The sequence below is a fragment of the Cebus imitator genome, unplaced genomic scaffold (assembly GCF_001604975.1).
Source record: "Cebus imitator isolate Cc_AM_T3 unplaced genomic scaffold, Cebus_imitator-1.0 Scaffold205, whole genome shotgun sequence".
Taxonomy (NCBI): Eukaryota; Metazoa; Chordata; class Mammalia; order Primates; family Cebidae; genus Cebus; species Cebus imitator.
Genome location: NW_016107520.1, coordinates 1,874,001 through 1,946,089, shown reverse-complemented (window position 1 = coordinate 1,946,089; position 72,089 = coordinate 1,874,001). Strand labels below are relative to the sequence as shown.

Here is a 72,089-nt window from a genome sequence, read left to right as displayed (position 1 = left end):
ACACCCAGGAAAGTGATAAAATATGGAAGTACGGCATATGAAGTCTTTGTCTACAGACCCCCATAAGATTTCCAATACTTAACATGAACACACACACGCGCGCACGCACACACACACACACACGCACACACACACGCGCACACACACACACGCACGCACACATTTATTCAACCCGAAATAAGACTAGATTCAAAAGATGTTTTTATTATGCAGTCCTATAAAAAGATTTTGTCACTTTTTGCTTAGAGTAAAAGAATATAAAAATTAGTTTTAAAAAAAGGTACCTGCAGCTAAACGCTTTTCACTCGGAAGAAGCATGGTCACATTATGACCATGCTCTAGAAGAATCAGAGACACCCGGTCCAACAGTAGATAATGGCTTCCACCTAGAAACAATGCACAATGTCATTTTGTAAAGATGAAAATAGAGTTTCTGATGACAATATGGGAGGGAGGAATGGAAATCCAGTAGAACAAGTACAGAAGAAGAAAGGTGAACAGTGAGAAGACGGGGACAAGTGCTTCCTGTTCCTCAATCTCACTTTGGGTAATGCCCAGGACATACACCCAGAGCCTCCTGTACTATGTGCAGGACCTGTAAGAATCCTCCATCAAAGATTTCCACTTGTGGCTCAAAGTCTCTGCATCAGTGTAATAAGTGTCTCTGTGATTAAGCCTGTAAAAGTTACTCATCTTAAGGTACGTGCTGCATGTTAATTGGGACCTTAGAGAGACATTGTCTCCAAAATATAACTGCAATGGTAGAACATATAGTACAGTAGGTGTGCACATTAGTATACAGGGTTCCTAATGGGCAATCAGTCAGAGCTAACTGCTGTCCTATTCTGGAAATGTATGCTATTGTAGGAGACAGAAATATAGATGTTACAAGGTGAGTCTAAGAAACAGCCATTGGACAGAAGCTACTACTTAGAGCCCAAATCATTGAGATTCAAATGTACTTAGCAGGAAATTACTCAATTTGGGCCAATGGTCAACTTACAAGTAAGATATTTGAGGACAACTGTGGAGCCCTTGGGGTGAGCCTACTAGATCCTCGTTGCACCAGAAACTAAGGAATCACTGATTCTAGGAAAATTCCACCATGCTAAGAAAAGAGAAGCTTGGTCATATTAATGTCTTCTCTTAGTACCTGTTCCAAGACAGAGCCTTTGCTGGAATCTAACGATCTCAGCAGCAGAAAAATGCCAAGAGTTTGAAGGTAGAGGTGAAAGGGGAGTAGAGAAGTAGGGTGCAGTTCTCTGAATGACTCAGTTTCCTTATACGTCTAAAGCAACTAGAGATATATAAAGTACAAATCTGCCACGGGTCTTGCTCACATTTTAATCCATGTAAGAACAGGGGGCCAGGAAGAAGGGGGTCCTCACAGAAATAGCCATTCATGGTGGGTCTTAAGGAGTCAGATAGCGTTCTGGGGCAAAGACCAGGATTCTAGCACCAGGATTCAGAAGCTACACCAGCTCCCTTTTGGAGTCTGAGGAAGGAGGACAGTATACTTTCAAAAAGTTTGGAAGCTCTGTTGCTTCACTGCTACTAACACTCAGAAAGGAGGGAAAAGGATTCAAATGGACTAACAGTTTCTTAGTAATTTTTCAAAATCCTTAGTGAAAAAGGGCCTCAGAGTGGAAGCTGTGGTGAGTGTGGTCTTGGGATCAGAAACCCTGAGTCAATTCTTCATGGGACATTAGGGAGGACACATGTCCTCTTAAGAAAAGCATCTCATTCCCTGTCCCTCAGTTACCCTCTCAGAGAATCAAAAGGGCACTGAATTAGATGATCCGTTGTTCACCGATGATCACTGATTCTCCGTGATCGAAAAGGACCCATTAAAACCCACTATGGATTGAAATAAAGTCTTGGGGAAGCTCGATCCTGGGATAATCCCTTTATGCTCATATGTGATTCTCTTTCATCTTCTACTTCCTTTGAAATAAAAATAAAATAAAACTGAGGCCCAAAATGCAGAATAAACAGTCCCATGAATCTCTCAAAAACTGTTAGCGGCACAAGTAAAAGGAAGGAGGCTCCGAAAGATCCGAATGACCTGGGTCCTCTCCTCAGCTCTGGGCGGTTCTCCAGGTCTCCTCTGAAGAAAAACACTCCATTGGTCTTGCAGCCCTGAAATACCCTGCCTGCGCCACCCTGGCTCCCTATGAGCTTCACAGAATTTGCAGTGCTGCCCTCAGGAGCGCCTTTCCCTGGTCTTCAAGAGGCTGGAAACGCTCGCCACCGTTTCTATTGGAAGCTACTGCGCACCTCCCGCCCTCTGGAGCTTAGGGTGAACCTCTGAAAGTCCCGCTGCTCTCTGGAGAAGCAGCCCAGGAACTCAAGGTCTGGTCTGGTTGTCAGATTTCTGGCCCCAGCCCTGTCCGACGGGGAGCGCGTCCTGAACAGGAAGAGAGAGGAAAGGAGAGTCTCTTTTTTCCAAAACTATTTTCCCCCGCTCAGCAACAGAGGCCCCTCTCTGCCCCACAGCCGGATGGGCTTCTCCCTCCTCCAGCCGGGCCGCAAGCCCAACCCGGAAAACCGCCTAGATGACTCTGATCAATTGCCGTTCGCTGGAGCCCTGGCAGTGCGGGTATCCGGGACGCGCCTGTCTGGGAATTCTCTGGCCAAGCACTCACCCAGTGTAGATATTGTCAGGATTTTGGCGGCCTCTGAGAGCAGGACCCCAGGGAGGAGGAAGCCCACCAGAAGCAGCACGCGCTGCCCAGCCATGCTCACTTCCACAGAAGCCGCGGATCTCAGCCTGGGCTGCTTGCCCTGCGCCCGGCTAAGGGATCTTTGCGTCTTAGTGCACCAGACTCACTGGCTGTGGGCCTAGGAAGAAGTAAGAGGAGGGATCCAATTCTCTTGCTCTTCTGTTTGTTCTCTTTCCCTCTACCCCTCCTCCCTAGGTGCATGCTCCAAGAGATAATCTGTCCTCGCCCTATCAAACTACCTGAAGTCAGCTAGGAGGGGATGGGTAACCTGATCCTTAACCTTTCTCTGCCCGTGTAATCACAGTTTGTTCACGTGGAAAATCCTTACTAAGAGCCATGAATGGCAGGGGCCTCAGTAAACCACGTTCATGAAGGCTCCATCCCCAAGGAAACCACCTGTTTTTTGTGGAGCTGTCTGTCTCTATCTACTTCCATCCCAGCTGCCTCTGTTATCTCATATTGCCATCTTCGTGCCCCATTTTCCCCCAGGAAACTGCTGGAAATCTCCAGCTGGTGTCCATATATATATATATATATATATATACATAAAACTGCACTTTAGGTTCTAGGGTACATGTGTAGAACATGCAGGATTGTTGCACAGGTACATACATGGCAATGTGGTTTGCTGCCTCCACACCCCTGTCACCTATATCTGGCATTTCTCCCCATGCTATCCCTCCCCACCTCCCTACCCACCACTGTTGCTCCCCTATTCCCTCTCAACAGACCCCACTGTGTGATGCTCCCCTCCCTGTGTCCACATGTTCTCATTGTTCAACACTCGCCTGTGAGTGAGAACATGTGGTGTTTGATTTTCTCTTCTTGTGTCAGTTTGCTGAGAATTATGGTTTCCAGGTTCATCCATGTCCCTACAAAGGACACAAACTCATCATTTGCTATGTCCGCATCGTATTCCATGGTGTATATGTGCCACATTTTCCTTGTCCAGTCTATCATCGATGGGCATTTGGGCTGGTTCCAGGTCTTTGCTATTGTAAACAGTGCCACAATAAACATACATGTGCACGTGTCTTTATAATAGAATGATTTGTAATCCTTTGGATATATACCCAGTAATGGGATTGCTGGGTCAAATGGAATTTCTATTCTAGGTCTTTGAGGAATCGCCACACTGTCTTTCACAATGGTTGAACTAATTTACACTCCCACAAACAGTGTAGAAGTGTTCCTATTTCTCCACATCCTCTCCAACATCTGTTGTCTCCAGACTTTTTAATGATCACCATTCTAACTGACGTGAAATGGTATCTCAATCTGATTTTGATTTGCATTTCTCTAATGACCAGTGATGAGGACTTTTTCATATGTTTGTTGGCCTCATAAATGTCTTCTTTTGAAAAGTGTCTGTTCATATCCTTCACCCACTTTTGAATGGGTTTGTTTTTTTCTTTTAAATCTGATCTTTCACAAACCTGACAAAAACAAGCAATGGGGAAAGGATTCCCTGTTTAATAAATGGTGTTGGGAAAACTGGCTAGCCATGTGCAGAAAGCAGAAACTGGACCCCTTTCTGAAACCTTACACTAAAATTAACGCCAGGTGGATTAAAGACTTAAACATAAGACCTAACACCATAAAAACCCTAGAAGAAAACCTAGGCAAAACCATTCAGGACATAGGCGTAGGCAAGGACTTCATGACTAAAACACCAAAAGCATTGGCAACCAAAGCCAAAATAGACAAATGGGATCTAATCAAACTCCACAGCTTCTGCACAGCAAAAGAAACAATCATTGGCATGAACTGGCAACCAACAGAATGGGAAAAAAAATTGCAATCTACCATCTGACAAAGGGCTAATATCCAGAATCTACAAAGGAATAAGTGTACTAATTCTGAAAGTCACTCTGGGTCTGTACCTGGAGACTGAAATTCAAACACAGAGACTATGATTCTGAATGTGTATAATAAAATAGAACTGGGGTTATTTTGATATCTCCAAAGCACAAACTAAGGATAGCTTGTAACTCTGCCCCTTTGAAAGGTCAACCGTGGGGAGGACAGGGATCACTACACCAGATATAGTCACCTTTGCATTCTCTATCCTCAAACCAAGACTTGCTTTAGGAAAGGCTGTCAGTGCAACTCTAGACAGATGGAGAAAACCTTCAATGGATTTTATCTACAGGCTGCAATGGGGCCCTTGAATTCTGCTTGTACTATTCCTGCCTTCAGTCTACAGGTATTATATTTTTCATCTGAATTTAAAGCATTACATTTTTATACATTTGTGCATCCCTCACCTAGACATGTCCACTATGGAGAGGGAGGAAATGAGAGAGACAGACAGACACACACACACACACACACAGACAGACACACACACACACAGACACACACACACACACACAGACACACACACACACACACACACAGGGTTAGGGGGGTGAAAGGGAGAAAAGGAGAAGTGTGGGAGGAAGAAAGGTTTACCAGGCATCACAAAACTCCAGTCCACCTATTCTTATAACTTTCATAATGCACTGGCAAAATAAAGGACTCGCTATGAAGCTCCAAGCTCTTCATTTACTCAACAATTATTTTGACAGCTACTTATTATACCAGATATTGTTTGCAGGTCAGACAGAAGCTAAACACAATAAGAAATGAAATACTTAATAGATTCATGAGAAATGCTGCTAAGAAGAAACAAACAAGGAAAGAGATATGAAAGTTCAGGTATTAGAAGTGGTAATATATTAAATAGTATGACTTAAACCAACTCTAAAAAATTATAGGAGTGTCAGAGAAATATGAGCACAATACTTGATGATATTAAATAGTTACTATTGTTTTGAAGAATTTTATGTTATTGTGAAAGGAAATTAAATTTGGGGACCCCAAACTCATTTGGTCAAAGGGAAAAGTCAAGCTGGGAACTAGGTCACACAAACCTGCCTCTCCCTTTTGGTTCCTAAATACGATGGCTACAAGATGGAAAGCTCTACACCTCCCCCATATGTTCCCCACAAGGAAATTCCTAGTGAGCTCTTAAAATTTCATCATGGCAATGCAAATTGATAGCTTATTTTTACAGGTGCAGTCACCCATGTAATGGTAGATTCTCTGCATTTTTTTCCTCTGCCCTGTTTGTTTTATGTCACCTTACGTTAAAAACGTAGATTCACTGAGGCAGACAAAGGCATGAATGACTATTTTTCCCTACCCCCTCCCTTTAATTGAAATTTGTGTACTTCTCAATATCCCACCCTTTCCACTCTAAATTTGGAATCCTCAAAGTCATCTTTGCAGAAAAGCATAGGCCCATATCCCAGGTATGCGTCCTTAACCATGGCAAATAAATCTCCTAAAATGATTGAAGTTTGTCTCATCATTTTTCTCTATTGACGTCTGGTAACCATGGAGGAATCCTGAGTGAAAGTGACCCAGCCCACAACCTCTCATCTCTCAATGTTTGGTACCCACTTGGGCACCTCATAGCCCAAACAAATAGGACAATTTTCTGAAGTCCAGGACCGCTTTCCTCCAGGGATCCCTGATCTTCCAAAGTTTTTCAGGGATCCGGAGGTCTGAGGTTCATTTGCTGTAAAAATAAATAAATAAATAAAACTTTTTTGTGGGAGTTTCCCCTCATTTTCATCAAGGAGGTAGAGCCTGTCTACTTCTGTTGCTTCTGTATCAGCAGAAAGTGGTCTTCAGCTTGTGCTCCCATCACTAGGTAAAGAACTGATTGGGGATTGTGTCCTGCAAACTCTTTTAAATGACTAAAATTAGCATTAACAACGATCTGGTGTTAATTTCCCACTTACACTTAGAGCACTCAGAAATTGTATAATTTATGTCATTATTGTCAGTTTTGCTTCACTGTTTTGTTGTTTGTTTCTAGTTTTGTTTGCTTATTTGGAGTCTGTAGTGTGTGTGTGTGTGTGTGTGTGTGTGTGTGTTTCCATTCTTTCCCCTATCAGATCTGACCAACTCCAAACCTTCTAGCTCATGAAAGTGGAATCTTTCACTCTGAAAAAGAAATAAGAGTACCTTGCTCCCCTCGGCCTCTTGAGGAATTCTCAGCTGACTGAGAATCACGGGAGGGTGACTGGGAGAAATGCTCCCTAAGCTGTGTAGTGCCTCTAAATAGGTTTCCCCCCCAGAAGAACATGCTTAGGGTCTAATCTCAGCTGACAGGTGCATATAAGGAGCTGATCCCTCCCACACCTTGAGCCCCTGACACATATACCAGATAGCTGTGACATGGGTGGACCAAACCAGTTCGGGGTATAACGATCCTGAAAAGCTAGGTCTGCAAGCAGCACATTTGAAGTCCAACACATGTCCCGACTTGGTGATATCCAAAAATGGAACTCTAAATTATGGGGAATGAGGTCTCTAAGACCCCAGATGAACATAAAATTCCCCCTTCAGAAACTCTGGATGGGTATATGCAAAATACGTACGGCAAATAGTCTTGCAAATATTTAACCAAGTGGACCACTATATCTAAAGCAGATTCTGAGTTACAATGGCCTAAGTGGGAATCTTTTTGGAGATGCCCAAATTAGTGTACCTGTGAACCAGGATAGAAAATGCAGGCACAAAAACTAAACAACCAGAATGGGAGAGCTACTTTTAGTGGTATCTGGAGAGCTGCAAAAGTGTGGAAGACTGCCTCATCTCCCTACAGGAGGCCAACAAACAACTTAGAAATGCTTATCAAGAACTCTGTAACTTTTATCTCTCTTAAAGAAATCCTTTACTTCCCTATTGGCACCTCCCTCACCTCCAGCTCCACCCACACTCTACCCTGACTTCTTGAACTTCCCAGATCAGACCTGTGTCCCCTTCTCCTGCTTGTCTACCACTCACTCAATGGAAGGCAGTCAGTAATGTGACTCCAAAGACCCCACTCCCTAACGATTCCCTGACAGCCCCAATGGCAGTGTCTCATCTGGAAGATGTGAAAAAGGGGAACCCTGCAGGGACATCTCTCATGATCGCCCCATTTCAGGAACAACTGGTAACAGATAGGGGATCCCTAGCGATTGTATACAAACCCTGATCAGAGGCTGACTTATGAGGCATAGTTAGAGAATTTCCTGACCTTTATCCAATTGGATAAAGATCCAATTGGGTTTTCCCAAGAATATGAGCTCATTATCAGAACCTGTGACCCAGGTCATTCAGACCTCTCAGTCCACATGTTGGTCTCAAAAGCTAAAGCTAAGGAATGGCTGGGAAAAGCACAGTGGTTAAACCCTATAGCAGATTTAACCCCTAAAGTCCCACTAGAGCCACAACAACCAGCCCCCCAAAATCCAGAAGACAGGCATAAAGAGGCAAAGGAATGAGTGACTGCGCTGTGAAATATTATTCATTCAGTGTTCCAAAGGGTTGTGAATTAGAGCAAAATCCAACAATGCACCAAAGAGCAAATGAATCAGTTTTAAATTATTTAACACATTTCGATTAAAGTTTAAGACAGTATTGCAGGATGTCAGCTGATTGCTTTGAAAACAATAAAAGTGATATATTATAAAATGCAAATTTCTTAAATAGACTAGATGATGATTTAGCCACCCTTGTAAAATGGGCCATGGCCAGAACTGATGAACTAGTTAGCTTAGCTGAGCAATTATCCTGCACTGTGATTTAAAAAAAAAAAAAGAAAGAAAGAAAGAAAAGAAAAAATAGAAGATATCCTGAGTTATGCATTTACAGCCAAAGAATTAATTTCTCAAACTAAGGAAGGAGACCTTTAATCCTCTTCAGCTTCTAAGGCCATTTCCCCTTTAGCCTTCTACATTGCTTCTCAAAAGGGGCAGTTAGAAGTCAGCCAGAGGAGGGCCAGGTTAACCACAATCCCATCTATAGGTCACAGCTATAGTAAGGAGGAATCTTTCCAGAAGGCACTGTTTTTACTTAAACACAATCAGACTCCCACCTAAGTCACATACCCAACGCCTACTTCATGGATCAAGACCCTTTCACATGTCATTTCTAGAGTTGAAAGCCTTTTAAAGGGCAAGGATTTTCTTTGTTGGGGAGCTCAGTTGTTAGGCTTCTATGCCGCCACAGCTGCTGGCCAAATAAAACACCATTTCCTTCCCAGTTTAGTGTTTGAGAGGTTTGTTTGCAATCTCTCCTGCTTCAAAACCTCTCAATCCCACAGAGATTTTAGACTGAAGACTCTTCCCTCCCAGTCTGTTACTACTGTAAAAGACCAGGACACCTTAAGAAAGACTGTGTTAGACTGAAACAAAAGAAAAGACAGGAGAATGCAACTCAGGAAGGCTAGGGATGCTTTGAGGAAGTACAAGGGTTTCACCTCTCCAAATATTTTACCCTGACAAAAAAATTGGGAGAGATTAATATAATGATAAACCATGAGCTTACAACTGCCTTAATTGACACAGGCATGACTATCTCGCTGATAAATCCCACCTTATTTAGAAGCCCCATTGTCCAGAGTAATGAAATAATTAACATGTTGGGTGTGCCTAACAAAACAATCTCATGTTTTAAGTCAAAACCCATACCTTATCATTTCATGGGAATCAGATCCCTTACCCCAGGCTCTGAGTGTGACATGCTTAGCAGGTCCCATATGTTTCTAATATGCCCTGGGGCCCCTGTCAACCTTTTGATCTGTGATCTCCTCAACACTCATAGCACTCATATCTCTTTTGCATCAGAAGGTGAACTTTTTTAAGAATTTTAGCCAGGAGACCAAAAATGCCAAATTAAAAAATGTCCTGACAATGTACCACAACTTAGTACCAGTAATGTTAAAACATCATCTTGTGACCAGGAATGTGAAGTGGAAACAGAGAAGGACATATTAGGGGGGAAGAAAGAACATTGGAATAAAGAGCAGAAAGCAGTAAAACTCCTTTTAGCTTCCCCAATCTTCCTGTTAACCACAGAAGCAGAGCACTTGCTCAAGGACATCCTGTCCCACTTATGGTCTTAATCAAATACAGATATAGGAAAAATATCTCAGCCACTCCAATAAAGATAGAGAAAAACCCAAAGAAACCCCTACTCAATCTTAAACGATATCCTCTATGATAGGAAGCCATAGATGAAATTGTTCCCATCACACAAGATTATCTGAAAAGGAGGCTCATTATTTCCTGCACAAGCCCCTGCAACAGCCTTATGTTCCTTGCAAAGAAACCAAGTTGGAGAAAATGGAGATTTGTGCAGGATTTGAGGGCAATAAACACTGTCATAATACCCAGACACCCATTAGTCCCCAACTCATATACCCTCCTGTCAACTATACCCACTACAGCCAGTATTTCTGTTGTGGGTCTCTGCAGTGACTTCTTTAGTAATCCTGTAGATCCAGACAGTCAAGATTTGTTTGCCTTTACTTGGAAAGGACAGCAATACAAGTGGACAGATCTTATTTAAGAGGAGAGAATGGAAATTTTAGAGCAGGATATGATGTGGTTTCCTTACTAGAGATAATTGAAGGTGGTCCTCTTCCCTAAGCCAGATCTGCTCAAGTGCCCAAATTGATTGCCCTAACTGACCTGAGCTTGTCAATTGGTAAGAGAGAAGGCTGCAAACATTTACACTGACAGCTTTTGGGGTTGCTCATGTCTTTGGGATGCTATGGAAAGAGAGAGAATATTTCACCTACTCAAAGCAACCCATAAAAAATGTACAATAAGTATCAATGCTGATAGAGTTATTCTGAAACCAAAATGTTTGAGTTCTAAAAATCCCAGGTCACTCAAAACTAGACACTGCAGAAAGTCAGGGTAACCAACTGGCTGATGCCACAGCTGAAAGAGCAGCATTCGAGCCACCAACCCCAAACCAATAAATAGCCATAAAACCTAAAACACTTAAAAACATGTTGAAAGAAACCCAGAGTATAGCTCCTACAAAAGAGAAATCTACATGGAAACAAGCAAGGGGATACTCAGCTCCCAAAACTAAAATATGATGTGGACCTAATAATAAACCCATTATTCCATTGGGATATCAGGTGCCCTTATAGAATATGTTCGTAATCTAACCCATTGGAATGCAGATAAAATGAAACCCTGGTGTAAAAAACATTACTGGAAACCATCCTCCACAGTGGCACAAAAGGTTTACACTTAATGTGTTATTCGTGCCAAATATAACCCAGGAAGTTCCCTCCATGAGATCAGGGCGTCATTTTCGTTTTCCAGCTGGACTTTTGAGGTATTGATTGATTTTATCCAGCTGCCACCATCTCAAAATTACATGTATGTTTTAGTAATGATCTACATGTTTTCCCACTGAGTTGAAGCTTTTCCCTGCAGGTAAGCAACAGTCATGGCAGTTGGAAAAATCCTATTAGAAAAAAGTATTCCACTGTAGGAAGTCCCCTGTGAACTTCATAGTGACAGAAGAACTCACTTTACTAGGCAGGTTATTCAAAATATTTGTAAAATTCGGCCCATATTTTAACATGTCCATAGTGTCTACTATTCCCGGTCTTCAGGCCTGGTGGAGAGGACCAACGGATTAATTAAAACATATTTATCTAAGTTTATGAAGGCATTTCATCAACCCTGGCCCAAAGCACTCCCCCTAGTGCTGCTTACACTCCAATCCAACCCTTTTGGTAAACATTAACTGTCCCCTTATGAAATTAGAACAGGAAGACCCATGTGTATGGAAATGAATATAACCAATCCAACTTTTCTCAAGGGAGACGTATTGCAATATTGTGAGGGGCTCATTTATCATCTCTTTAAAAAGCCAAGATTTAAAAAGCCAAGATTTGGTAAAGAATTCCCTTTATAGAGTGCTCCCTGAAGATGAGGTGCCTGGTCATGATCTGCAACCCAGAGATTTTGTCTATTGGAAAAGACATCTGACAAAGGATTCCCTTCAACCATGATGGAAGGTCCCATACCAGGTATCACTGACAAATCCATGTGCTGCAAAATTATAGGGTATACGCTCATAGATTCACATCTCTCATCTTAGAAAGGCACAACCTCCTGAGTGGACTGTAACTCCAAACAAAGACCTTTATCTCCAGTTTACTAAACATCAACCTTCAGCCCAGGATTAGAAGCAGATGGCAGCTGTTGTGGACTGCTTAACCCCAAGGCACAGGACCAGGTTTGCATACAAAGGAACGCCTATGTTTATTATATAATAACCATTACAATTATTGTCCTAGATGTAACAGCAACTCCTGTCTTATAAAGAACAGGGCACTTAAATTGTCTGATTTAATGTACATCCTTTAGTAACTACCGTGAATTTCACAGTCTTGCTATCATTATCTTATGTCCCTACACCTTCTTGCCACTGCCACTCACAGATGCCAGTGAAATGAACCTGTTTCTACAATGGGCTCAGGATTATGCAGACAGATTACAAAAGAACACCTGCTGGATATGTGGACTTATACCTCTTTCCAGTGGCTCTGGTCTGCCATGGTGAGTATCCCCATTCCAAGATCAGGACTGGACAGAATACCAAATATTTATTACATCACAGAAATGGCCTGGTATCCTTAGTAATGGTGTAACAAAAGATAATATATATATAATTGGCCCATTAAAAACATGTTTAAGAACAAGGGACATAGGAAAAGTTTTTCAATGGAAAGGATCAGCTCATTAACTCTCACTTTAGCATAACCCAACAAAAACAGGAGGTAGTAACCAGACCCCAAACAATGACCCATTTCAAAGTGGAGTAGTGCAAATTTGGGATGGATTTATCTGGTTCACCCCTTCATTTGACCAGCTTAGCCAAAATGCTTATTTGTACTGGGAGCAAAGAAATTACACCAAGGACCTATGGCCAAAAAGTACAAGAGATATGGGTGGACACCTGGAACGGGAAGACCCATGTGTATGGAAATGAATATAACCAACCCAACTTTTAATTGAATATAACCAATCCAGCATTTGGAGAGTGCTGTGACCACATTATCACATTACAAGACACTGAGTGGCATGCCACTGATTGGGTGCAGCAACGAGGTATTTGTTGGACAGATAGGACATATTGGCTATGTAGCACTAACTTATGGCTGTGGTTACTTCCAGGGTGGTTAAGACAATGTTTTTTAGGTTATGCTTGGACACAAGGACAAGTAATTCAAACCCTGATAAAAATCAGTAAACCTTCATTTACAATCTTGTTGGACACTTTCTGTATTCATGGTATGATCACTTAGCTTCTGCCACCAAGTTCCCCAGGATTCAAACCAACCATTCAACCAATTGACTAGTGAGGGTTTTGAATCTAACAGATTGATTAAGTAGGTTTTCACATCAGTCATAAGTTAGGTTATGTTCTTAGATTCATCTGGAATAGAAACACAGCATTTGGTTTCTATGATGGTGCATGTTCCCACTTATGCTGTCTATTTAAAGCCATAGGTTTGGAAGCACAGCTTTCTTCATAAGCATGATCTCGTTGTTTAGCAAAGAGGTACTCATGCAGCTATCATTTAGGGATTTGGGGGTATAATTTGTTAATGCCTCAATATGCCATTTAAAATCTTCAATACTTATCTGTGGTACAAAGATTGAAGCTAAGTGATCACACCATTGGAATACCTAATGTATAAACTTTATTATGAACTATATTGCGTAAAGTGTGTATGTGTGTGTGTGCGTGCGCGCACACGTTTTGAGACAGCATCTGGATCTGTCACCCAGGCTGGAGTGCACTGGCATGATCTCATGCCACTGCAACCTCTGCCTCCCAGGCTCATCCTTACACCTCAGCATCCCGAGTAGCTGGTACTACAGGTGCCGGCCACCATGCCTGGCTCATGTTGTATTTCTTGTAGAGATGGGGTTTCACCATGTTTCCCGGACTGGTCTCAAACTCTTGAACTTATGCAATCCACCTGCCTCAGCCTCCCAAAGTGCTGGGATTACAGGCATGAGCTATTGCACCCAATCAAATTATATATAATTTAATGATTTTATTCATCATATATTATTATTTACATTTTATACTCCCAATGCTTACTTAGATTTATCCATGTATTTTTCATTCCCTTTGCTTTTTTTTTTTTTAATGGAGTCTCACTCTGTTGCTGAGGCTGGAGTACAGCAGCTCACTGCAACCTCTGCCTCTTGGGTTCAAGAGAGTGTCTCAGTCTTCCAAGTACCTGGAATATCAGGTGCCCACCACCATGCCCAGCTGATTTTTTCTGTATGGTTAGTAGAGATGAGGTTTTACCATGTTGGCCAGACTGGTCTTGACCTCCTGAGCTCAACTGATCCACCCACCTTGGCCTCCCAAAATGCTGGGATTACAGGTGTGAGCCACCATACCCCGGACATTCCCTTTATTCTTTTATTTTCTTTCCACTGTGACCTACTTTCTGGGATCACTTCTTCCTGAAGTGCATCCTGTGGTATTTTGTTTATTGAGAATCAGCCAGTGAGAATTTTCTCCTTTTCCCTAATAATGACTTTTTTCATCCTTGTAATTAATTAAAAGAAAAATTTACTACTGCTTTTAGCACATTGAAAATAACCTTCGACCATCTTTTTTGCATCCATTTTTGTGTATCATGAAAAATTTCTGGGAGTCTAACTGGGGCTCCATGAATGTAATCTATCTCCCTCAGCCCTCACCCATGGCAGCTATAAATAAGTTTCTTTTGTCATTGGCATTCTAAAATTTCTGTGTAATGTATCTCTTACTTTGGCCTCTTGAATCTATGCATTGGTATCATTTTATCAGTTCTAGAAAATTATCCAAACATTTTTATTATCCCTCTATGTATTTCTCTGTCCCATTTTATCTTTCCTTCCACAGCCATAATGACAGCTTCTCAGGGATAAGATTTCTTTTCATTTTTCTTCTTTTTTCTTTTCTTCTTATTTATTTATTTTTTCTCCTGCTCTATGTAGCCCCATGGATCTACCCACGTGCATATCCATGGGGGTAGGGGAGGAGGGACAGAATTATCTCTAGTTCACCATTAATTTGAAGACACAGCCTTTTCGTCTCTGGGTTTGACATTTACTCCTCTCACAACCAAAACCTAAGTCCAAGTCTATCAGGGATCAACAAACTCTTGGGGTAAAACGTTCTTTCCTCCTTTTGCCTCCAAGAATTTTAGCTTTTCTTTTGAATTTGTCTTGTTAATTTTTTATTATGATGTTAGCCCTTTGGTGCTTTTAAGATTTTTTTTTCTCTTTTATCCAGCTTTTAAACTTTATTTTCTGTGGAAGAATGGTCTGAATAACTTGATATCTCAGTTGAACTTCAGTATGGAGAGAGAAGTGTAAACCAAAAATGAAATTCTAAGGCCCCCCCCCACCCCCACCATAAGCCATCTGACTCGACTTCCTCCTCAGCCAGGGCTCTTTTAACAACCTGACAGACTGGTTCAGGCCATGTCAGGAAGTGGGGGTCTGACATACCTCTCCAGCATGAGCACCAACACCAACTTTAAGTCTGAGAGGAAACATGTTAAAGCCTGTTCTCTCTGAAGCCTGCTACCTGGAGGCTTTATCTGCATGATAAAATTTTGGTCTCAACAACCTCAACCCAGACATTTCTTTCTTTGATCCCAGGTCTTTAGACAAACCCAACCATTTGTAAACCTGAAAATGTTTAAATGTGTCTACATCCTGGAAGCACCATCCCTGCACTTCCCACTGCCCCTCACATCAAGTTGTCCCACCTCTCTGGACCAAACTAATGTATTTCTTAATGATGTTTCATGCTTCTCTAAAACGTATTATACCAAGCTGCACCCAAACCACCTTGGGCACATGTTCTCAGGACCTCCTGAGGGCTGTGAAATGGGCCATGGTCACTCGTTTTTGGCTCAGAATAAATCTCTTCAAATATTTTACAGAATTTGACTTATTTCATGGACAGAAGCCACATTCAATTATTTAACTATTCAATTATTCTAACCAAGGAAATTTAAAATAAAGACTTCTAACTGAGAAGGCAAATGAGAGACACTGAGATATTAGAGTTAGAAGCTAAAGAAAGCAACTATCACCCCTAAGGCTAAGGAAACAAAAGGTAGAAGAAACAATTATTAAGAGTTAGAGCCTTGCAGGTATGGGTTTTGCAAGGCTTGTGAGAGAGAGAAGAAGAATCCTGCTTAGCTAGTGCTAATGCTTTAGGAACCCAGAGAGGGAATCCACAGAGCTGAAATTAGACCTCTGAGGAGGGACCACCAGCCTGCCAGTTCCAGTATCTGTGAATGGGCCCAGTGAGGCTAGCTCCAGTTATTTAGAAAAGCTGCAAACAGAAAAAAAACTCCTGGTCTTAAAACCATCACTGCAACAATAAATTTAAAATAAAAACACCTTTCTTGCCCCTGAAGCCATCCAGTATCCCTATATGTCCACTATTAACAGAGCCCAATAGGGAGTGAACTGGGATGCAGTCTTCAGAGTCTTCACTCCATCTTCACAAAGTAGGACATGGAAAGGTGGGATCAAAGCTAGAGACAAGAGCTCCATTACTGAGGTGACTGGCCCGATGTTTCTGGAGCCAGAACTCCAGCTAAGTCACTTTGGGCAATATAGTTGTATTAGTCCACTCTCACACTGCTATAAAGAGTGACCTGAGACCAGGTTATTTATTTATTTATTTATTTTTATAAAAAGAGGCTTAATTGGCTCATGGTTCTGCAGGCTGTACAAGGAGTATAGCAGCTTACACTTCTTAGGAGGCCTCAGGAAACAGAATCACTGTGGAAGGTGAAGCGGAAGCAGGTACATCTTACATGACCAGAACAGAAAGAAGAAGGGGCAGGGGAGATGCCACACACTTTTAAACTATCATGTCTCACTAGAACTCACTCAATACTGTGACACAGTACCCAGCAGAAAATCCACCCTAATGATTCAATCACTTCCCAGCATGCCCCATCTCCAAAACTGGGAATTACAATTAAAATTGAGTTTTGGGCAAGGATACAGATTCAAACAATATCATTCCACCCCTGGCCCCTGAAAATCTCATGTTCTTCACACATTGCAAAATACAATCATGCCTTCCCAACAGTCCTCCAAAGTCATAATGTTCCCGGACCAAACTGAGGATCAAGCTGCTATTTCTCATGACCCAAAAATAAGATGCAGATTAACTGGGGAGGAAGAAAGTTTTTATTTCTGTAACTGCTTACAGTGAGAAGGCCTGGAAATTATCACCAGACCAACTCGAAATTACAAAGTTTTCCAGAGCTTATATACATTCTAAGCTATATGTCTACATGTGACTGTGTATTCATCTAAAGACATAAGTGATTAACTTCTTTTAATATATAACTCAGGTCTGAGTCCTGAAGACCTTCGTCTGGGGCCTCAGTAAATTTACTTAATCTAAATGATCCAGGTGCTGGGGTGATTATCCTTATCTTGTCTCCTACTAAATCACAGAGGTTTGAGAGTTCCTTCAGACCCTCAATAAACTTGATTGTGGAGGCCTGGGGAGTTTCTTCAGACTCATAATAAAACATTGTTTAAACCTAACTGGGTCCTATTCAGAATTCCTTCATTATTTTGTCATACTTTAAGGCCCAGGAAAGGTCTAGGCAAAATTCTTAATGGGTTTTCATTACATCCCAGCCTTTGTATAAGGGCACTGGCTTTTAATATTTAACTTAACCATTCAGTCAGTGCTGAAACAGTTGTTAGTGAGGACTGGTCTGCCACAGTAATTCATGCCAAAGTTAACATCGATGTTCAAAGTCCAAAGTCTCACCTGAGAAAAGCGAAGTCCTCCGCCTCCCAGGCTCAAGTGATTCCCATGCCTCAGCCATTCGAGTATCTGTGATTACAGGTGTGCACTGCTATGCACTAATTTTTATATTTTTAGTAGAGACAAGGTTTCACTATGTTGTCCAGGCTGGTTCCTTCCAACCATGATCCTGTAAAATCAAAAACAAGTAGTTACTTCCAAGATACAATGACAGTACAGGCAGTGGCTAAATACTCTCATCCCAAAAGAAAGAAATCAGCCAAAAGTGAAGGGTTGTTAGCCCCACACAAGTCCAAAACCCAGCAGAGCAATCATTAAACCTCAAAGCCCCAAAATAATTTTCTTTGACTTTACATCACATATCCAGGGCAAGTAACTGGGGCAAGGGGTGGGCTACCAACATCTTGGGCAGATCCACCCCTGTTATAGGATTCAACACCAAAGGCTGCTCTCATGGGCTGGCATTGAATTCCTATAGCTTTTCCAGGGCAGCGTGCAAGCTTCCAATGGAGCTACCATTCTGGGGTCTGGAGAATGGTGGCCCTCTTGTCACAGCTTCACTAGGCAGTACCCCAATAGGGACTCTGTGTGGAGGCTCCAATTGCACATTTCTTCTCTGCGCTACCCTAGTAGTGGTTTTCAGTGAGGGTTACATCCCTGCAGCAGCTTCTGCCTATCCAAGTTTTTCTATACATTCTCTGAAATTTACGCAGAGGCTCCTAATTCTCACCTCTTGCACTATGCACACCCACAGGCTTAACGTCATGTGGAAGCTCCCAAAGCTTATGACTTGCACCCTCTGAAGCAATGGCTTAAGGTGTACCTGGGCACCTTTCAGCCACAACTGGAGTTGGAGCAGCTGGGATGTGAGAAGCAGTGTCCCAAGGCTGCACAGGGTGGTGAGGACCTGGATCTGGTCCATAAACCATTCTTCCCTCCTAGGCCTTCTCACCCCTGATGGGAGGCACTGCCACAAAGTTCTCAGAAATGCCTTCAAAACCTTTTTCCTATTGTTTTGGCTATGAGCATTTACTTTTTTCAATTATGCAAATTTGTGCAGCCTGCTTGAATTTCTCCCCTGAAAATGGGCTTTTCATCTCTACAACATGACCAGGCTGATAATTTTCCAAACTTTTATGCTCTGCTTCTCTTTTGAAGTTCCAATTTCAGGTAATTTATTTGCTCACACACATAAGCATAGGATGTTACAAGCCACCAGGCTACCTCTAGAACACTTAACTGCTTAGAAATTTTTTTCACCAGGTACCTTAAATCATCACTCTCAAGTTCAAAGTTCCACAGTTTTCTAAGAAAGGGGTTAACGGCTTCAAGTCCTTTGCTAATCTGTAATAAAAGTACCTTTTTTCCAGTTCCCAATAAGTTTCTCATTTCTTTCAAGACCTCCTCAGTGTGGCCTTCACTGTTTACATCACAATTAGTATTTGGTCACAACCATTCAGCAAGTCTCTAGGAAGTTCCAAACTTTCCCTTGTCTTCCTGTATGCTTCTGAGTCCTCTACACTCTTCCAGCCTCTGCCCATCACCCAGTTCCAAAATTGCTTTGATGTGTTTTTGATATCTTTATAGCAACACCCCCTCTTCAGTACCATTTTTTTCTTTTTTATTTTTTTGAGACAGAGTTTCACTCTTGTCAACAGGGCTGGAGTGCAGTGGCATGATCTTGGCTCACTGCAGCCTCCACCTCCCAGGCTCAAGTGATTCTCATGCCTCAGCCATCTGAGAATCTGGAATTATAAGTGTGCACTACTATGCACAACTAATTTTTATATTTTCATTTTATTTATTTATTTTGAGATGAGTTTCACTCTTGTTGCCCAAGACGGAGTGCAATGGTGCAATCTCAGATCACTGCAAACTCTGCCTCCTGGATTCAAGTGATTCTCCTGCCTCAGCCTCTTGAGTGGCTGGGATTACAGACATGCAACACCATGCTCAGGTAATTTTTTTTTTTTTTTGAGACAGAGTCTCACTCTGTCTCCTGGGCTGAAGTGCAGTGGTGCAATTTCAGCTCACTGCAACCTCCACCTCTCAGGTTTAAGCAACTCTTCTGCCTCACTGCCTCAACCACCCGAGTAGCTGGGACTACAGGCGCATACCACCATACCCGGCTAATTTTTGTATTTTTAGTAGAGATGGGGTTTCACCATATTGGCCAGGCTGGCCTTGACCACATGATCCACCCAATTTAGTCTCCCAAAGTGCTGGAATTACAGGCGTAGCCCACTGTGCCCAGACTATTTTTACATTTTTAGAAGAGACAAGGTTTCACTGTGTTGGCCAGGCTGATCATGAACTTTTGGCCTAAAGTGATACACCAGCCTAGGCCTCCTAAAGTGCTAGGATTACAGGCATGAACCACCATGGCCCATCAAAAATTGTTTGTATTAGAAAATTATCATGTTTTTATTAAGAAATATCTGAGGTTGGGTAATTTTTTTTTTTTTTTTTGAGTCAGAGTCTCACTCTGTTACCAGGCTGGAGTGCAATGGTGCAATCTCGGCTCACTGCAACCTCTGCCTCCCAGGTTCAAGCGATTCTTCTGCCTCAGCCTCCCCAGCGGCTGAGACTAAAGACACACGCCACTATATCCAGCTAATTTTTGTATTTTTAGTAGAGACGGGGTTTCACCATACTGGCCAGGCTGGTCTCAAACTCCTGATGTCATGATCTGTCCCCTTTGGCCTCCCAAAGTGCCAGGATTACAGATGTGAGCCACCATGCCCAGCCAAGACTAGGTACTTTTTTTTTTAAAGCGGTTTAATTGGCTCACAGGTCTGCAGACTATGCAGGAAGTATAATTGCTTTTGCTTCTGAGGAAACCTTAGAAAACTTACAATCACTGTGGAAGGTGAAGGGGAATCAGCCAATAATTACGTGGCCAGAGAAAAAGGAAGAGAGCAGCGGGGAGGTGGCACACACTTTTAAACTGCCAGGTCTATTGAGAAGCCGCTGACTATCGAAACACAGTACCCAGGTAAAAATCTGCTCTCATGATTCAGTCACCTTACACCAGGCCCCACCTCCAATATTGGATTTACAATTTAACATGACATTTGGGTGGGGACAAGTTTTAAATTATATCATTCCACCCCTTGGCTCCTCCAAATCTTATGTCCTTCTCACATTGCAAAATACAATCATGTCTTCCCAACAGTCCTCCAAAGTTGTGACTCATTTCAGCATTAACATCAAAGTTAATGGGCACCTTTTAGCCATGGCTGAACCTGGAGCAGCTGGGACACAGCGTTGGATACTGCGCAGGATGGTGTTTGATACTACACAGGATGGTGAAGCCCTAGACCTGGTCCATTAAACCATTCTTCCTTTCTAGGCCTCCTTGCGTATGATGGGAGGGCTTCCATGAAGGTGTGAAACATCTTGGAGTCCTGTTCCCCATTGTTTTGTCTACCAGCGTTTTCCTTCCTTTTAGTTATGCATATTTCAGCAGCCTCCCTGAATTCCTTCCCTGAAAATCTTTTTCTTCTTTACTGCATAGCTAAGCTACAAATTTTCTAAATTTTCACACTCTGCTTCCCCTCTAAATATAAGCTCCTTATAATTACCTTATAACATAAGGCTTATATATTAAATTACCTTATAAGGTAACTTCTTTGCTCACACATGAGCATAGGACATTATAAGCAGCCAGGTTGTCTCTGGAACACGTTGCTGCTTAGATTTTTTTCTACCACATACCTGAAATCATTACTCTCAAGTTCAAAGTTTCACAGTTTCCTAAAGGGTCCAATGCCTCCAAGTTAATTGTTAATACATAACAAAAGTTACCTTTGATCCAGTTGCCCGTAAGTTTCATATTTCTATCTGAGACCTTCTGAGCCAGGGCTTCACTGTTCATATCACAATTAGCATTTTGTTCACAACTATTTAACAAGTCTCTAGGAAGTTCCAAGCATCCCCTCATTCATACATGAATAATGTATGATAAGGTTTGGCCCCGTGTCCCCAACTAAACATCTTCAATTGTAATCTCCATAATCCACACCTGGCGGGAGGCAATTGAATCATGGGGGCAGTTTCTCCCATGCGGTTCTCATGATAGTGAGTGAGTTCTTATGACATCTGATGGTTTTATAAGCATCTGGCATTTTCCCTGTTGGCCCTCATTCTCTCACCGACGCCCTGTGAAGAGCTGCCTTCTGCTATAATTGTCAGTTTCCTGAGGCCTCCCCGCAAGCCATGCAGAACTGTGAATCAATTAAAACTCTTTCATCTATAAATGACTTATTCTCAGGTATTTCTTCATCCAGTCTGAGAACAAATTAAATGATTTGCAAGAGTGATAGGCAGATATACATATCTAGAAACATACAGAATTATATAGCAAATAATCTGCAATTTCTGTGTGTTTTTACAATAACAGCTTTTGTAATTGTGATTTTTTTCATATTTCTAGCAGGAAGAATTATAAAAATGGCTCTGGAGAGTCCCATCCCCTGGTGCCCACATCCTGTATTATGCTCTCTGATACGGTTTGAATCTGTGTCCCTGCCCAAATCTAATTCAAAGCATAATTCCCAACGTTAGAAGTGGGCCTGGTGGGAGGTAATTGGGTCATGGGGGCAGTTTCTCAGGGTTTAACACATTTCCCCTTGGTGCTGTACAGTGATAGTGAGTTCTCAAGACATCTGGTTGTTCAGAAGTGTGTAGCACCTCCCCACTCTCTATCTTGCTCCTGCTGTCACCATGTGAAATGCCTTGCTCCCCCTTTGCCTTCTGCAAAGTGTAAGTTTCCTGAGGCCTCCCCAGAAGCTAAGAAAATGCCAGAATTATGCTTTCTGTACAGCCTGCAGAACCATGAGCCAATTAAACCTCATTTCTTTTATAAATTACCCAGTCTCAGGTATTTCTTTGTAGCAATGCAAAAACAGACTAATACTGAAAATTGATATCAAAGAGTAGGGCATTACTACCGAAATGTGGAAGCAACTCTGAGCCTGGGTAACAGTCAGAGGTTGAAAAAGTGTGGAGGGCTCAGAAATAGACAGGAAGATGAGGGAACATTAGGGACTTGATATAGTTTGGCTCTGTGTCCCCACTTAAATCTCATTTTGATTTGTAATACCCACATTTCGAGAGAGGGACTTGTAATCCCGACGTGTCAAGGGAGGGAGGTGATAGGATCATGGGGGTCGTTTCCCCCATGCTGTTCTCATGATAGTGAGTGAGCTCTCATGAGGTCCGATAATTTTATAAGCACCATCAAGTTTCCTGAGGTCTTCCCAGCCATGTAGAATTGTGAGTCAATTAAACCTTTTCCTCTATAAATTACGCAGTCTTGGGTATTTCTTTATAGCACTGTGAATGGACTAATATAGCAAACCGGTATTAAGAGTGGGACACTGCTATAAAGATACTTGAAAATGTGGAAGCAGCTTTGGAACTGGGTAACAAGCAGAGGTTGAAAGAGTTAAGAGGGCCCAGAAGAAGAGAGAAAGATATATGTTCTCTCCTAAATCTCATACTGAATTGCAGTTTCTAATGCTGGAGGCCTAATGGAAGAGTATTGGATCATGGGGGGTGGTTTCTCATGGTTTAACACTATCTCTCTTAGTGCCATCATTGTGATAGTGAGTTCTTGTGAGATCTGGTTGTTTAAAAGTGTGTAGCGCCTCCCCAGTCTCTTTCTTGCTCCTGCTTCCACTATATGAGATTCATTGCTTCCCCCTTGGCTCCTGCCATTGTTGTAAGTTTCCTCAGGCCTCCCCAGAATTTAGGCAGATGCCAGAATCATGCTTCCTTTATGTCCTTAGGAACTGTGAACCAATATCAATTGAACCTCTTTTCTTTATAAATCACTTAGTCACATATACTTCTGTGTAGCAATGTAGAAATGGATTTATACAGCCTTCACTTAAATGTAGATAGAATCTGTGAATATAATGGACATTACATCTGTTGTTATGTTACTTTATATGTCAAAGGAAATTTTCAGATGAAATTAAGGTCAATAATCAGTTGAGTTTGAGTTAATAACAAGGGAGATTTTCTTGGGTGTGCCTGAACTAATCAGGTGAGTCCTTAATATAGATTAAAAGCAGCAGAAGATACTCTCCTGCTGGCTTTGAGGCAGCACCCTACCATGTTGTAGAGGGAGCCATGTGGCCAGGAACAGCTATCAGCCTCTAGAGAGCTGAAGGCCTTAGTCCTACAACAGCAAATAACTAAGTTTTGCCAACAACCTAAGGGGCCTTGGAATTGAACATTTTTCTAATTAAACCTTTAAATAAGGATACAGCTCTGCCTCTCAGGCTGGAGTGCAGTGGTGTGATCTCAGCCCACTGCAACCTCTGTCTCCTGGGTTCAAACAATTCTCCTGCCTCAGTCTCCTAAGGAGCTGGGATTACAGGCATGTACAACCACACCTAGCTAATTTTTGTATTTTCAGTAGAGATGGAGTTTTGCAATGTTACCCAGGCTGGTCTCGAACTCTTGACCTGGTGATGTGCTCACCTTGGCCTTCAAAGTGCTGGTTACAGGAGTGAGCTACAGGAGTGGTTACAAAGTTGCAGGAGTGAGCCATCATGTCTGGTCTATTATTTTTTTTTACCTTTTGATTATGGCCATTCTTGTAGGAGCAAGGTGGTATCACATTGTGGTTTTGATTTACATTAGTGACACTGGGCATTTTTCCATATGCTTGTTGGCCATTTGTATATCTTCTTTTGAGAATTTTCTGTTGGTGTCCTTAGCCCACTTTCTGATGGGACTGTTTGTTTTTTTTTCTCGCTAATTTTTTGAGTTCCTTGTAGATGATGGATATTAGCCCTTTGTCAGATATATAAATTGCAGATTTTCTTCCACTCTGTGGGTTGTCTGTTTAATCTGCTGATTGTTTCTTTTGCTGTGCAAAAGCTTTTTGGGCTTAATTAGGACCCATCTATTAATCTTTGTTTTTGTTGCATTTGCTTTTGGGTTCTTGATCATGAAGTCTTTGCCTAAGCCAACATCCAGAAGGGTTTTTTCGACATTATCTTCTAGAATTTTTATAGTGTCATGTCTTGATTTAAGCCCTTGATCCATCTTGAGTTGCTTTTTGTGTAAGATGGGAGATGAGGATCCAGTTTCATTCTTCGTCATGTGGCTTGCCAATTATCTCAGTACCAGTTATTGAACAGGTACCTTTTGTTTTGTTTGCTTTGTTGAATACCAGTTGACTGTAAGTATTTGGATTCATTTCTGAGTTCTCCATTGTGTTCCACTGGTCTATATGTCTATTTTTACACCAGTGTCATGTTGTTTTGGTGACTATGGCCTTATAGTATAGTTTGAAGTCAGGTAATGTAATGTCTCAGGATTTGTTCTTTTTGCTTAGTCTTGCTTTGGCTACGTGGCTCTTTTTTTGTTCCATATACATTTTAGGACTTTTTTCTTGTCTGTGAAAAGTGCTGGTGGTATTTTGATGAAAATTGCATTGAATTTGTAGACTGTTTTTGGCAGAATGGTCATTTTCACAATATTGATTCTACTCATCCATGAGCATGAAATGTGTTTCCATCTGTTTGTACCATCTGTGTTTTCTTTCAGCAGTGTTGTCTGGTTTTCCTTGTAGAGGTCTTTCACCTGCTTGGTTGAGTATATTCCTAAGTACTTTTTTTTTGCAGCTATTATAAAATGGGTGAGTGCTTGCTTTGATTCTCAGTTTCCTAGCTGTTCGAGTATAGCAGGGCTACTGATTTGTGTACATTAACTTTGTATCCTGAAACTTTTCTGAATTCATTTACCAATTCTAGGAGCTTTTTGGATGAGACATGAGGGTTTTCTAGGTATACGATCATGTCATCAGCAAACAGGAACAGTTTGACTTCCTTTTCACTGATTTGGATGCCCTTTATTTCTTTCTCTTGTCTCATTGCTCTGGCTAGGACTTCCAGCAATATGTTGCCTGGAAGTGGTGAAAGCAGGCATCCTTGTTTTATTCCAGTTCTCAGGGAGAATGCTTTCAACTTTTTCCTGTTTATTATAATGTTGGCTGTGAGTTTGTCATGCATGGCTTTTATTAGCTTAATGTATGTCCCTTGTATGCCAATTTTCCTGAGGATTTTCATCATAAAGGGATGCTAGATTTTGTCAAATGCTTTTTTCTGCGTTGTTTGAGATGATCATGTGATTTTTGTTCTGTTTATGTGGTATATCACATTTATTGACTTACAGATGTTAAATCATCCCTGCATCCCTGGTGTGAATCCTACTTGATAATGGTGGATTCCCTTTTTGATATGCTGTTGTATTCACTTAGCTTGTATTTTGCCGAGGATTTTTGCATCTCTATGTTTATCAGAGATACTGGCTGTAGTTTTCTTTCTTTGCTATATCCTGTCTTGATTTTGTTATTAGGGTAATACTGGCTTCATAGAATTATTTAGGAAGGATTCTTTCTTTCCATACCTTTTAGAATAATAACAATAAGATTGGTACCAATCCTTTGAATGTCTGATAGAATTCAGCTGTGAATCTCTCTGGTCCTGGCTTTTTCTTTTTNTTTTTGGCCTTAATTACCATTGCAGTTTTACTGCTTGTTATTTGTATATTCAGAATTGCTATATTTTTCTGGTTCAATGTAGGAGGGTTGTATATATTTAGGAACTTATTCATCTCCTCTAGATTTTATAGTTTATGTCTGTAAAGGTGTTTATAGTAGCCTTGAATGGTTTTTTACATTTCTGTGGTATCCTTTGATTATCTGCTGTTTTGTTTCTAATTGAGCTTATTTGGTTTTTCTCTCATCTTTTCCTGGTTAATCTTGCTAATGGCCTATCAATTTTATTCATCTCTTCAAAGAACCAACTTTTTGCTTTATCTTTTGTATTTTTTGTTTGTTTCAATTTCATTTAGTTCTGCTCTAATCTTGGTGTTTTTTTTTTTTTTTCTTCTTCTTCTGGGTTTGGGTTTGGTTTGTTTTTGTTTCTCTAGCTCCATGAGGTATGAAGTTACATTGTCTGTTTGTCCTCTTTCAGACTTTTTGATGTAGCATTGAATGCTATGAATTTTCCTCTTAGCACTGCCTTTACTGTATTCCAGGGATTTTGATAGGTTGTGTCATTATTATCATTCACTTCAAAGAATTTTTTTAACTTCCATCTTGATTTTTTCATTGTTGACCCAATGATTATTCAGAAGCAGGTTAATTGATTTCCATGTTTTTCATGGTTTTCAGGGTTCCTTTTGGAGTGGATTTCCAATATTCTTCACTGTGGTCTGAAAGAGTACTTGCTATAATTTTAATTTTTTTAAGATTTGTTGAGATTTGTATTGTGGCCTATCATATGATCTGTCCTGGAGACTTTTCCATGTGCTATTGAATAAAATGTGTATTTTGCAGTTGTTGGGTACAATTTTGTAAATATCTGTTGTTTATTTGTTCCAGGGTATAGTTTAAGTCCATTGTTTCTTTGTTGACTTTCTGTTTTGATGACCTGTCTAGTGCTGTCAGCGGAGTACTTAAGTCCCCCACTATTATTGTGTTACTGTATATCCTATTTCTTAGGTCTAGTAGTAATTATTTCATAAATTTGGGAGCTCCAGTGTTAGGTGCATATTGTCAGGCCTCCAAGTCCAAGCCTGGCCATTTTAGCCTTGGTGACTCACACGTACACCTCTGGATGGTCCCCAGGAGCCAGGAAGTCTAAAATCACCAAAAGTAACCAGGTGGCCACCGAAAGAAGTGAAGCAAGTTGTTCCTGCGTCAACTAATTGCTCTCCCCATGCAATTTGCAACCATTGTTCCTGTTCAGCCTTACAAAAATTTCTCCCACTCCTGTAACTATGTAATTTATCACACCCTCCCCTTTGATTGTAATTGATACCTCCCACCATTATGATCATTCCTGATTATTTTAAATGACACTTATCCTTGTGATCATGCATCCTGTGATGCCCTTCCCCTCCCCAAGATAGATTACCACCTTTAGCTGACCATTTGCCCCAGCCTATATAACCAATCCCCTCTCCTATCCCCTTTGCCTAACTCCTTTCTCAGACTTCGCCCACTTGCACCCAAGCGTGAAATAAATGGTCTTGTTGCCCACACAAAGCCTGCCTGGTGGTCTCTTTATGAAAACGACGTGCCTGACACATATATATTTAGGATTGTGATATTTTCCTGTTGAACTAATCCTTTTATAATTATATAATGTGCCTATTTGTCTTTTTTAACTGCTATTGCTTTAAAGTCCATTTTGTCTCATACAAAAATAGCTACTCCTGCTCACTGTTGGTCTATTTGTATAGAATATCTTTTTCTACTCCTTTACCTTAAGTTTCTGTGAATCTTTATGTGTGAGGTGAGTCTCTTGAAGACACCAGATGTTTGGTGGGTGAATTTTTATCCATTCTGCCATTCTGTGTCTTTTAAGTGGAGCATTTAGGCCATTTACATTAAATGTTAATATTGAAATGTGAGATACCATTCTATTTATTCATTGTCTGTATACCTTAGTTTTCTTATTTTTCTTTTCATTGTGTTGTTTAAGGAGATTCTATTTTGATGTATTTCAAAGATTTGTTTCAAGATTTACAGCTTCTTTTAGAATACAAAGGACATAATCTCTTGAGACCTCCATGACCCTGCCCACCACTCGATCCCTCCTATTTTACCACAGCAGATGCACTCTTGAAATTGCCACCTCCTGGCTGGAGGCCAACCATCACAAAACCATCGCATTTAACAAAAATACAGTCAAGGACCCTCACAGAGTCCACTTCACTCCCCTGCTGTCTCCACTGGAGCAGGTGCTGGTATCACATCACAGGACTCTGAAGACACTTGCCAGTACCAGTATGGAGGCTAGTAGCTCTCTTCAGTGGCTAGATCCAGAAGAGAAATATCAATCACTGCAGTCTGGCTCTCAGGAAGCCCCATCCCTAGGAGAAAGGGGAGAATACCATATCAAGGGAAAACACTGTGGGAAAAAAGAACGTGAACAGCAGCCCTTGAGTCCTAGATCTTCCCTCTACCATAGTTTACCCAAATGAGAAAGAACCAGAAAAACAATTCTATTATGTGACAAAATAAGGCTCTTTTACACTCCCAAAAGATCACACTAGTTGATGAGCAATGGATCCAAACCAAGATGAAAATCTCAGAATTACCAGAAAAAGAATTCAGAAAGTTGACTATTAAGCCAATCAAGCAGACACCAGAGAAAAGTGAAACCCAACTTAAAGCAATCAAAAAATGATACAAGATATGAGTGGAAAAATCTCCAGTGAAATAAATAGCATAAATAAAAACAATCACAACTTCTGGAAATGAAGGACACAATAATTGCAAAATGCACTGGAAAGTCTTAGCAAGAGAATCAAATAAGTAGAAGAAATAACTTCAGAGCTCAAAGACAAGACTTTCAAATTAACCCAACCCAACAAAGACAAAAGAAAAAGAAATTAAAAAGATGAACAAAGCCTACAAGAAGTTTTGGATTATGTTAAATGACCAAAACTAAGAATAATTGGTGTTCCCCAGGAAGAAGAGAAATCTAAAGACGTGAAAAACATATTTGAGGGAATAATTGAGGAAAACATCTCCAGCCTTGGCAGAGATCTAGACATCCAACTACAAGAAGATTAAAAAACACCTGGGAAATATACCACAAAAAGATCATCACCTAGGCACATAGTCATCATGTTATCTAAAATCAAGATAATGGAAAGAATCTTAAGAGTTGTGAGGATAAAGCACCAGGTAACCTATAAAGGAAAATCTATCAGATGACCCAATTTCTCAGCAGAAACCGTGCAAGCTATTAGAAGGGATTGGGGTCCTATCTTTAGCTTCCTGAAACAAAACAATTTTCAGCCAAGAACTCTGTATCCAGAGAAACTACACTTCATAAATGAATGAAAGATAAAGTCTTTTTCAGACAAATAAATGCTGAGAGAATTCACCACTACCAAGTCAGCACTGCAAAAACTATCATATTTATTTTAATGCTAACTTTGTCCCAGATTTGAGTTGTTGTAGCCTCACAAAACGGACCCCTGTGGTTTTTTGTTAGGTATGTTAAGATCCTTATTCTGTTTTTAAGCACTTTCTTACTTTCTAGTCAGAAAAAAAGCTCTAGGCTCTGAAGTGTACAGATACACAAATATATTTACATCTATTTATATATCTTTTTAAAAACCATGAGTTCATACTAACAACTCAAGTTCCATTATTTCAATTCAACACCACAGGGTTTGTTTCTTTCTTTCTATATTGTGTCTTCTTTCTGACAGTGAGCAACCTGACTCCTGACATCTTCAATATATCTACACATTTGCTCAATCCTATAATCAGAACACAGTGCCAAATTTTCTAACTCATGCCACTGGTAGAACCAAACCTACTTCTATTTAATGAGGTATGGAGAATAGTCAATTCATAGAGACAGAAAGTAGAATGTAGAATGCAGACTACCAGGGGCTAGGGGGAAGAAGTAAGGGGAGTTATTGTTTAATAGGTAAAGAGCTTCCATTTGGGATGATGAAACAGTTCCGAAGATAGATAGTAGTGATGGCTGTAATCAATAAGACTCTATGCAATGCCACTGAATTGTGCACTTTTCAATGATTGAAGTAGTAAATTCTATGTAAGGCATATTTTATCCTGATTTAAACAACACTACAACACTGGTTAGGCTTCAAGATTTATTTGTAGTTGTTTTTGTCTTTAGACTGGGGAAAGATAGATAGATAGATAGATAGATAGATAGATAGATAGATAGACTCAAAATCTACATATATTACTTATCTTCTTTTTAAGTAAGATTATATTATTTTTTTAAATATAGCCAATTTATTTTTATTTTTATTCCATTTAGTCTCCATTCTTGTTCATTTAAGCTTAAAACTATGTAAAATAATAACATAATTATGGATGTCAAACCTATCTAGAAAGGAAATGTCACTTCCTCCCCAATCCCTTCTCTGTTTCCACCCAGCCCCTGGAGATAACCAGTCTCATTCTTTTCTAATTTATCCTTCCTTATTTCCTTTTGCAAAAATAAGCAGATACACAGAAGATATTATATATTCTTTCACAGGATAAACCACTCCTAGAGCCCACAACACCTCACTCTGTAGAAATCTTTCTAATTCTTTTACATGGCTGTATAGAATTCAATTGTGTGGTTGCACCATGGTTTCTTCAACTAACCTTCTATGTGTGGGCATTTCAGTTGTTCCTCATATTTTTCAATGTATGGTAAATAATGCTGCAATAAGCAGACGTATTTGGATCTTGTTGAAGGTATATCTTCAAGAAAAATTCCTAGATGTGAGAATCCTGAGTCAAAAGATAAATGCATGTGTTGTGTAGTTTTGTTAAACATTGCCAAGTTCTCCTCCATAAGGTTTTATCATTTTGTTTCCCCACCAGCAATGCTGACAGAGCCTGTATCCTCGCAGCCTCATCACAGAGGGTTACTAAATCTTTGTAATTTTTGCCAATCTGATGAAAAACAGTATCCCAATGTAGTTTTAACTTGCCTTCCTCTCAAAGTGAGCAAAGGCAAGCATCGTTTCACGTGTTTAAGGGTCACTTATGTGATGTGTGTGTGCACAGGAGACATGCGTGTGTGTAGATTTTATGCTCTTAGATTTTGCCTTTTTTTTTCAAATTTCTTCTCATTTGTTAGTCTATTGGGGTATTTGAATAATGCTAGTGTTGAGAATCCTCAAACAAGAGTACAATTGCAGTTAGATAAGCAGAGTGTCCAGAAAACAGATGGTCTCTGTCCTCCGTGAGCTTGGAAGCTGTGGAAAGCAGATTTGATTGGACCATCCAAATGTCTACTTCATCTCACTTGTAAGGCCCAGCAGAGTTCAGCATCGGGCCTGAGGAAGCAAAATCCAGCAAGATTTTGAAATGAGGTCTGGTAGGCTGCTTCCTCATCAGAGTCACACCATAGCAAGATCGCACCTCTTCCACCCTTACACACCCTAAAACAGAACACAATAGAATAGAACAGACCCACCAGAGTTTAGTTATTTTCTCTTGCTTAACCCCAACAACTTTTTTATGGAGAAGTTGGCAGGGAGAAGCCTGGGGAGCTCCCAGTGACCCTCACCTTCCTGACTCCCCACCCCCATCAAAGGAATGAGGCAACCACCAGGCGTCTCTCCCCACCCTCCTGGAGGAGAGAAGGCATCCATGCCAGCCTGCGGTGGCAAAGAAAAGAGAAGGCCTGCACCGAGCCAGGCCTGAGACCCTGGGAGCCCCCAGAGACTCCAGCAGGCTCTGGGACATGGCAGTTGGTGAGGTGGGCATTCCCTTGGACTCAGGGACCCACAAAGCTCTGGTGGCTGCTCCAGCTGAGACACAGTGGCAAGGAGCCTGGCTCCCTGCCCATTTTTCACTTCGGATTTTCACTGATGCTTTTCCCTCAATTTTAAGAATCTTCTATGTGGTAGGGTGGAATGGGAGCTCAGCAGTAACCTGAGGCACTTGAAAGGGAATAAGAAAAAGAGTCTCAGATGATCCCTGCGGTCTCTGAGTGAGAACCAACATGACATGTGGGACCTGACCAAGAGGGAGAGCTCCTTTTCAAAGGGCAGATATGGAGAAAGCCCAGGGAAATCTCGCACAGCATGGTGAGTGTGGTTGTTTGCTAAGAGGTAATGCAGACTCAAACTTCTAGCTGGATGGTGCAATTAGAGGTAAGGTTAAGGTCTCCAGGTGCCCACCAGAGACCAGTGGTCCTATACTGCTGTCAAGCTAAAAGGAGGAAAGAGAGAAAAATGAAACTGACAATGTCAGGAAGTTTTAGGATGAACACAGTGACTGAAGGTGCTTGTCTGCTTTCGATGAGGGTTTTTGTGCCATTTTGTGTGCCAGTGACTGTGGTTCCTATCCCCTGAGTGCATTATTACAGGCACTGGCACGCTGGCTGCTCTGGTACAGAGCATCACTGCTGCCTGAGAAGCTATGCCCCTCACAGCCAAGAATTTGAGCCATAACAATGGGACATATCCACTCCTGCCTGTCACCTAAGCTCCCCAAGTCCCAGAGGGTTATTCAACAAAAGCCGAACTGCATACTGAGTGCAGAATTGCACATTGCTTTGTTAATTCTGGGTTTGATACAAAACATCCTATTGCAATGTAACAGCCCAATATGACTGGTCAAAAAGACCTTCAGGGCATGAATACTAACAATGGACTGTTGCAGGCTGAATGCCAAGGCCACTTGGCATTTCTTGATTTACAGATGGCTCTGGGAAACTACAAGCAGTTGAAGCCTCTTGTAGTTTCCCAGATATACTTTACAGATGGCCAGCCAGTGAATGGTCATCTCTTGACTTATACTGGACATAGATGGTCTCTCCCCACCCACCCGGAGGAGAGAAGGCATCCATGCCAGCCTGGATAGGCCAACTTCACAGAGTGGCGATGGCCATGCCAGCCACCCCTGCTACCATATCTTAATACATATTTTTTGACCCATCATTTCTGTTTCCTAAGAGCTTCACTATCAGATCAGGAAAATGGCCACTGAGTGACTGAACTATTAAAGGACCTCTATGTGGAGAGCAAAGACTACAGCCAGTTCGCTGCCTAAAAGGGGGAAATATCTGTCACTTGTGTGGATGCTGGAACTACCATGGCCACCGATGAAAAGAATTTGTATCATCTTTTTGCATACACTGCAGGACTTCACTCTGACCAAGGAATGGTCTGCTAGTGGGATAGGACCCTTATCTGACTAAGGCAGTAAGGACACTAAACACTGCGCTCCAGTACCAGGGAAGCACAGCCCTGAGCGCATGTTGGGGAATGCTGGGCTTGGTGAGGCTGGAGGTGGATCAGGCAGCTGCTTGATGAGGCTGCACCTGTGAAATCCCAATCACTGTATTCTCAACCATTCTTCTCCCTTTCTCCCTTTAGAGTGCACTTCCCAGGGGTGGCTTGTGGTTCGGGCCTCCATAGTACCCCAGACAGGGCTCGTGAAATCTAACCTGGAGGTTAGGTTTCCCCTGTTAACTTCCATATATGGAAATTCATAGAGTAATGCATGGGACCAAGGAATACCACAGTGCACAGGTTCCTCTACTGGCTCCAGGGACATCTGATCTTTCTAGTCAGGCGAGTGGTGTTTTCAGACACGTCAAGTTTTTACAGGATGTTTCCTCCCTTTCTGGACTGGAAGACAGAGGCTGAAAGGCCTGAGTTAAGCAAAAAGGACAGTGGGTTCCAAAGAGGTAGTAGACTCTGGACTGGGTGCTGTATCAACTGAGCCCAACTCCTATCCAATAGGTAGGGAACACGAGACACTCCAGAAGGGGTAGAAGTGGGGCACCAACCTGTTGTTCTATTTTCTCCACAAACACATGGCAGCAGAGGCCTGGAAGCACAATGCCTTCTTTATGTCCTCCCAAGCTGTGGTCACCATGGGTGATAGGGGTTGGATCTGTGTCCCCACCAAATCTTATGTTGAAATGTAAACCCCAGTGTTGGAGGCACAGCCCAATGGGAGGTGTTTGGGTCTGGGGGGAGGATCCCTCAAGGCTTGGCGCTGGCCTCGCGGTAGTGAGTGAGGTCTCACAAGATCTGGTTGTTGTAAAGTGTGGCACCTCCCGCCGACCCTCTCGCTCCTGCTTTGGCCACGTGAAGTGCCTGCTCCCACTTCAACTTCCACCCTGAGTGAAAGCTTCCTGAGGCTTCCCCAGAAGCAGATGTTGATGCCATATTTCCTGTAAAATCTGCAGAATCATGAGCCAATTACATTTTTCCCTTGTAAGTTGCCCAGTGTGAGGTTTTCCTTCATAGTGATGCAGGAATGGACTAATGCCATGGATCAACAAATGAAGTGTTGGACTGGCCATCCTGGATCTTATTCTGTCGCAGACCACAGTGGTCCTCTCATCCTGCCAGTGGCAAATGACACCAGCATTCCTAACACCATAGGGCAAACCAACAGGCACCAAGCCCTGGCTTGCCAAGTAAGGATCTGGCACTTGCCTCATGAAAGGAAACCAGAGGTGCCCCATTTTAACTTAACTGGCCTAAGGTGGCAAAACGTCATAAGCACAATTAGTAAAACCGTGGTGGGCTAATAGTTTGACACACTACTTTCTTGTTTTCTTTTTTCTTTTTTTTTTTTTTTTTTTTTTTTTGGTGTTTTTTTGTTTTTGTTTTTGTTTTGAGATGGAGTCTTACTGTCGCCCAGGGGCTAGAGTGCAGTGGCATGATCTCTACTCACTGCAACCTCTGCCTCCCAGGTTCAAGTGATTTTTGTGCCTCAGCCTCCCAAGTAGCTGGGATTACAGACCCGCACCACCACGCCCGGCTAATTTTGTATTTTTAGTAGAGACAGGTTTTCGCCCTGTTGACCAGGCTGGTTTTGAACTCCTGACCTCTAGTGATCCACCAGCCTCAGCCTCCCACAGTGCTGAGATTACCGGTGTGAGCCACCACGCCCAGCCCAACACACTACTTTCATTTGATTACATTAAAGATAAGTGTCCCAATGGCAATGATGAACACAAGGACTGCAACAATGCTGGCCTTCTAAAGGGACTTTATAAACAATAGTGTAAGGGTGAAACTGAGCTCATGCAACATGACTTAGCTGTGAATGGCTGTGCCTCCATACCCATGAGTAGGCCACTGAACAATAAAATGGGAGAAAGCATGCTATGTACACCCGAGAGCTACATATTTCTCTATGGGCAGTCTGAGGGTGACCAAAAAATAAATGAGATGGGCAATGTCTGTGCCTGAGAAGCTAGTGGATGGTAGGGTCCTGCGTGCTGGGGGTGCCCATATAAACCACTCCTGGGAATGAGACACATCACTGGGCCAGCAGCCTAAAGCTGTACACCAGGACACCTAGAGCTATATCAGAAAGAATAACTGACTCGAGGTTTATGTTCTTTATGAGATCTTCGATAGCATGCATAGGAGTCAGCTCTCCTAAAGAAATAATCATAAACCTGTCCCTGACCATAGCAGATATTGCTTCCTTTACTGCTTCCTTCACTTTGGTAGCTTTGAACTCTCCTGGGAAGATTATTTTAGACAACACAGTTGCTCTAGACTGCCTTTTAGCCCAACTGGGAAGAGTGTATGCAACTGCCAATACCTCCTGCTGTACCTGGATGAACAGCTCAGGCATTGCTCAAACACAGGTAGAGCAGACCTGATTGCAAACAGTGGGGCCACTGAAAGAATCTTCTCTGAGCCCTTTAGCAACTTCTAACCTAGATCCCATGGATCCCAGGGATCCCAGGCCAGGTTACTTCCCAGGCAGGCCTGCTCATCCTCCTTGTAGTAGTAGTCCACTTGGCCCTGGTGAACAGTATTGTAGCTATGGTTTGCAGGTCACAAGAATAATGGAGAGTATACTGGATCTGCAACATCTGGATATAGGGAGGGTCTGGCTAAAACAGCCAGGGCTCTGTTTCAGTTCCCCCAAAACAGGAGGTCCTTCAATACTGTAGCCCAGTATGTCATGCTGTTCCTGCAGTATAAAACCAGGGTGGGCTGCTTCCCCATGTGCTTCAGCTGTGGTGCAAATGAGGCACAGGCAGATGAGACGCCATCCACCCTGGGGAAGTCCCTGAGCCTTGGGGCGTCAGCTGGCAATGAATCCTAGACTTCTGCAGTCCCCTGCTGCCAATCTGTAAATAATAGGCCCTCTTCATCTAACTTGTATGTATAGAAATGATCTGCCTCACTAGACTCAGAAAAACTGGGAACCAGCACACAGCAAGCCTGCTTCACAAGCACAATATTTACAGACTCATTAGCTCTCCATAAAAACTGGCAACAGGAGTTCAGGAGATAGCTCTGCTACAATCTGGTGTTTCATCTCTTGGGCAGCTATGGGTTCTGTAGGTCTTATGTGCTCTTCTTGTTTTTCTTTATCACACATGCAGCATTTCATTACATGCAGATTGTGGAGGGCCCAGAAGGGGAAAGTCCCAGTGGTGTGCTCCTTCCTCCATCCCGATATCAACCTACATATTTTCTAAGCCTTAATGCTAGTCAAAAGGGAGGAGATTAGCGCAGAGTGGGTAGGCTTCACAAGGAAACAGTAAACGTGAATGCTAAGATTAATTCTAGCACCCAGTCGTAAGCCTAAAGTCTCCATTCTCACATACCGGTGGGGACATTTTGATGCGGATACATACCTCCTACTCATTAGTACAAAATCCTTTGCACTGAGAACTTCAGAGCCACACTGACTGAAAAGAGTCAATTTGCAAATCATGTTTTCACAGAACACTAAATAGGATGTCTTTTATCCTTCTTTTTTTGAGAGGTGGCAATTTGAATGTCTTTATTAAATAAATGAGTAAATGGCAGCACAAATCGGCAACAATAATTTTGGAAGGATTGAGGACAAGATGTAGAGTCAGGATGTAATTGTTTATTTCAGTGTCTCCGTGCAGGTGAAGAACTTTGCCCACTGATCAGTATTACATATTGCAAATGCAGGAGTAAGGCTAAAATACTAAGGACTTATGCAGTTCGGAAGATTGAATTGAAACCTTAAAAACTATCATAATAGCAAGAATGCATATTAAGCTTTGATATCTTTCTTTAGCTAGAATTTTCAACCCACAGGAGCAAGGTTGTAAAGTGAGTAGGCCTGAAGAAGGGACACTCTTTTGAGAAAAGAAATTAGCTACTTCTAAAATGATTCAATTATTTTCCCTATTTTCATTTTCCATAATGTATTATTTCCTCTGGTTTTATACTTCTAACTACCCCCTTGATTCCTCTGAGGAAAAATATTACAAGAAAGCAGGATCAAACAAGGAAGAGACTTATCATCTTAGCCTTTTAGAAATACTGTTTCATAGCAGATAATCTCAAATTAAAAGTTCCAAGGTTTTCATCACTCCTTGAAGAAATATTTGAGTTTACTGGCCTGGAGCAGGAAATTAGGAAGGTGTAAGCAATCTCTGAAGCTGATTAAAATGGACTAAAAAATCAGTCTTCCATTTTGCACTACTATACTATCAGGTATCCACAATCAGGCCTAGTTTCTGGAGTTAATATTTGGGGGGAAAAGGAGGAATCCCTGTGACCCAGGACCCCATGCTTGAATCATTTACTTTATGACTGGAGGGCTTTTGAGAGAAATGGAGTTGATAGATAAATAAATACATACATACAACTCAACTCTGGCAGATTCATCAGCACTACCAACACAATAGAGAACAAGATTAAAATGGGAAAAGAGTGGAAAGGAAGGGGCTTGAGAGGAAAGACAATGAGGGCAAGGTGGTGGGAGAGAGAAGTCTTAGCCTTAGAGCAAGTCCGATTCGAAGGAGTGGATGCTGGCAATGGGAGCTCTCCAGAAGTTGAAGGTGCTGTACTCAAGGAGGGCATCACCTTCAGGGTTTTTCTCCTGCTTTGCTCCAGTTGCTTGCCCGATCATTTTGTCAACGCTGCTGTCCTTGATCTTGTACGTGGATGTATCTGACAGACCCAGGCCTTCCAGCTCCAACAGATCCAGTTCTGGGATGGGCATCCTCCAGAAAAAAAAGGAGCTATACTGGCTGCTCACAGGGTCCCTCATAGCTTCCTGTTATCAATCAATTACTGGTGTGTTCCAAAGATGGAGGGAGTGCCTCGGGGGTTCAGGGATCTGCACCGGGCTGGAGAAATACAAAGCTGTTGGGGCTTGGACGGCTTTGTTTTCTCACTCCCTTTCCCTCTTCAGTGACTCGTCTTTTATCCTTCTTATATGACTTAAGGTTCAGCGCCCACTGGTTGGTGGCAATGGTCCCTCAAGGGATAACACACAGTCCTGTCTTGCTGTCCTTGGAACCAGAGCTACAACTGCCTTCCCCCTTCTCATGTACATGGATCTGGGGCTCCATGATTGAAATCATCTGCTCTGGCTGCCTACCTCGCTGTCCCCATCACACTTAGAAAGTCATTGAAGACAACTGAGTGCTTCCTCAAGACCAGCCAGAGACTAACCAGGAAACAGAAGTGTTTCTTTGTCAGCATGCCCATGATTACTTGCTGCTTAAGTGCATGTATATAGGCCAAGACTAAAGAGAAAAACATTCTGGTTCGACAGGTCAAGCATTCTGGAGGATTTTTGGCCACTTTTCCCATTCTTGAGATGCTACAGCTTGACTAACCCTCCTCCCACGTCCAGCCGCCTTCCTCCTGGCCAGTTGCCAGTGTACAAACCTGCCCCATTCCCTGATAGCCTTGAGTAGCCAGATGACAGAATTCTTGGTCCATCATTTAGTGAGGCTGTGGAGAGATAAGTCTGTAAAATTTTACTTTTCAGGAAATCTGGAAACCTGTGGTCTCCATGCCTGATCAGCAAAGGAGTTCTCTGTGGGCACCAGACACAGGGACCCAGTGTGGAGGCCTGCAAGTGTGTCTGGCCCTGAACTCACAAGCATAGCGCAGGCTTCCTGAGCATTGACGAGAATATGCGGGAGAAGCAAACACAAACTGAAAGAATATGCAAGGTGTCTTTCTCAGATGTTACTCTGTGACCGATGGTAGGGGCAGGAGTGATGGAAAGAGACTGAGAAGATCTGGACATGGAGGCTGGAACGGCCAGGGTGTGATTCAGAGAGGCAGAGACGCATGAGAAGGAAGGTGAATTTTAAGGCTGGAAATCTGAGAGTCAGTGGTCCAAGTCACTCAGAGACAGAATCACAGCACAGCCCTCGCTGATGGCAAATAAAGGAGGACAAGAGGACTGGAAAGAATTCTGCTAAGAGGCAGGAGCTACTGAGGAGAAATTTGTAGCAAAATTAGCAAGTGGAGATGATGATTTTTGTCCGTTTTTCCCGTTCTTCAAGAAAACAGGAGCTAACTAGAAGGACTGGAGAACAGGACTGCCAAAACTAGTGGGAAGCCCCCTAGAAACGGTGACATCGCCCACCAAACAGACCTGCCAAGGCTGTACCTGGCCTTATGTCTCCTTCACCTTTCTGGCCCCACGCAGCCACCAGACAGCCATGCCCAGCAGCCCCCTACAAAGCCACAGAGTGCCCAGAGTGAGCCCCAGCAGAAACGCAAAAACATCGAGCAGGTATTGTTCATGCCAGGGCTGCTGGAAGACATAGGGCTTGAGGTGTGCTGCCCCACCTGTTTGGAGAACATGGTCAATCCAGCCCACTAGCCGCTGCGCGGGGCTGAGAGGGTGGGAACGCAGGATGATGCTGGCAGCCACTGCTGCAGATTTGTACCTGTTGGGAGAGACAGAGAGGGGCATTACTAATGTGACCTTGCAAGAGTTAGAATGTGTGATCCATTCTATATGATGCACTAAAGACTGAGTTTCAAGGAAATTTTGTTGGCCTGGCTTTGCAATAATCTATCTGGGTTCCCTTGAAACATTTAATCATGACACCTACGTGCAAAGATCCATGTTTAATGCTAAAAGTCTTAAAACTACGGAAGGGCGCGGTAATCTCAGCACTTTGGGAGGCTGAGACAGGTGGACCACAAGGTCAGGAGTTTGAGACCAGCCTGACAAACATGGTGAAACCCCATCTCTACTAAAAATGCAAAAATTAACCAGGCATGGTGGCGCATGCCTGTAATCCCAGCTACTCAGGAGACTGAGGCAGGAGAATCGCTTGAACCCGGGAAGCAGAGGTTGCAGTGAGCCGAAGCCACTGAACTCCAGCCTGGGTGACAGAGCAAGACTCTGTCTTTAAAAAACAAAAAAAAATTTTTTAAGTCTTAAACTACAAAAAAGTAACTAAGTCCACAAGTAGTCTTATGATGTAGCCTAGGAAAATTCTGTAAATGTAATTACTATATGTATACATGGAGCATCTAGATTGTGCCAATCTCTAAATGGGGTGACAAACCTAACCCTGGGGAATATCAGGCACAGGCTTCACATTTCCCCAAAATGAAAAGGTAGGAAATGATTCTTAGCATCTAACTTAAATGCTCTCACTCTCAGAGGACACAGGTCAGCTGTTGGCATCACACACATATCATTCCATGTCCTAGAAAATACAGTTTTAATCTAAAGTAAAACAAAACCAACCAAACAACAACAACAAAAAGATTCCCATAGTGCCCTTAATGTTTTTGCCTTCACTCATCATTATGACCACAACCCCAGAGAGCTGCATACCTCTTGTCTTCCATGATTTGTTTCATCTTCAGAGCCAGTGTCTCTGCCTTGAGCTTCTTTAACGGAATAGAGACACCAAACTTTTTGGCTTCTACTCGGATCATGTTTTCAGGCTGGTCTCCAAAGACAGGGATCCCCACCATGGGCACACCATGCTGGATGGCCTCCATTATGCTATTCTGCCCACCATGAGTGACAAATAGACGGATGCTGGGGTGAGCTGTTGTAAATAAGAAAGAGGGTGGGGCATTTCAGGATGAAACTTTCAAAACATCAGACAGAAATGAAGGGCATAAGAAAATGCCAAGGGGATCTAGTGGTGTGGTGGAGCCATTGCATCTAATGACTGTGCTTGGGACACATCCAAGGTTACAGTTCCAAGATACAGGATTCCAAGCATTGCTATCTTATGGAAACATCTCTCCTCAGCCAGAAACTCAGCTAAAGCTTAGAATTGAGTGAATTCTATAGAGAAGAGTGTTGAGCAAGCCATACATCTCTATCTGTCCATCCATTCTTCATTCTCTCTGTCCTCCCTGTGCCTCTCTGTTTCCCTCACCTCTATTCTGTGTGTCCCTCTCTGTTTTTACCTCCTTTGTCTATGTTGAGCCCTCTTTTACCCACTGACAGCTAATTTCCCTTTTCTTGTATTCCTGACATAATCATTGACATCACAACTCATGTGTCACTTATAAAACTTGTATTGATTGTATGGTATCCTCAATTATAAAATAAGCCCCTTGAAAGTAGACTGGATCCTTCAGCCCCTGTATTTACAGTTCCTGTCTTTCCATGCTGGCATTACTTAGAGCTAACTAAAGAGGCTGTTGATAACGACAAACACGTCTCAACCTGGGTCACTCAACTGCAGTGTGCATCACACTCCTTGTCTCTTCTTTGAAGTGGAAGGCATGTGCCCCGCCCCAGAATTTTAAAAACTATATTTACAGAAGTAGGACCAGGAATCTACAACTTAAATTGCCCAGATTCTTTTGAGCCATAATCTTGGTTGTGAACTTCTGCTCTAGTCAGTGGCCATGGCAGTGTGGTGCCTTTAAGCAGTAGCACTGGGCACAGAGAAAACCTGTTGAGGGCAAGGGAGCTCTCTGGTTCCAAACAACTCAGTAGACAAAATCACCAACTGTGAAGTTGCCAAGCTTGGCACACAGGTATGTTGACACATCCTAAAGACATCACTGGCATTAATGATGTGATGATAGAAGTTGCTCAGACCCTTAGTAAATTAAGAGGATGTGTCCACATTTATGTGTGGATGTGTGCTTCTGTGGGTGCATGTGGCCAAAGTGGTGCTCACGAACTCATTAAAGAGAGTGGCAACTCTCCCAACCCCCAGTATATACATTCAGAGTTGATAGGTTGTCTTGAATTTTGTTTGGGTGACATTGTCCAAGACCAAATGGAGTAGAGTTAAAGAGACTTGACAGGAATATCACATAGGGCTACAGACATCAGGCCTGGCATAGAAAAGATTGACGGAAAGATGGCTGTTTTGGCGTCTGATCCCAATGGAAGTAAAGGCTGGTTTCCCAAGAACTCTAGCTGGCTGCTACTTTTCTGTCCACTGAGCCTCACCTGTACCTTTCAATAGCTCCTTCTGAGGTTGGTACAAATGTCCAGCTAAAAGTCAGAGCCCCGATGAGCCTCAAAGACAGGTCAGTGTAAGGAGAGGAGCAGACCTGGGCAGCTCTTACCCAGGAGGTCACTCTGAGGAAGCCAGTCCACAATTTTCACATTTGCAGTCAGGTGGACATCTTTGGGCAAATGAGAACACTGACACTTCCATATCACCCCTTGGGGTAGGTGGGCAAAGGCATTGTTCATCTCCTCGAAGATTTCCTGATTCTGACAGGTGTTCACCATGGAGCCCAAGGCCACAAGGACAAAACCAGAGTCCCCAAACTTGGCAATGAAGTTTTCCAATTCCTGGAGAAAGATCACCAAGGTAAAGAGGTGACAAAATTGTTGGTGAAAGCTTAGTTGACCACAAAATGAAAGTCAGATTATTTACTAACACAGTGCCTTGTCCTCACTGTCCCAAAGCTATTATCATAGCTCCTAGTATAGCTCAATATTAGCTGCATTGTGGTCATGTGTTGGTGGGAACATCTTTCTTCCTTGAAACCCTGACCCTAGTATCAGGGCCTTTCTTGATCTTCCACCCATTATAGGCCCAGGGAGTCACAGGAGTTTTCCAAGGTCACACTAGATGTAATAGCATCTGGAAGAGCATTGGTAGGTACAGGTTCCAACATGAGGAGTGGGACTTCAAAATAATTGTTTTCAGGAAGTCCAGTGAAATTCAAGATAACATGGAGAAGAAGTTCAGAATCCCATCGGATAAATTTAGCGAAGAGATTGAAAGAATTAAAAATTAAAAAGTAGAAATTCTGGAGTTGAAAATGCAATTGACATATTGAAGAATGCATCAGAGTCTCTTAATAAAAGAATTGATCAAGCGGAAGAAAGAATAAAAGAGCTTAGACAATATAGATATAAATAGAAGCAACAAAAACTTAGTGGACTGGGAGATAAAGTGTAGAATTTTTATTACTGTTCTTTTTTGCTTATTAGTTTGTTTCTTTTTGCAATCAAAGTTAAGTTGTCATCAGTTTAAAATCATGGTTTATAAGATGTTACTCGCAAGCCTTGTAGTAACCTCAAATCACAAAACCTACAACAGACAGATTAAAAAAAACTGTGAGAAATTAAAACATACAACCCAGAGAAAATCATTTTCACTAAAAGGAAGAAAAGAAGAAAGAGAAGATCACAAAACAATCAGAAAACAAATAACAAAATGGCAGCAATAAGACCTTCCTTACAAATAATAACATTGAATGTAAATGGACTAAACTCTCTAATCAAAACAGAGTGACTGAATGAATAAAAAGAGAGAACTTAACATTGTTGCCTCCAAGAAACACACTGCCTATAAAAACACATAGACTGAAAATAAATGGATAGAAAAATATATTCCATGCAAGTGGAAACCAAGAAAAAAGAAGGAGTAGCTATACTTACATCAGATAAAATAGATATCCAGACAAAAACCATGAAAACAGACAAAGGTTATTATATAATTTTTAAAAGGTTGATTCAATATGCACATGTAACAATTATAAACATATAGGCACTCGAAATTGGAGCACCCAGACATATAAAGAAAACATTATTAGAGGTAAAGAGAGAGGTAGACCCCAATAAAATAACAGATGGAAAATGTAACACTTTCAGCATTCGACACATCATCCAGACAGAAAATCAACAAAGAAACATTAAACTTAATCTGAACTACAGATTAAATGAACCTAATAATATTTGTAGAAATTTTCTTCCAATGACTGTAAAAAAGGCATTTTTCTCCTCAGCACATGGACCATATTTAAGCATAAACCATGCATTAGGCCATAAAACAACTCTTAAGAAATTCAAAATATTGAAATTATATGAAGTATCTTTTTAGACCACAATGGAGTAAAGCTATAAGTCAATAAAAAGAAGAACTCTGTATACTACACAAGTGCATGGAAAATAAGCAATATGCTCCTGATTGAACAGGTCAATGAAGAAATTAAGAAGAAAATTCAAAAAAATTATTGAAACAAATGATAATGAAAATACAACATATCAAAACCTATGAGATACAGTGAAAATACTAAGAGAAAAATTTACAGCTATAAGTGCCACATCAAAAGAGTGAAAGCCTTCAAATAAACAATTTAAGGATGCATCTTAAAGAATTGGAAAATCAAGAGCAAACTATACCCAAAATTAATAGAAGAAAGAAATAATAAAGATTACAGCATGACATTTAAAATTTAAAAATATAAAAGATGAATGAAATGAAAAGTTTGTTTTTTGAAAAGATAAACAAAATAGACAAACCTTTAGCCAAAAGAGAGAAAATCCAAATAAATAAAATCAGAGCTAAAAAAGAGACATCACAACTGATGCTACAGAAATTCAAAAAATCTTTAGAGACATCTATGAACAACTATATGCCGATAAATTGGAAAACCTAGAAGAAATCAGTATGTTCCTAAACAGATACAGCTCACCAAGATCAATCCATGAAGAAATGAACCTGAACAGACCATAACAAGTAATGAGACTGAAGTTGTAATAAAAAGTCTCCTAGCAAAGAAAAGCCTAGGACCCAATGGCATCAATGCTGAATTTTACCAAACATTGAAAGAACTAATACCAATCCTACTCAGACAATTCTAAAAAACATAGAAGAGAAGGGAATACAAGCCCTGTATTACCTTTATACCAAAACTAGACAGATACACATCGGAAAAAGGAAACTATGGGCTAATATCTCTGATAAACATTGAGGCAAAAATCCTCAACAAAATACTAGCAAATCAAAATCAATAACACATTAAATAGATCATTCATCATGACCAAGGGGGATTTATACCAGGAATGCAAGGATAGTTCAACATATGCAAATCACTTAATGTGATTCATCATATCAACAGAATGAAGGGAAAAAAAATGATCATTTCAATTGATGCTGAAAAAGCATTCGATAAAATTCAAAGTCCTTTCATGATAAAAACCCTCAAAAAACTGAGTATAGAAGGAACATACCTCAAACACTATAAAAGTCATATATGACAGACCCAAAGCTAGTATCACACTGAATGGGGAAAAACTGAACACCTTTTCTCTAACTTGACAAGGATACTGACTTTCACCACTGTTATTCAACATAGCACTGGAAGTTCTAGCTACAGCAATCAGAAAAGATAAAGAAATAAAGGGCAGTTAAAATGGAAAAGAAGAAGTTAAATTATCCTAGTTTGCAGATGATATAATCTTATATTTGGAAAAACTTAAAGACTCTACTGAAAAAATCGTTAGAACTGATCAACAAATTCAGTAAAGTTGCAGGATACAAAATCAACATACATATATTAGTAGCATTTCTATATACAAACAGTGAATAATCTGAAAAAGAAATAAAGAAAGTAATGCCCACAATCAAAATAAAATACTTAGGAGTAAAGTTAAACAAAGACGTAAAAGATATCTACAGCGAAAACTATAAAGCATTGATGCAATTAATCAAAGAGGATATTTTTAAAAATGGAAAGCTATTCCACGTTCATGCACTGGAAGAATCAATATTGTTAAAATGTCCATACTACCCAAAGCAATCTACAGATTCAACCCAATCTCTATCAAAATACCAATCACATCCTTCACAGAAGGAGAAAAAATAATCCTAAAATTTATATGGAGCCACAAAAGACCCAGAATAGCCAAAACCAACCTGAGCAAAAAGAACAAAACTGGAAAAATCACATTACCTGACTTCAAGTTATACTACAAGCCTATAATAACCAAAACAGTATGGTACTAGCATAAAAGCAGACACATAGACCAACAGAACAGAATGGATAACCCAGTAGTAAATTCATACATCTGCAGTGAACTCATTTTTGACAAGGGTGCCAAGAACATAAGGACAATCTCTTCAATGAATGATGCCAAAAAAAAAAAAAAACCTAGATATTTATACACAGACAAATAAAACTAGACCTCTATATCTCATCATACAAAAAACAAACAAAATGTATTAAAGACTTAAATCTAACACTTTGGGAAGCCGAGGCAGGTGGATCACCTGAGGTCAGGAGTTCGAGACCAGCCTGACCAACATGGTGAAACCCCGTCTCTACTAAAATTACAAAAAATTAGGTGGATGTGGTGGCAAGTGCTACCTGGTGGCAGGTGGCAGTAGCTAGTTTAATCCCAGCTACTCAGGAGGCTGAGGCAAAGAATCACTTGAATCCAGGAGGCAGAGGTTGCAGTGAGCTAAGGCTGCACTATTGCACTCCAGCCTAGGCAACAAGAGCAAAACTCCATCTCAAAAAAAAAAAAAAAAAAAAAAAAGAAAGAAAAAGAAAAGAAAAATACTTAACTCTAAGGACTCAAGCTATAAACTACTAAAAGAAAACATTGGGGAAACGCTCCAGGATGTTGATCTGGGCAAAGATTTCTTTTTTTGGTGTAATACCTCTAAAGCACAGACAACCAAAGCAAAAATGGACAAATGAGATTATATTAAGTTAGAAGGCTTCTATACAACAAAGGAAATGATCAACAAAGGGAAGAGATAACCCATGGAATGGAAAAAAAATGTGCAAATTCTTCTTCTGACAGGGATTAATAACCAGAATACCTAAAAGCTGAAACAACTCTATAAGAAAAAAAATCTAATAACATGATTTAAAAATAAGCAAAAGATCTGAATAGACATTTTTGAAAAGACGTACAAATGGCAAACAGACATATAAAAGGTTTGCTCAACATCAATGATTATCAGAGAAATGCAGACCAAAACTACAATGTGATGGCTTTCATCCAAAAGACAGGCAATATAACAAATGTGGAAAAAGAAAACTCGTACACTGTTTGTGGGAATTTAAATCAGCACAACCACTATGGAGAGCAGTTTAGAGGCTCATTGAAAAATTAAAAATAGAACTACCATATGATTCAGCAATCTCACTGCTAGGTATATACCCAAAAGAAAAGAAGTCACTATATTGAAGAGATATCTGCAATTCCATGTTTATTGCAGCACTATTCGCAATAGCCAAGATATAGAATCAATCTAAATGTCCAACATCAGATGAATGAATAAAGAAAATATAGTATATGTACAGAATAGGGTACTCATTAGCCATAAAAAAGAAAGGGATCCTGTCATTTGCAACAACATTATAGCACATTATAGCGCAACAGGGTGACTACAGTCAACAAAAATTTATGATACATTTTCAAGTAACTAAAAGACTATCATTGGAATGTTCATAGCATAAAAAAATGATTAATGCCTTGAGGTGGTGGATCACACAGAATTCAAGAAAAATCAGTAACGCTCTGTCCCAAAAGCAGACCTGGGCAGCTTATAGCATAAAGTCCCCTTGGTAGCACTTAACAAAGTTAGTGTTGTGAAAGGAAAATAAATCTCAGGATCCTTAAATTGTTATGCCAAAGAGAAAAGTCAAGCTGGAAACTGCATCAGGCAAAACTGCCTCCCATTCCATTCCTAAATATGGTAGCTACAAATATTTTTTTTAAAAAAAGCTGCATACCTCCTTCACCATTTGCCCAAAAGAAAATTCCTTGTGGACAAAGAGCAGACGGAACTCAAAAGCATCCCTCTGCTCACCTGAGACAAATATATGTCAGCTTGCTTCCTTTGCCCTATTGTTTCACTAAGCCAGACTAAGGTATAAGTGACTATATCTGTAAATTGTGCATTCAGTGAAAGGCTAATCAGAGACTCCAAAAAATGCAACTGTTTGTCTCTTGTCTGCCTGTGACCTAGAATCCCCCTCTCCTGCTTTTCCAAACCAAACCAACGTTTATCTTACACATATTGATGGTTGTCTCATGTCTCGCTAAAATGTCTAAAACCAGCCTGTGCCCTGACCATGTTGGGCACATGTCGTTAGGGCCTCCTGAAGATGTCATGGGTGCATCCTTAACCTTGTCAAATAAAGTTTCTAAATTGTTAAGACCAGTGCCATATATTTTGGGCTCACAGTATCTAATGTCTTAATTTTGTGTTGAGCACAATTTTGTCAATTCTTACTTCCAAATATTTCTTTCAACTCTGATTCTGATTCTCTCTGCCCTATAAGAGCTCACTCCAGCTCCCAACCCATCATTCTATCAAGTGGTTCAGCCCCTGCTGGATTCCAGCCAGCATACCACTTACCATTCCAAAGGACCTCTTTGAAACAGCCTTGTCATCATTTTTATAATTATAATGCAACATAAACCATTATAGAAAAATTGGAAGATGCAGTGAAGTAACATTTTTTTTTTTAATGTATATTGTCTCACAGCCATTACAACCCTTACTCCCACTGTTATCCTCTTAGCAATGTCCTCCCCTGACTCCATGATGGAGGCCTGACCCACCCACCTGATAGCTAAGGTTTCTGGTAAATCCCCACAGCTTTACTCATGCAATTGAATCTTCTACTGCACTAGTCTAGCCAGCACTGCCCAGGGAACCCAGTCTCATGGCCATGTCAATTACATCGTCACACACTGGGCCCCCTGCTCCCCAACCTGGGGTGCTTTCCCTCTCAGCTTCATTCCTAAAACTTCCTGCCACCAATGCAAAGCTCATATCACCCATAGATTATTCCCCAACTCTTCCTGCTCACCCAATGCAAGTTCAGAGGAGGAAGAGTAAACATTTTCGTGTCTGGAAAGCCCAGGCCCTCAGGGCCTCTGAAATACACGGTGGTGGAAATGTCACCTATATCATCTGAGCTTCTGTCCTTCTCCGTTATAAAAATGAAGATGATCACACCTCCCTACTGGTGGCAGGATATTAAATATGATAACTTCTGTAAAATGGGAACCCAGTGCTCAGAGGCAACAGCCGACCAACTCATCTTAGCTCTCCTCCCTTTGGAAAACTTCTCTGGCAGAGGTTCTAAGTTGTGAAGCTGTGCTGTGCATTCAAATCACCTGGGTAGCATTTGCAAATTACAGTGGCAGGGGTCCACCCCAGACAAATCAAGTCAGAAGATCTAGTTGGAGCCCAGAGCGAGGGCTCTATAGGCAAATAATACTGGAAGTTCTTGCTGTCAGTCCCATGCAGTTACACCCTGCTTACTCTGAATCCACATTGTTGTCTGTTTCATTGTGAGTAGCTTATCTCCTTAATAATTATTGCATGTAATGGGCACTAACTACATATTTATTGTACACGTGATCATACAAAATAAAAATGCAAACAAAAAATAAAATTTTAATTACAGGGCTTATTTTACCAAGGCTAGGACTAGGTTGTGGCAAGAGAGGAGACAGAGGAACTCATATGAAGATGCCCTTGATCTCATGATGGTGCAAGGCCTAACACTGTACTTGCCCAAACCTGAAATTCAGCACTTCCTTTAAAATCATGCCCTAGGTGCCTCCGTTGCCTATCCCACTTCAGCCTTAGGATCCCACGGGCAAGTGGCAGCCACCAACTATGCACTGAAGGCCTCTGTGTGAATTCTAAACTGAATGCTAAGGGTTCACTTACTTGTGGAACTGGTTTAATAGGTTTTTCCATCAAGCCCCCAACATAAACAGTGTTGGGAAGCAGGGGCTGGGCAAAATCAAAGGCAAAGTCAGAGTTAACGAACCACAACTCTGCTTTCCGTAGAAGATGAGACAAAACCGGCCTAGAGCCTTCTGTGAAATGCTCCTTGATGGTGTTGTCAAATACAGACTGCTGGTGCCATTGCCTCCTGCAGAAACTAAAGGACATCAGAAAATTTTTCACTCGGCCCCAGAAGTCCATGTGATCAGTCAGAAAGGAATGGAATACTGGCACATAAGACAAAGGGCTTGGTAGCCCAAATTCCAAAGAGCTGAATGAGGTGGGAAGAATGGCCACAAATGGCTTCTCAAGCTTCTCAGCAATCAGGAAGGGACAGTAGTCAAAAGTTTCAACTATCACCATGTCGAAGTTCTCATTCTTTAAGGAATCCATGATATCCTTTCTCCTTAAAAAATGATTGCACTGCAAAGCCAAGTATTCTAGAATGTTTAATAAGTTTTCAAATTTTTCCCTGTAAGAAAAAAATAAGTAATGAATATTCATGGAAGTGTTAAATTTACAATACATAAAAGTATCTTGAGATACAAAGAAAAATATCCCAGAGAAGCAACAACCTTTCTAGCAGTCACCCACATACATAACCAGTTTCCCACAAACACTCTCTGCCATCCATGATTATCCTGGCTTAAACGTTTCTACTCTTAGAGCGTACCTTTCTCCCTTCTCCTTTTCTCCCCTCATCCAAATCCCAACCACCATCAATGCCGATTCAAGGTCCTTCCACTCTGAGAGGCATCTCTGACTGCCGCAGATCTCACAGTTCTGTCTCCTTGATAAATTAGGTGACATTCTGTTTAGCCCTCATTTACATGTGGACTTTTTATGAGTGATTGTCTTATTTACCCAGCCAAACTGTGTAAGTAACTTGATAATAGAGTTTGTCAGTATTGATGATATGTGCTATGTTTTTAGCACTGTGTGTTTGCATATAGAGATTTCCTCAACCAAGGAACTCTTTGATTACATTACAACCAAAAATCTCAGCTGAAAGTGAGAATTCCACCTTTCTATCCCTGGGAGTTAAGCAATGGGAAAAACAAAAACAAAGGAAACCTGATTTTTGAAACAGGTTATTTGTTTTCTTTATTATTATTTCTTTCTTTATTGTTTACTTATATTTTTATTTTACATATTTTTATTTATTATTTATTTAATTATTTATTATTACTATTTCTTTCCACCTCAATGCAATCTGTGGTGTTCAGATAAGATAATGTCAAAGCTTTACTGACATGTGCCTATCTATGCAAAGGGACGATTCTTTTGCAATGTATTCCCAATAGTGCCTGCATAGAATATGATCCTATTTTACAGAATGTTGGGGAAATAGGTGAGGATGCCTAGGCCAGCTGCAATAAGTGCAAGAGCTCTAGCTATCAGAAAACTACTGACTGCATGGAAGACTGAGAGAATCAATTCCCTAACCACATGTAACGTGTACACCACTCTGCCATTGCCCTCCAGTTAGAGAAGGTCCCTTACTAGTGATATGCAGTTTGGCTGAAGTCATCCTCTGCTGCACGTGTTTAAAGCTTCACATAACAAAGGAAAGGTTGCCAAACATTTTTGAAACCTTCAGTAATGGGCTGGGCGTGGTGGCTCACGCCTGTATCCCAGGACTTTGGGAGGCCAAGACGGGTGGATCACCTGAAGTTAAGAATTTGAAACCAGCCTGGCCAACATGGTGAAATTTCATCAATACTAATAATATAAAAATTAGCTGGGCGTGGTGGTACACACCTGTAATCTCAGCTACTTGGGAAGCTGATGCAGGAGAATAGATTGAACCCTGGAAGCAGAGGTTGCAGTGAGCCCAGACCACACCATTGCACTCCAGCCTGGGCGACAAAAGAAAAACTCTATCTCAAAAAAAAAAATTTAGTAATGTAGTAAAACTTTTTAGAATGTAGTTCATTAGTCATATTTATAATTAAGCTAATAAAATATTTTATTTATTTATTTATTGAGACAGAGTCTTGCTCTGTCGCCAGGTGCCAGGCTGGAGTGCAGTGGCTCGATCTTGGCTCACTGCAACCTCCACCTCCCAGGTTCAAGCAGCTCTCCTGCCTCAGCCTCCCGAGTAGCTGGGACTACAGACGCACACCACCACGCCCAGCTAATTTTTATATTTTAGTAGAGATGGGGTTTCACTATGTTGGCCAGGATGGTCTTGATCTCTAGACCTCGTGATCTGCCTGCCTCGGCCTCCCAAAGTGCTGGGATTACAGGCGTGAGCCACTGCACCCAGCTGCTAATAAAATATTTTAAGAATGCACTCTTACTCACACCTGTCCTTAAAAATATTAAACTGGGTAAGAAGAGGCAAGGCTTATGCTTAAAATATGTAACTAACTATGCAAGATGATAAGGCTAAGGGTCAAATAGGTGGGTTAGATCCGATATATAGAGGAGAGAATGCAGTGCTCCGGCTTGGGTGAGGAGGGAGGCTTTATGGAAAAAGTCAGATTTGAGCACTACCTTGACTACTGAGTAGAATTTTCAAGGAAAGAAGAGTAGTTAAGGCCACTGTGCTTAACAAAGATAGGCCTGGATTTCTGTGTTTTCTCTTTTATGTCTAAAATTTAAAAGTTATGTGTTTTTTCCCATCCAGATTAAGCAAAATGAGTCAGTTTCATGTTTCGTTTTGTACCAGGTTGATTGCTTTTTAAAAAAACTTTGCATGGCTATATGTTTAACTTCTATAAAAGCAATATTCATAAGCCTTTTTATTTATGAATATATATGAAAAGAAAGGAAGACAGTAAGTGGGAAAAGGTGACTCCAATTTTCCCATCAACAATGAAAAGTTGAGGGGCGTATCCAAATTTCTGTGTTGGGGAGGTTATAGGCAACGATTGTAGGTGAAGCGTTGCAAGGAAGTCCAGGAGAAACAATTGCCTACTTTCTACAGAAAAGCATTCATGCTTATAGCATAAGGAAGATAGTACAGAGTAAAGAATTTCCAGTGACTTTACTGGATGATGTGGCGTGCAATACTCATCTACTCCCCCTATGATCTGTCTCTCCATCTATCAATCAATCCGTTCATCTGTCCATCCATCATCCATCCACCCATCCATCACTTCCTCTTATCCTCTTTCCAAGTACCCATGCATCCATCCATTCATTTGTATGATTAAAATAGTGACTCTTTGGTTCAAAGAATTAAAAAAACAATTACCTTCCACATAAAGCTTCTTCCAGAAAGAAATTGAAACTCTTCTTAAATTCTCTTTGATGATCTTCAGGTGGAAGCCAACCGATAACTTGGTATGATTTTTCCTCCTTTTTAAAATCTTAAGAAAACAGCGACAGGTTAAAACAAGTTAAATATGCTACACAAAAGAGTGACATTAGCATAACAATATCAAAACTTATTTCAAAGATTATTTATTTGAAAGGTTGCTTCTTTAAGTGTTTTTTAATGTATACATTCATTTATTTTTGAAACGGAGTCTTACTCTGTCATCTAGGCTAGAGTACAATAGCACAATTCTAGCTCTTCGCAGTCTCAGGCTTCTGAGTTCAAGTAGTCTTCTTACCTCAGCCTCCCAAGTAGCTGGAAATACAGGCACGCATGACCACACCTGGCTAATTTTTTTAATTTTTTGTAGAGACAGGGTCTCTCTATACTGCCTAGGCTGGATCCGAACTTCTGACCTCAAGCGATTCTCCTGCTTCAGCCTCACAAGCCGCGGAATTACAGGTGTGAGCCGCTGGGACCAGCCTTCTTTTTTTATCTCATTTTGCTGCTTTCTCATTCAATCTTATAAAGTGATGAACATTTATTGAAATCGTTACAATAATTCAAGATTTCTTTTTCGGTTTAAAGTTATAGAAGCTTCAATTTAAAAGTATAGCTATTTGTCTCATTTTACAGGTCAAGAAAACAAAGGTTAATTTAGTTTAAAATAATTTGTCAAAATTACACTCACAGAAAGTGGTAGTTTGTATTTAAATACACTATGTCTGTTTGATTCCAGAGCCTCTGTTCTTTCTGTTTTACAAAACAATTATTTTTATTATTTAAAATGATACATGCAAATAATTTTTAAATTCAGTCAAAAAGGACTAACAGACTTCATTGAAAGAGTAGTCCCCATCACCTCGACTGACCAGCTTGGCCCTTCTTCACTACCCACGTGTAATAAGAAGTCTGACTCCATTTTCGCTGTTTGCCTCTTGACAAATTTCAAGCCCCATTTCCCCTTCCCCTTCCTATGCTTCATCTGAGCAAACTGGTAAGAAAACCTACACCTTCTCTCTTATCCCTGGTAGGAGTTTCAACCCATGCAAGTCAGGACAATGAAGGGAGATCCTCAGCCCATCCTAACCCCTCCTCATAATCAAAACTCAAGCCAGTCATCCCTCCCTGCTCTCTAAAGCCATTTTTCTGATTTGCCTGGTAGCCTGTCCTGCTATTCCAAAAAAGAAAAAAAGGAAAAAAAAAAAAAAACCCTCACCCTATGAGTCATAAACCTTTCATAGTGTGCCTTCATCAGATGACAACCAAACCGAATTCTGTGTAAGGATTGGGGGTATATTAACACATAGACCCACACATATTAAGGTCCTCATATTCGAGCTAACTGAAATGAAAGACTCTATCCAAGTAGCTACTGGCAAATCCTTTGCAGTCATAGAGTTAGCTAGCATGTTCTTTTCCGTGCTGATTTTAAAAGCCACAGTGTGTCTTCACCTTGGGAGAAACACAATGCGTGGCTATCCATGGTGTACTTCAGCAGCCTTACTATTGCCCACAATCTTTGCAGCAAGATCCACTGCTTCTAGTTTTCTTCAGGAGTATAGACATAATATTACATTGAGGGTGTCCTCCTCTGAGGAGATTCATTTGCCACACTCATTTAAGACATAGAAACATTCGAAAAGGAGCTCACGAAGAGGATAAGCCATTGTCCTATGCAAAGTATCAGACCCAGGCCCTCAATTACATTCCAAAGTATCATTTGGTTAGCTGAAGGCCTCTCCATCCCCAATACTATTAAGAAACAACTATTGAGCCTCCCTGTGCCCATAATGTTACAAGCCCAACATCTTTTAGGCCTTTTTGCATTCTAAAGACAACATATTCCTTACTTGTAAATTTTACTTAGGTCCACTAATGTTTATTACTTAAAAATCAGCCAACATTGAACAGGATCTCCTGTAACAGAAGGCTCCAGAATCTATCCAAGTTGCCATATAACAGGCACTCTCATTAGTGCTTCCCAGAGACACCTGCACTGTAAAGGCTTTAGCATCCTCTTTTCATGCCACCTGGGGTTCTTCTGAGCACCTGTTATGGCTGTTTCAGTTTCCTATTGTTGCTTTAACAAATTACAACAAAGTCATTGGCTTAACACAACACAAGGTATTATAGTTTGGGAGATCAGAAGTCCAAAATGGGTCTCATTAGAATAAAATCAAGCTGTGGGTAGAGCCACATTTCTTCTGAAGGCTCTAGAGAACAATCCATTTTCTTGCCTTTTCCAGCTTCTTGAGGCTGCCTGCATCCCTGGATCATGGCCCACTTCCAAAAGTCAACCACATCTGCTTCTGATCTCTTCTTTCATCACCACTTCTTTAACTCTCCTACCACTTTCTTTCCTTTATAACAGGGATGTCCAATCTTTTGTCTTCCCTGGGCCACGTTGGAAGAAGAAGAATTGTCTTGGGCCACATATAAAATACATTAATGATGGCTAATGAGCTAAAAAAAATAGCAAAAATAATCTCATAATGTTTTAAGAAAGTTTATGAATTTGTGTTGGGCCACATTCAAAGCAGTCCTGGGCCGCGTGCAGCTGTGGGTCATGAGCTGGACAAGCTTCTGTTATAGGAACTCTTCTAATTACATTGGACTCACCTGGGTAATCCATGATAATCTCCCTGTCTCAAAATCCTTCTATTAATCACATCTGCGAAGATCCTTTTGCTATGCAAAATAGCACAATAATAATTACAGGAATTCGGACATCTATATCTTCAGAGGGGGGCATTATTTGCCTACCACACTGTGTTCTCTAGATCCCAGACATTCATATACATCCCTCATGGAATGAAAATGTGTTCATTCTATCCCAACATCCCTCAAAGTCTCAAACAATTATATCATCAATTCAAAGTGAAAAATCTCATCTAAACCTCATCACCTCAGAATTCCCAAATCACATCATCCAAATAATCTACATCAAGCGTGGGTAAGAGTCTGGGTATAATCCATCCAGTGGGTCTCACTATGTTGGCCAGGCTGGAGCACAATTGTGTGATAATGGCTCTCTGCAGCTCCGGCCACCAGGGCTCACACGATCCTCCTGCCTCAGCTTCCTAAGTAGCTGAGAACACAGGAGCATGCCACCATGCCCAGCTAATATTTTATTTTTATTTTTAGCAGAGATGAAGTCTCACTATATTGCCCAGGTGAGTTTCAACTCCTGGGCTCAATTTATCCTCCCACCTCAGCCTCACAAAGTGCTGGGATTACAGATGTGAGCCACTACACCTGGCCAGGAGTTTCTCAAAGTTTATTGAAACTGCCACCATTCATTTTTAATCGAACTTTTAATTTAAATCAATTTACTTTAGTTACACTTTTTGAAATTAAGAAATAATTGTCTTAAAAATGAGTATGCTACAACTATTTAATCAGATATCCAGTTAAGGCAGACACAAAGGGAGCTAAATGACATTCAGTGGAGAATATGAAACCTAATTAAAATATATTAAAATGGTTTTAAGCAGGGACTCAAAAAGACATCTGTATACCAGTGTTCGTACCAGCATTGTTCATAATAGTCAAAAAATAGTCACAATAGAGAAAGCCAATTACGTGGCTGAACAGCCTTTTGCTTATATCCATCAATGGATTAATGGATAAACAAATGTGCTGTATCCATAAAATTGAATATTTATCCAACCATACAAAAGAAGTTCTAACACACGCTACAATATGAATGAACCTAGAAGATATTATGCTAAGTGAAGCAAGCCAGACATAACAGGACAAATATTGTATCATTTTACTTATATGCAGTACCCAGAATAGTCAAATTAATAGAGAAATAGATAGAATAATGGTTATCAGGGGCTGAAGGTAGGGGATAAATAACAGAAGTCACTGTTTAATAGGTAGAGTTCCACTTCATGATGATGAAAAACTTCTGAAGAGGGATGGTGATCATGGTCATACAACAATGTGAATGTCCTTAAAGCCTCTAAACTGTACATTTGAAAATTGAGGCCCAGTGCCGTGGCTTCTGACTGTAATCCCAGCACTTTGGAAGGCCAAGGTAAGCAGATCATCCGAGGTCAGAAGTTTGAGACCAGCCTGGCCAACATGGTAAAATGCTGTCTCTACTAAAAATACAAAAAAATTAGCTGGGCATGGTGGCACACGCCTGATGGCACGCACCTAAGGTCCCAGTTACTTGGGAGGCTAAGACATGAGAATCATTTGAACCCAGGCGATGGAGGTTGCAGTGAGCCAAGATCACACCATGGCACTCCAGCCTGGGCAACAGAGCAAGACTCTGTCTCATTTAAAAAAAAAAAAAAAAAAAAGAAAGAAAATGGCTAAAATGGTAGATTGTATGTTATATATATTTTACCACAATGAAATTTTAAATTTTAAAGGAAAAAATGTAGATTAAAAAACAGTTTTGGCCAGGCACGGTGGTTCATGTCTGTAATCCCAGCACTTTGGGAGGCTAAGGTGGGTGGATTACCTGAGGTCAGGAGTTCAAGACCAGCCTGGCCAACATGGTGAAACCCTGTCTCTAATAAAAGTACAAAAATTAGCCAGGCATGGTAGTACATGCCTATAATCCCAGCTACTCGGGAGGCTGAGGCAGGAGAATTGCTTGAGCCTGGAAGACAGTAGTTGCAATGAGCCAAGATTATCCCACTGCACTCCAGCCTGGCTGACAGAGTGAGACTATCACAAAAAAAAAAAAAAAAAAAAAAAAAAAAAAAAAAAAAAAAAAAAAAAAAAAAAAAAAAAAAAAAAAAAAAAAAAAAAAAAAAAAAAAGAACAATAGCAAAGCTTGATGTTACCTTCAAAGATTTATAATATTTCAGAATTTTGTTCCTCAAAGATGCTTACTTTTGGATTTTTTTTCTTTTTTAAATTATAGCTTTAGGAGGGGCATGTCCAGGTGTGTTGCATGTGTGTATTTGCATGATGCTGGGGTTTGGGCTTTTCCCTGAGCAACACTTCCATATTGAGCAATTTGGAGCATAAAACCTAAATCCACCCAACTCTGTTATCAACCAAATCTTGAGCAAATCTGTTAAGTTCAGGGTTTCTGTTTCCTTGTGGATCAACAGAAAGGTTGATAAGATCTATGAGCTTCATTCTGGCTGAAATTCTTTGGATTTAATAACTCCATTAAGACCATCTGAAATCACTATGTGGAAATTTGTAGGCAGCCATTTATTTTTAAGAATGCAAGACCATCTCAGTGATAGACTTCTAACTTAGCTGCATAAATAAGGGGCCCCCTGAGAAAGCTTAGTTAAATTCCAGATATCACAAAAAGAGAAACAGTAATATATAAAAAGAAAATTGATTCTTACATAAAAGAATTGTTAAATAAGGTTGAATATTTCTGTTCCATTTGTATATATAGAGAGTCTTTGAGATGGAGGCTTTCTCTGTTGCCCTGGCTGGTGTGCAGTGGTGCATTCCCAGCTCACCGCAGCTTCTGCCTACCGGTTCAAATGATCCTCCACCCTCAGCCTCCCAAGCAGCTGAAATCACAAGTGGGTGCCACTATGTTCCGCTAATTTTTGTATTTTTTTAGAGACGAAGTCTCCCTATATTGACCAGGCTGGTCTCAAACTCCTGAGCTCAAATGATCCACCTGTCTCAGCCTCCTAAAGTGCTGGGATTACACCTCACCCATCCCTGTTCAATATATTTTTTAAGCCATGTTATAAAGTAGTATTGTTAAAATAATCCGTAATAATCAGCAGATGGTTGCTTGGATGCAGTAGAAGTCAAGTAAGAGGGGAAAAAAAAATGGGAGTATGGAATGTTGAGTCATGGTAATCAGAGCCTAAGAAGCTTTTTGGCACTTTATGCGCACGCGCGCACACACACACACACACACACACACACACACCCTTTTCATTTTTCCAATTGAATTCAATTTAAAAAAAATATTTTGCTAACCCTTTCTATGCAAAAGGCATTTGGCTCTTTGCTTGGAGTAGGAGAAATCAAGAAAAGTGAGAAAAGATACCTGGCATAACAGGACCTCTTCTGTGGTTTAGCATGGTGACATTATGACCATGACCTTGAAGAATCTGAGAAACCCGGTCCATCAGTAGATGATGGCTTCCACCTAGGAATAATTAACAGCTTTAGTTCTGTAATGATTGGAACACAGTGTCTGAAGTCAGTAGTGATAAATCCAGGAGAGGAAAGGCAGGGAAACAGGACGCAGAGAGTGAGTGGAGGAAAATGAGTTTTGCCAGTCTCATATCCCTCTGGGTAAAACTCAGCCCACTCACCCAGAGCACGGCTGCCCAAATCCTTACCTGTGGCTCGCCTCTGTGAGAGATTGCCTCTTGTGATTCACAGTATCCAAGTCAGTGTAATGAGCTACTATGTACTTAGGCTGTGGGAGTTCCTCATCCTAAGGTACACATACATTTTAACTAAGGCCTTATGGAGACACAGAGTCCAAAAGAAATAACTGTGTGGGTGGAAGTACAGGTGTGGTGTTGTACAAATGAATGTGAATGGTTCCTAAAATACAATCAATAAGAGCTGTTTCTGGGATCCTGCTCTTTGGACATTTATGCTGCTATAGGCGATAGAAATCTTAAAAGGAGATAGAAATCATCACTGGGACAGAGGGAATGTGGGGCCACTACTTAGAACCCAAATCCTTAAGATTCTAATGTATTTGAAAAGAATGTACTTAATTTAGGTAAACAGTGATCAAGTTCTAATTAAGACATTTGAGGGCAACTGGGGAGCCCTTGTGGTGGGACTGCTGGATCCTGGTTGCACAAGATACTAGGGAAACACTGATTCCACAAAAACCCTACCACCCTAAAAGAAACTTGATCCTCTAAGGAGGTACAAGGTTCATGAAATCAATGTCTTCTCTTAGTACATGTTCTGATAACACAGCCTTCGTTTGACTTTGAGGATCTCAGCAGTATAGAAAGGAAGATCAGAAGAGAAGGTAATGTAATGGTAAACACCAGATGTTTGGGGGTGGGGTGGAAGGGGAGTAGAGAAGTAGTGTGCAGATCTCTGAATGACTCAGTTTACTTATACCCAGACTTGAATAATCTAAAGCAACAAGTACAAATCTGCCACAGGTCTTGCTCACTTTAATCCATGTGAGAACAGGGAGCCAGGAAGAAGGGGTCCCCACAGAAACACCCATTCATGGTGGAACCTGGGGAGTCAGATGGCATTCTGGGGCAAAGACCAGGATTCCAGCACCTCAGAAACGACACCAGCTCCCTCTTGGAGTCGGAGGAAGGAGGGCCATGTACTTTCAAGAAGTTAAGAAGTTCTGTTGCTTTACTGCTACTAACACTCAGAAAGACAGGAAAAAGTCTTCAGAGGGACTGGCATGGTTTCTTAAACAGTGATTTTTGAAAATCCCAGTGAAAAGGGCTTCAGAGTGGAATTTGTGGAGAGTGTGGTCTTGCGGCAAGAAACCCTGAGTTAATTCCTCATGGGACATTAGGGAGGCCACATGTACTCTTAAGAAACGTATCTCACTCCCCGTCCCTCAGTTGCCCTCTCAGGAAATCAAAAGTGGCACTGAATTAGATGATCCGTTGTTCCTTCAGCTGTGTGAGCCCTGACTGATCGAAAAGGAATCCATTAAAACCCACTATAGATTGAAGTAAAGTCTTGGGGAAGCTCGTTCCTGGGATGATCCCTTTATGCTGATATATGTTTCTCTTTCATCTTCTATTCCCTTTGGGGTAAAAGTAAAAGAAATAAATCTGAGGCCCAAAATGCAGAATTAATAGTCCCATGAATCCCTCAAAAACTGTCAGCGGCACAGGTAAAAGGAAGAAAGATCTGAATGACCTGGGTCCTCTCCTCAGCCCTGGGCGGTTCTCCAGGTCTCCTCTGGAGGAAAACTCCACTGGCCTTGCAGCCCTGAAATACCTGCCTGCGCCACCCTGGCTCGGGATGAGCTTCACAGAATTTGCAGTGCTGCCCTCAGGAGCGCCTTTCCCTGGTCTCCAAGAGCTTGAAAACACCCGCCATCGTTTGCACTGGAAGCTACTGCGCATCCCCAAACACACACCCTGTGGAGCTTAGGGTGAGCCTCTGAAAGTCCCACTGCGCCCTGGAGAAGGCGGTCCAGGATCTCAAGCTCTGGGATGAATCTCAAATTTCCAGCCCCAGCCCTATCCGATGGGGAGCGCGTCCTGAACAGGAAGAGAGAGGAAAGGAGAGTCTCTTTTTTCCAAAACTATTTTCCCCCCTCAGCAACAGAAACCCCTCTGTGTCCCACAGCCGGATGGGCTTCCTTCTCCAGCCGGGCCGCAAGCCTAGCCTAGCCTGGAAAATCACTTGGATGACTCTGATCAAGCGCTGTTCGCTGAACCCCTTGTGGCGCGGGTATCCGGGACGTGCCTGTCTGGGAATTCTCTGGCCAAGCACTCACCTACTGTAGATATTGTCAGGATTTTGGCGGCCTCTGACAGCAGGACCCCAGGGAGAAGGAACCCCACTAGAAGCAGCACGCGCTGCCCAGCCATGCTCACTTCCACAGGAGCCGCGGGTCTCAGCCTGGGCTGCTCGCTCTGCGCCGGGCTAAGGGACCTGGTGCACCTCAGTGCGCCAAAGGCACTGGCTATGGGAAAAGGTAGGAGAGAGGATCCTGCCAGTCTTCTCTTCTGTCCATCCCCTCTTGCCCGCTGCCCCCTCCTCCCTCGTGCTCCATTGGATAATCTATTCTCACTCTACCAAACTACCAGCAGTCAGTAGGAGGGGTCGGTGAGCCCATCCTTAACCCTTCTCTGTCCGTGTGATCACAGCCCACTCGCCTGGAAAATTCTTACTGTGAGCCAGGAATGGCAGGAACCCCAGTAAATCGCGCTGATGAAAGCTCTATCTCCATGGGACCCACTTCTCTTTTGCCAACGCTATGTGAATTTACCTACTCTAATTCCCGTCTAACTGCCTCTATTAGCTCACACCGCCAGCCCCATGATATACTTCCTGAGACACTTGCTTAATCTTAATTCAAGAGAATCACTTGAAACCTGGAGGTGGGGGTTGCAGTGAGCCGACACTGCGCCACTGCACTCCAGCTAGGGCAACAGAATGAGACGTCCTCTCCAAAAAAAATCTTAATCTTGAGCTGATGTCCTAAGCCCAAGACTACCCAAGCAGGGAATCCCCAAGGGGAATCAGTCTACCATCCCTGGACTCTCTCTCTTAGTGCCTCTTTAGAAGGTAACATTCCGAAGGCTAGAGTCCTAACTCTGGAAGTCTAGGTCTGTACCTGGGGGGCTGAAATTCAAAAGCTGAGACTATCATTCTGAATGGTATCCTGAAATAGGACGGGTGAATCTTTCCATAATTTCTAAGAGCACATGCTCAAGACAGCTTGTAATTCTGCCTCCTTGCTATGTCAGCCCTAGGGAGGGCAGGGATCACTATGTCCGGTAGTCCCCTTTACACACTCTGTGCTCAAACTAAGACTTGCTTTAGGAAAGGCTTTCAGTGCAACTCTAAACAAGCAGAGAAATCCTTGATTGCAGTGGGTCCTTGAATTCTGCTTGTATTATCCCTGCCTTCTTCAGTCTACAGCTGTTATTTTTTCTCATTGGAATTTAAAGCATTACATTCTTATGCATTCGTGCATCCCTCACCTAACCACGCCTAAAGAGAGAGAGAAGTGTGAGAAGGGCAAGGTTTACCAGACATCACAGGGCTCTAGTTCGTCTATTATTCTTGTATTGTTCATAATACATTAGCAAAATAAAGGATTTGTTATCAAACTCCAAGATTTTTATTTATTCAAAAATTATATTGATAGCTTTTTTGGGGGGTGGGGGGGAGATGGAGTCTCGCTCTGTTACCCAGGCTGGAGAGCAGTGGCATGATTTCGGCTCGCTGCAACCTCTGCCTCCCAGGTGCAAGCAATTCTCTGGTCTTAGCTTCACAAGTAGCTGGGATTACAGGCACCCACCACCACACCTGATTTTTGTATTTTTTTGTAGAGACAGGTTTCACCATGTTGGCCAGGCAGGTCTTGAACTCCTGACCTCAAGTGATCCACCTGTCTTGGCCCCCCAGAGTGCTGGGATTATAGGTGTGAACTGCCATGCCCAGCTGATAGTTATTTATTATCCAAGGCATTGTTCTGTCAGGCAAACTGATACTAAACACACTAAGAAATAAAATATATAGTACATTAATGGCAAATGCTACTAAGAAAAATCAAATGGAAATGAGATATAAAGAGTTAGTTATCAGATTCGTTAATGTTTTAAATAGCATGATTCCAAAGAACTCTAAAATATTATAGGAGTATCAGAGATACTTGAACCCAAAATTTGATTATATTAAGTAGTTACTGTTGCTTTGAAGAAGAGTTCTAAGTAATTATGGTTGTAAATATAAAGAAATTCCAGCTGGGCCCGGTGGCTCACGCCTGTAATCTCAGTACCACTTTGGGAGGCTGAGGCAGGCGGATCATGAGGTCAGGAGTTCAAGAGCAGCCTGGCCAAAATAGTGAAAACCCGTCTCTACTAAAAATGCAAAAATTAGCCAGGCATGGTGGTGTGTGCCTGTGGTCCCACCTACTCGGGAGGCTGAGGCAAAAGAATCACTTGAAACCGGGAGGTGGAGGTTGCAGTAAGCCGATATGACACCACTGAACTCCAGCTTGGGCAACAGAAGGAGACTTCCTCCCCCCGCAAAAAAAAGAAAACAAAGAAAGAAAGAAATTTATTGGCCGTTAAGATACATTCTGAAACATTTACAGATTCACTCTTATGATTTCTGGGATTTGCTTCAAAATAATAGGTTGTGAGGGTAAGCAAGGTTAAATGTGGGTGGCAATACAAGAAAAGAGAATTTGCAAGGAGTTAGTAAACGTTGAAGCTGAATGTTTGGCATAAAGAAGCTTTACTTCTGTGAATGTTTGAAATTTTTCATTAAGATGTTTTTATAGCTCTTCCGCTATAATTCTTTTTTTTTTTTTTGGTATTATAGCAATTTTTCCTCTATACACATAGGCTACTCATTAAATGCATATATATGAACAATTATAGTTTTAGGTGTTATATCTTCCAGGGAAGTTAATCCTCATTATAAACGGACCTATTTTGCCTCTGGTAATACTTTTCACCCAAAGTCTATTTAGTTTGCCATTACTACTAACCATTCCAATTTTATTTTCCATTGTGTAAAAAGACCTATCTTTTCCTATCCTTTCATGTTCAACCTTCCTGTATCCTCATATTTTAGGTATGTCTCTTGAAAGAGCAATCAGCTTGAAATTTTTATTCAAGCCTGTCAATCTTGTATTTCAATCCGAGTGTATGTGCTTAAGTCTGCCAGGTTGCTATTTCTCCCACTTATTCTGTTACATTTCCTCTACTTTTTGGCTTCGTTTGAAGACTTTATTATTTTAGGCCACTAATTCCCTTCATACAACTTGGAGGGAAGGGTGGTGCTTCATCTCACTGGACTCAGACAAACTGGTAACCCATTCACAGTGAACCTGCTTCCTATGTACAGTATTTCCAGACTCATTAGGTCTCCATAAAGGCTTGCAGCAGGAGTTCAGGAGATCGCTCTGCTACAATCTGGTGTCTTCTTTTCTACTTATGGGAAGCTATGTGTTCTGTGGGTGTTATGTTCTCTTCTTCTTTATGTTTATCTTACACGCAGCATTTAATTACATGCAGATTGTGGAGGCCCCAGAAAGTGAAACTCCCTACAGAGTACTGTCTTTACTCCATCCCGATACCAACCTATGCACTTTCTAAACCTTAATGCCAGTCAAAAGGTAGGAGATTGCCAAAGAGTGGCATAGGCATCACAAAGGAACAGTACACATGAATGCTCAGATTAATTCAGCACCTCTTAGTAAGCCTAAAGTCTCCATTCTCCTGTACATGTGGGGACATTTTGATGTGGATACATACTTCCTACTCATTAGTACAAAATCCTTTGCACAGAGAACTTCAGAACCATACAGACTGAAGAGAGTCCACTTGCAAATTACATTTTTTACAGAACCCAAATAAAATGGGTTTCACCTTTTTTATAGGACTTGAGGTTTAGCACTCATTGGTTTGTGGCAATGGTCTCTCAAGGGATAACACACAGTTCTGTCTTGCTGTCCTTGGAACCAGAGCTACAACTTCCTTCCCCCTTCTCATGTACATGGATCTGGGGCTCCATGATTGAAATCGTCTGCTCTGGCTGCCTACCTCGCTGTCCCCATCACACTTAGAAAGTCATTTGAAGCCTGGGTGCAGTGGCTCACGCCTGTAATCTCAGTGCTTTGGGAGGCCAAGGCAGGCAGATAACCTGAGGTCAGGAGTGCGAGACCAGTCTAGCCAACATGATGAAACCCAATCTCTACTAAAAATACAAAAAATCTAGCCAGGCATGGTGGCGGGCACCTGTAATCCCAGCTACTCAGGTGACTGAGGCAGGCGAATCACTTGAACCCAGGAGGCAAAGGTTGCAGTGAGCTGAGAGTGTGCCACTTATACTCCAGCTTGGGCGACAGAGACTCTGTCTCAAAAAAAAAAAAAAAAGTCACTGAAGGAAACTCAGTGCTTCTTCAGGTCCAGCTGGAGACTGTAACCAGGAAACAGAAGTATTACTTTGTCAGCATGGCCATGATTACTTGCTGCTTAAGTGCATGAATATAGGCCGAGACTAAATAGAAAAACATTCTGGTTCGACAGGTCAAGGATTCCGGAGGATTTTTGGTCACTTTTTCATTCTTTAGACCCTGCAGGTTGGTTAACTCTCCACCCATGTCGAGCCGCCTTCTTCCTGGCCAGCTGCCAGTGCAGACTTTCCCCATTTCCCAATAGCCTTGAGCAGCCAGATGACAGAATTCTGAGCAACTAGGACAGAAATCTCTTGGCCAATCATTTAGTGAGGCTGTGGAGAGATAAGGTTGTAAAATTTTACTTTTCAGGAAATCTGGATCAGCAAAGAAGGAGTTCTCTGTGGGCACCAGAGACAGGGACCCAATGTGGAGGCCTGCAAAGGTGTCTGGCCCTGAACTCACAAGCATCGGTCAGGCTTCCTGAGCATTGAGGAGAATATGCGGGAGAAGCAAACACAAACTGAAAGAATATGCAGGGTGTCTTTCTCAGATGTTACTCTGTGACCGATGGTAGGGGCAGGAGTGATGGAAAGAGACTGAGAAGATCTGGACATGGAGGCTGGAACGGCCAGGGTGTGATTCAGAGAGGTAGAGACGCATGAGAAGGAAGGAAGATTTTAAGGCTGGAAATCTGAGGGTCAGTGGTCCAAGTCACTCAGAGACAGAATCACAGCACAGCCCTCGCTGATGGCAAATAAAGGAGGACAAGGGGACTAGAAAGAATTCTGCTAACAGGCAGGAACTACTGAGGAGGAATTTGCAGCAAAATTTGCAAGAGGAGATGATGTGGAGAACAGGGTTGCCAGAACTGGTGGGAAGCCCCCGAGAAACGGTGACAATACCCAAGAAACACACTCTGCCGAGGCTATACGTGGTCTCACATCTCCGTCACCTTTCTAGCCCCAGGCAGCCACCAGCTGCCAGGCCATGCCCAGCAGCTTCCCACAAAGCTGTATAGTGCCCAAAGTGAGCCCCAGGAGGAACACAAAGATGTCGAGCAGGTTTTGCTCACTCCAGGGCTGCAGGAAGGCATAAAACTTGAGGTGCACTGCTCATCCTCCATCCCCACCCCATCTAGAGGTTGTAGTCAATCCACCCCACCAGCCACTGATGGCCTCAGGGTTTGGGAACACCTGATGACGCTGGTGGTCAGGGCTGCAGACTTGTACCTGTTTGCAGAAACAGAATGGTGGAAGCAGCATTCAGTGACAGCTCTCAGCAGTTTAGACTTGACACAGAAGGCTGGTTTCCAGACAATTATAGTCGAAGTCACCCCGAAACTCACTAGCTGGGTGCCTACAAACCATTCAGTTTTCTAAAGATCCCTATGTTTATGAAATTGAACTTAATGCTGAAAGGTAAGGATATGCATGAGTCAGTTCCTGCTTTCATGGAGCTTATGATCTACTAGACCAAGAGACACCTATATGGCTCCTATGTGTGCTCTTGCTAAGGAAGCACTGCTGTTAGTAGTTCTCTCAGTGGATAGAGCCAGGACATATATACATGCAGATGTGCTTATAGATATTCCATATATAAATCTCTACATCTCTTTCTCCACGTCTTTACTATTGTGAATAGTCCTAAAATGAACATGCAAGCACTTGTGTCTTTTTGGTAGAATTATTCCTTTTATTTTGGATATATACCCAGTAACAGGATGGCTAGGTTGAACGGTAGTTCTGTTTTTAGTTTTTGAGAAATCTCCAAACTGCTTTACACAAAGGCTGAAGTAATTTACATTACCACCAACGGTATATAAGCATTCCAGTTTCTCCACAGCCTTGTCAGCATCTGTTATGTTTAGACCTTTTAAACATAGCCATTCTGATTGATGTGAGATGGTATTTCATTGTACTTTTGATTCACATTTCTCTAATGATTAGTGATGCTGAGCATTTTGTCATATGTTTGCTGGCTGCTCGTATGTCTTCTGAAAAGGGTCTGTTCATGTCCTTTCCCACTTTTTAATTAGTTGTTTGATCTTGTTGAGTTCCTTATAACTTGTGAATATTAGTCCTTTGTCAAAGGGATATTTTGCAAATATTTTCTCCCAATCCATAGCTTGCCTGTTTACTCTGTTGATAGTTTCTTTTGCTGTGCAGAAACTCTTTGGTTTAATTAGGTCCCACTTGTCAATTTTTGTTATTGTTACAATTGCTTTTGAGAACTTAGTCATAAATTATTTTGCTTTGTTCATTAGAAAAAAATTTTCTTTGTTTTTGTCTGACTGGGTTGATTTAAAGGATCCATCTTTGAGCTAGTAAATTATTTCCTCTGTTCATAATAGTCTGTTGTCAAGGCTTCCAAATATATTTTGAAATTCCTGCAGTGTTTTTCTCTATTACAGAAGTTCGGTTTTGTTTTAATCTTCTAGCTATGATGTCTTTCATATATTGGATTGGTTTTCTGGCTTCCTTGGATTGAATTTCAACCTTTTGGATTCATTGAGCTTTCTTTGAAAAAGAAATTTTTCACAGATTCTGAATTGGGCCTCTATCTTTTCAGACATTTCAAGCTGGTTAGGATTCATTGCTAGGGAGCTAGTGCAAGTCTTTGGAGGTAATGAAACACTCTGACTTTTTGAATTGTCAGAGTTCTTGCACTGGCTCCTTATCATCTGAGGGAGCTGGGATTTCATTTTCTTTTTGAATTTGGTTGGGCCTTTTTGTTTTTATATTCTTTTTTCCCTTGAATGTTTGAATGCGGTTCAATTTATTTGGTTGCTTCGTTGCCGGGTGCTTTCAGAGGGCCGAGGCTCTGAATGGATTCCTAGGTTGCAGATGGGTTCCTGCCTTGGGTTTCAGAGGCATTGCATTGTTTGGTGGTGTAATTCAAGCTGCAGTCCAGTAGATGGCACTTAATGTAAGGCCCACAGACAGGCTCTTCCTCAGCCAGGCGCCCCTTTTGTTTTACAGTACGTTGGCAACAGTGCTCTGGAGAAAGGAAGCAGGGGCGAGAAATGATTTCTTTTCTGAGCCTGCTCCCAGGCCTTGGTGATATATCCTTCAACTACCAGCACTGCATCCACATTTCCTTTGTGTCAAGGGGAACTTTCAAAGGCTGTGCTCCCTCATATCTTAGGGCCAGTCCCAGCTGAGGGTTAAGTCACTAGGAGACCCACAACACCCTGGTGACATACCAATTCCTGTGCTTGTAAGAGTCATAGTAGGCTGTGGAATGTGTCTGGCTGGTGATCTGGTGATGCAGTGAGTCAAGGGTGGAGTCTAGGTCCCTAGGCAGAGCAAACTGCTTTCCACAGGGGCTGAAGTAATTTACATCCCCACCAACAGTGTATAAGCCTTCCCATTTCTCCATAGCCTAATCAACATCTGTTATTTTTAGACCTTTTAGTAATGACCATTCTGACTGGTGTAAGATAGCATCTCATTGTAGTTTTCATTTGCATTTCTCTGATGATTATTGATAAGCAATTTTTTATATGTTTGTTAGCTGTTTGTATATTTTCCTTTGGGAAGGGTCTGTTCATGTCATTTGCCCAATTTTTAATGAGGTTATTTGTGTTTTTCTTGTTGGCTTAAGTTCCTTATAGACTGTGAACATTAACCCTTGGTCAGATGAATCATTTACAAATATTTTCTTCCTTATTTGTTGTTTGTTTACTCTGTTGATGGCTTTTTTGTTGTTGGTTTGGTTTGGTTTTTTTTTGCTACACAGAAGCTCTTTAGTTTCATTAGGTCCTATTTGTCAATTTCTGTTTTATTGCATGTGATTTTGAGGACATGGTGCCTAGGCCAATGTCCAGAAGTTTTATCTAGGTTTTTATCTAGGATTTTTATAGTCACAGATCTTACACTGAGCATTTTATTCATCTTTTGTTAATTTTCATACATGGTGAGATGTAGGGGTCCAGTTTCATTCTTCTGCATGTCACTAGCCAATTTTCCAGCACCATTTATTGAATAGAGTAACCTTTCTCCACTGTTCATTTTTGTCCACTTGCCAAAGAGCAGTTGGTTGTAGGTGTCTGGCTTTATTTCTAGATTCTCCATTCTGTTCCATTTATCTATGTGTCTATTTCTGTACCAGTCCCATGCTGTTTTGGTTACTATAGACTTGCAATATAGTTTGAAGTTGGGTAATGTGATGCCTGGCTTGGTTGTTGTTTCATTTAAGATTGCTTTGGCTGTTTGGATTCTTTTTTTGGTTCAATGTGAATCTTGGAAGAGTTTTTTTCTAATCCTGTGAGAAACGATGTTGGTAATTTGATAGGAATAGTGTTGAATCTGTAGATTGCTTTGGGCGGTGTGGACATTTTAACAACATTAATTCTTAATCTGTGAGCATGGCATGCTTTTCCATTTGTTTGTGTTGTCTATGAGTTTTTTTGCAGTGTTTTGTAGTTCTTTTTGTAGTGATCTTTCATCTCCTTGTTTAGATGTATTCTTGGGTATTTTGTGGAGTTCTATTGTTGATCATGAATAGGATCGCCTTCTTTTTTGAGACCCAGTCTGGAGACCCAGCATGATCTCAGCTCACTGCAACTTCCGCCTCCCAGGTTTAAGCGAGTCTCCTGTGTCAGCCTCCTGAGTAGCGGGGATTACAGGTGCCCACCATCACGCCCAGCTAATTTTTGATTTTAGTAGAGATAAGTTTTCACCATGTTGATCAGGCTGGTCTTGAACTCCTGACCTCAAGTGATCTGCCCCCATTGGCCTCCCAAAGTGCTGAGATTACAGATGTGAGCCACTGTGCCTGGCCTAGGGCATTTTTTTAATTTTAAAATTTTAACTTTTGTGGGTACATAGTAGGTATATTTATTTATGGGGTACATGACGTATTTTGGTATATGCATGCAATGCATAATAATCAGAATTGCATTTTTTATTTGGCTCTCAGCTTGAACATTGTTGATGTGTAAAAATGTTAATAATTTTGTACTTTGATTTTGTATCCTGAAACCTTACTGGTCATTTATCTAGTCTAGGAGCCTATTGGAATAAGCTTTAGGGTATTCTAGGCATAGAATCATATTGTCATTGAAAAGAGATAATTTTACTTCTTTTTTAAAATGTGGATGCCTTATTTTTTTCCCTTGCCTGATGGCTCTGACTGGGACTTCCAGGACTATGTTGAATAGAAATGGTAAGAGTGGATAGCCTTTCCTTTTTCCAGTTCTTAGGGGAAACACTTTCAACTTTTGTTTATTCAGTATGATGTTGGGTGTGGGTTTATCATAGATGGTTCTCATATATGCTTCTTTAATGCCTAATTGTTTAATATTTTTATCATGAAGGGATGTTGGATTGATCAAAAGCTTTCCTGTGTATATTGAAATAACCGAATGGTATTTGGTTTTAATTCTGTTTATGTGGTGAATCTCATTTACTGATTTGCACATCTTGAAACATCATTGCTTCTCAGGAATAAAGCCCACTTGATCATGGTGAATTATCTTTTTGATGTACTGCTGATTTGGTTTGCTAGTACTTTGTTTAGGATTTTTGCATCTATGTTCACCAGTGATATTGGCTTATAGTTTCCTTTTTTTGTTGTGTCCTTGCAAGATTTTGTATCAAGATGACACTGGCTTCTTAGAATCTGGTTATGGAGAAATCTATCCTCCTCTACTTTTTGGAATAATTTCAGTAAGACTGGTACCAGCTCTTCTTTGTATGTCTGCTAGAATTCGGCTGTAAATCCATCTACTCCAGGAGTTTTAAGAAAACAAAAACAAAAACGAACAAACAAAAAGGATCTCACTCTGTTACCCAGGCTGCAGTGAAGTGGAATGATCATAGCTCATTGCAGCCTTGACTTTCTGGGCTCAAGCAATCTTCCTACCTCAGCCTCCCAAGCAGCTGGGACTACTGGCACACACCACCACGATTGGCTAATTTTTGTATATTTTGTAGAAATGAGGTTTTGCCATGGTGCCCAGGCTGGTCTCAAACTCCAGGGTTCAAGCATTCCACCCACCTCAGCCTCCCAAAGTGTTGGGATTACAGACATGAGCCACTGCACCTGGCCCAATTTTTTATTGTGGGTTAATTTTTTATTATTTACACAGCTCCAACATTCATTATTGGTCTATTCATGGTTTCTATTTCTTCCTGGTTCAACTTTTGGAGGTTGGGTATTTCCAGGAATGTATTCATTTCCTCTAAATGTTCTAGTTTGTACACATAGAGATGTTCATAGTAGTCTCTGAGGATCTTTTGTATTTCTGTGGAATCAGTTGTAATGTCACCTTTACCATTTCTGATTGTAGTTATTTGGCTCTTCTCTCTTTTTTCCTGTATCTAGTTAGTGGTCTATCAATCTGGTTTATCTTTTCAAACAACTAACTTTTTATTTCATTGATCCTTTGTATGGCTTTGGGGTTCTCAATTTCATTTATTTCTGCTCTGATTTTAGTTATTTCTTCTGCTAGCTTTGAGTTTAGTTTGTTCTTGTATGTTTGTTCTAGTTCTTTTGTTTGTTCTTGTTCTTTCAGGTATAACATTAAATTGTTAATTGAGATTTCTCTGTCTTTTTGATGTAAGCATTTAGCACTATAAACTTTCCTCTTACCACTGCTTGTGCTATATTCCAGAGAT

General features: G+C 41.3%; 3 protein-coding genes across 4 annotated transcripts in view; all 3 read right to left on the bottom strand.

Moving 5' to 3' along the window:
• The window catches only part of UGT3A1 (UDP glycosyltransferase family 3 member A1), a 56,893-nt gene extending 53,800 nt beyond the window's left edge, over nt 1–3,093 (bottom strand). Inside the window, exons 1-2 of the mRNA XM_037745611.1 lie at nt 2,646–3,093; nt 285–386 (exon numbers count right to left, since the gene is read on the bottom strand). Of these exons, the coding sequence (XP_037601539.1) occupies nt 285–386; nt 2,646–2,739 (196 nt within the window). The 5' untranslated portion in view covers nt 2,740–3,093. The remainder of the gene's footprint in view (nt 1–284; nt 387–2,645) is intronic.
• A 27,961-nt stretch (nt 3,094–31,054) lies between these two features.
• On the bottom strand, nt 31,055–61,562 carry UGT3A2 (UDP glycosyltransferase family 3 member A2). 2 transcript variants are annotated; one of them, XM_017548262.2, is made up of 8 exons: nt 61,327–61,562; nt 58,918–59,019; nt 52,857–52,971; nt 49,595–50,126; nt 42,216–42,447; nt 40,504–40,723; nt 39,316–39,598; nt 31,055–31,364 (listed from the first exon to the last, which is right to left on the bottom strand). In XM_017548262.2, exons 1-7 carry the CDS (start codon nt 61,418–61,420, stop codon nt 39,322–39,324), a joined length of 1,572 nt encoding a protein of 523 aa, XP_017403751.1. In that variant the 5' UTR covers nt 61,421–61,562; the 3' UTR covers nt 31,055–31,364; nt 39,316–39,321. The 2 variants fall into 2 exon arrangements, with proteins under 2 accessions (XP_017403751.1, XP_037601538.1); XM_037745610.1 differs by lacking the exon at nt 31,055–31,364 and having other exon boundaries at nt 38,641–39,598.
• Nucleotides 36,695–38,096, bottom strand: LOC108317633 (protein AF1q-like). Its single transcript, XM_017548263.2, has one exon. It carries the CDS (start codon nt 37,951–37,953, stop codon nt 37,681–37,683), a length of 273 nt encoding a protein of 90 aa, XP_017403752.1. The 5' UTR covers nt 37,954–38,096; the 3' UTR covers nt 36,695–37,680.
• Nucleotides 61,563–72,089: the final 10,527 nt, after the last annotated feature.

Coding starts and splice junctions, on each gene's coding strand:
- LOC108317633 (XM_017548263.2), bottom strand. CDS start 37,953: ATGAGGGACCCTGTGAGCAGCCAGTATAGCTCCTTTTTTTTCTGGAGG.
- UGT3A2 (XM_017548262.2), bottom strand. CDS start 61,420: ATGGCTGGGCAGCGCGTGCTGCTTCTAGTGGGGTTCCTTCTCCCTGGG. Junction 52,972..58,917: donor AAGAGGTCCTGTTATGCCAG/GTATCTTTTCTC, acceptor TGTTTTCTTAAG/ATTTTAAAAAGGAGGAAAAA. Junction 39,599..40,503: donor CAAATCATGGAAGACAAGAG/GTATGCAGCTCT, acceptor CTCTCCCAACAG/GTACAAATCTGCAGCAGTGG.